At 40.1% G+C, this 57,082-nt stretch overlaps 5 protein-coding genes across 14 annotated transcripts in view; 2 read left to right on the forward strand and 3 right to left on the reverse strand.

The window, feature by feature from the left end:
- veph1 (ventricular zone expressed PH domain-containing 1) overlaps positions 1-6,155 on the reverse strand; it is a 77,318-nt gene extending 71,163 nt beyond the window's left edge. For all 5 annotated transcript variants that reach the window (XM_046074776.1, XM_046074777.1, XM_046074778.1 and 2 more), the window contains exon 1: positions 6,062-6,155. The gene's annotated coding sequence lies outside the window, so the exon portion shown is untranslated. The remainder of the gene's footprint in view (positions 1-6,061) is intronic.
- A 2,108-nt stretch (positions 6,156-8,263) lies between these two features.
- On the forward strand, positions 8,264-17,184 carry LOC123986508 (lysosomal amino acid transporter 1 homolog). Of its 3 annotated transcripts, XM_046074805.1 has the most exons (10): positions 8,264-8,402; positions 8,725-8,769; positions 8,853-9,106; positions 9,282-9,411; positions 10,539-10,626; positions 11,914-12,023; positions 12,256-12,357; positions 13,815-14,000; positions 14,689-14,844; positions 14,919-17,184. In XM_046074805.1, the coding sequence occupies exons 2-9, from the start codon at positions 8,734-8,736 to the stop codon at positions 14,803-14,805; spliced, it is 1,023 nt and encodes a 340-aa protein (XP_045930761.1). In that variant the 5' UTR covers positions 8,264-8,402; positions 8,725-8,733; the 3' UTR covers positions 14,806-14,844; positions 14,919-17,184. The 3 variants fall into 3 exon arrangements, with proteins under 3 accessions (XP_045930761.1, XP_045930760.1, XP_045930762.1); XM_046074804.1 differs by having other exon boundaries at positions 14,689-17,184; XM_046074806.1 differs by having other exon boundaries at positions 8,857-9,106; positions 14,689-17,184.
- A 722-nt stretch (positions 17,185-17,906) lies between these two features.
- golim4a (golgi integral membrane protein 4a) lies at positions 17,907-40,963 on the forward strand. The gene is made up of 16 exons (XM_046074785.1): positions 17,907-18,586; positions 31,236-31,310; positions 31,838-31,887; positions 32,096-32,149; positions 32,351-32,501; positions 32,789-32,871; positions 33,128-33,211; positions 34,786-35,007; positions 35,380-35,637; positions 36,062-36,336; positions 37,304-37,380; positions 37,511-37,584; positions 37,998-38,204; positions 38,355-38,423; positions 38,736-38,825; positions 39,766-40,963. Exons 1-16 carry the CDS (start codon positions 18,400-18,402, stop codon positions 39,910-39,912), a joined length of 2,103 nt encoding a protein of 700 aa, XP_045930741.1. The 5' UTR covers positions 17,907-18,399; the 3' UTR covers positions 39,913-40,963.
- A 4,187-nt stretch (positions 40,964-45,150) lies between these two features.
- LOC123986074 lies at positions 45,151-48,538 on the reverse strand. Its single transcript, XM_046074151.1, has 6 exons — positions 48,518-48,538; positions 47,558-47,651; positions 46,927-47,054; positions 46,607-46,749; positions 45,715-45,912; positions 45,151-45,606 (listed from the first exon to the last, which is right to left on the reverse strand). Exons 1-6 carry the CDS (start codon positions 48,536-48,538, stop codon positions 45,489-45,491), a joined length of 702 nt encoding a protein of 233 aa, XP_045930107.1. The 3' UTR covers positions 45,151-45,488.
- A 5,273-nt stretch (positions 48,539-53,811) lies between these two features.
- The window catches only part of serpini1 (serpin peptidase inhibitor, clade I (neuroserpin), member 1), a 20,685-nt gene continuing 17,414 nt past the window's right edge, over positions 53,812-57,082 (reverse strand). For all 4 annotated transcript variants that reach the window (XM_046074793.1, XM_046074795.1, XM_046074794.1 and 1 more), the window contains 5 exons: positions 56,414-56,618; positions 55,789-55,886; positions 54,747-54,833; positions 54,514-54,603; positions 53,812-54,421 (listed from right to left, as the gene is read on the reverse strand). In XM_046074793.1, coding sequence (XP_045930749.1) covers positions 54,345-54,421; positions 54,514-54,603; positions 54,747-54,833; positions 55,789-55,886; positions 56,414-56,618 — 557 coding nt within the window. In that variant the 3' untranslated portion in view covers positions 53,812-54,344. The remainder of the gene's footprint in view (positions 54,422-54,513; positions 54,604-54,746; positions 54,834-55,788; positions 55,887-56,413; positions 56,619-57,082) is intronic.

The raw sequence follows: 57,082 nt of genomic DNA on the forward strand, positions 1-57,082 counted from the left end.
TCCAAAAATGACAGTCACAAGTATAAAATAATTAAGGATTTTAAACAAGTCACTTAACTACACTAAAGACTCACAAACAGAGGAAAAGAGAGGCTGCACGTCCAGCCGATGAAACCAACTAGAGAGAGAGATGGAGAGGATCTGTGAGAGATAACAGAGAAAAAAAAACAACAAGAAAAGAAACCCCAAGAGAAGAGGAGGAATGAGAGTTAGACACACACACACACACACTCAGAGTGAAAGATAAGGAAGAGAGTAACAGAGGAGCAGACAGAGGACCGGAGAGAGAAAGCCAGAGGTGGATAATGTTTCAGTGTCCTGAATTCCCTGTGTAACCTGCAGACAATTCACATACTGAGTGTCCATTATTCAACCTGAATGCCTCACCAAAAACTCTCATACGTACACACAAACACTTGCTCATACAGTGTAATAATATATACACATGCCATCCTCTCTCTCCTCACAAGTGAACTGCTATGTTTATTTACTGTATCCCTTCCTGCTTTCGCTATGTGACAGCCCGCCTGAGTGACTGAGCGCCAGTGTGCGCGTATGTGTGTGTAAGAGCAGAGGAAAAAATGGGCCTGAGGAATTTCACTTCTTAAACAATCAGCTAGTTACTATTAATCGCCCAGCTACGGCTCAGCAAGCGCAGGAATGCAGCCTTTAAACACACACAGAGTAAAGGACAGCAGCAGTAGCTTGTCTTCACCTGTGTTTTATGATTTATACTTTAATCTAAAATGCTCTGTTCTTGTTGTTGGTTTCTTGTCTTTTATGTTTTTGCAAATCCTTTGACAACATAATTTGTTCCAATGAAATTCACTTGAATGTAAGAGCTGTGAGGGGGTGAATGGGTGTGGGGTGACGGGTGAGAGGGTTAGGGGCTATGTAAGGACAATATGACCGAAAGGGCCTCTCTCTCTTTCTTTCCTCCACCACTGCCACTACTGTCTTCACTCGGCTCTCTGAGAGAGGGAGAGAGAGAAAGAGAGAGAGAGAAAACACTGGCTCTTTTGTATGACCAATAAGACAGACCTCCCTGGTCTCTCCCTCTCTCTCTGCTTAGTCGGCCCTATCCTTCTGTGTAATGTGCACCTGCTCGGCCTGCAAGACATCACACACACACATACATACACACGCACACACACACACACACACTCGCTCATACAAATACTTTAGAAAGGAGCTGTGTGAAAGGGGGAGACAGAAGAGAAGAAAAAAGCCCTGCATTCCGCTGTTTTCTCTACTTTAATGCTTCATATCTGAGTATGAATTAAAAAGCAGAATGTGGAAGAAGTGCCTTATATCTTTTCCTTTTGTCTTTCTTTCTTTCAGTCTTTATTTATGCACATAATTATTATGTGTATTTTTAGAGTGGGGAGGGAAGAAGGAGGGACTTAGGAGTAGAGGCAGCCTGAACCCAGTTGGAAAGCTGCTTTTCAAAAAAGCTGTTTGAAGTCCCTCATATCACACCATTAAGACAAAGATAAATATTCCCAACTGGCCGTCGTTTAGCAGTCAGGAACTCTTTGAAAATACATCCTCTGGAGTACTTTCACTGATTAGATTTGCTCTTATTGGGGCTACAGGTTCCTGTGTGTGTTTTGCTCTCTTGTCAGTGTAGCTCTTCTAAAGATGGCATGCTAAATTTGATATACAAAATCAATGTTTGCTTTGTTCATTTCTGATAATATGCAGACAAGAAGCATGTGTTTTAAAATGGTACAACAAATAAGCTTTCTTCATAAGAATTGGTGGACACAGAACTACATACTGGAGTGTATTGGCTCAACTGGTATGACTTTGGGAAAGTTGGGAGGAACTCCTGAGAAATGAGATCTGAATGTAATGTTTTCAAATGTCTTGTTTTGTTCAACCTAAAAATCCAAACCCCAAAGATATTCAGTTCAGAGAAAACCAGCAAATCTTCACATTGAAGCTTCAACCAGAGAATATTTGTTTTTGCTTAAAAAAGGAGTTTAACGATTACTTGATTATAGGACTGCAAATAACGGCTATGTTCATTGTTGATTAATCTGTTAATTATTTTCTCAATTAGTTGTTTGGTCTATAAAATTTCAGCAAATGACGTCACAGCCCAAGATGACTTTCTCAAATGGCTTGGTTTGAAAGGATAAACCAAAGGAAGTTTATATCTCTTTACTGCTCGGAACGTATCTGCTCTGAGTGGCATATTTATATGTCTTATTAGGTGTTCCTATGGTCTCTTATCAGGTCCACAGTGACCACTCTCAAGAGGGATAGTGAGATATTGGGTCTGGTGCCTTCCCTTCATGCTCACTCTCTGTTTTTTCTCTCTGTGTCTCTCCATATTGCTCATTCTGTCTTTCTTTATCTCTCAGTGGCTTCGGTGTGTTTTTTTCTCCAGCTCCTGGAACACAGTAATTCCCAAAGAAATTCAGTTTACTGTTGCAGAGGAGTAAATAAACCAACAAATATTCATATTTAAGATGTTGGAGTCAGATAATTTTGACTTTTCTTCTTAAAGAATTACTCAAATCAATTAAACGATGATAAAATTAGTTGGTGATTCATTTATTAGTGGACAACTAATACATTAAACATTACAGCTCTACTTGATTATCAAAATAGCTGCCGAAAAACTTTCTGTCAGTCAAACTAATTGTTTCCGCTCTAATCTGATCAACTATCTGGTGGTTTAACTGGACCTTCCTGCATCTGAACCGTACCTGGACTCGTTGAAAAACCTGTTAAGCATCCCAGTGCACTATTGTGCTCCAAAATTAGTATTTGTGTTCTGGCAACAACTTCATTTAACAACCTCCATACATCGATCAGTGAAAAATATACTGTAACACCTCATGTTTTGGTCCTGAAATATCTTCCTGTGATATCCTGAGCAGAAAGCCATTGTCCATATTAATGGTATGATTAAAGGAAGGCTGGTTACGTGGGTTATTATTATTCTAATAGGTTATGTAACTGATGCCATGAATTTCATGAATAAGTAAGACACAAGTCACAAGGAAGAGGCACCCTGAAGACTTCTTTGGAAATCGGTCCACACTGGCGCAGAGAACTCAGTTAAGACTTCTTGAAAGATGGACCCCCGAGGTTTAGCTTAGGAACATACTGTATGTGTGTGTGTGTGTGTGTGTGTGTGTGTGAGAGAGAGAGAGAGAGAGAGAGAGAGAGAGAGAGCGAGAGAAAAGGAGAGTCCTCTATCATTTATGCCCTGCAGTTATACAGCTGGAGCTGGAGTAACGATTGGGAATTACTGTGTTCCAGGAGCTGGAGAAAAAGTAAAACACACCGAAGCCACTGAGAGATAAAGAAAGACAGAATGAGCAATATGGAGAGACACAGAGAGAAAAAACAGAGAGTGAGCATGAAGGGAAGGCACCAGACATAATATCTCACTATCCCTCTTGAGAGTGGTCACTGTGGACCTGATAAGAGACCACAGGAACACCTAATAAGACATATAAATATGCCACTCAGAGCAGATACGTTCCGAGCAGTAAAGAGATACGTCAAAAACAGTTCAGACACACGCAGACTGATATCTGCAGTGCACATGTGGCCTTTATCATGGTGATGGACTAATCGATCACTTCAGCTCCATTATTAAGCATAAATTATAGTGGATAAAAATGACCTGCCTTGCTCGGTAATGCTTCCACTTCCTTTGGTTTATCCTTAAGAACACAAGGTTTTTCTTCTATCCTACACTATCCAGACTCTCAGCTTTAACCCAAATTGGTCACACAAAAATATCTTTTGGGACCCACTGTGCTGGATTCCAAGGTGAAACAAATTTGAGTCTCAGACAGGAATAAATTTTTTTTTTTAAATGAAGCCAGAAGAAGAAGATTCCACTCATTCCGTTTTCCATTTTGTGTGTTTGTGTCCATACATGTGGATGTGTCTGAGTCTCTACAGGCAGGACTGTGTCAAATGGCAGCGAATCCAACCTAAAGTGTGGAAGGGGGGGTTCCTTTTTGCTCTCAAGTTTTGGCTCTGCTGTGCTGTGAGACTCACAACTGCTGAGAGGATTTCCACAGCAGAGAGGAGAAGCGCTGGTTGGAATAGTGCATTACCGCCACACTCAGCCAACTAACATTCATACACATTTCTCTAAACCATCCATTATTCATTACTCCCCGCTGCCTTCCAAGGCCCAAACTCAGGAGTCTCGCCCTGAGAGCTGAATGGAAGCATGTTCTGTTTTCAGCGTGCAGGCCTGACTCAGGAGTGCAGGCTTAAAGGAATGAATTCAGCACATAAAATGTTAGGGCCTTGTTCTTAATAGTGAGCTGCTTTCAAATATCCTCAATACATGTTTAATTTGTTTCTAAGTTTAGAAATGTTATTATTATTCAGATTTCCTGCTTCCAGAGTGAGTATGCGGGTTGAATAGGAGATTCAATCTAATTAATTACAGCTTTCACAGGTGTATATAATAGAGATATATTGCCCTAATACATTTAACTTAAACTTATTTTTCTTGGTAGCTGAAAATCACCTAAATGTCATCAGCACAAGTAAATGCAAAGATACTGAAAGATAACACCCCATGATAAGACACGTATGTCAACATAGCTATGCAACAAGTACCATGATACATCCAATAAATACTTGCAATATAGTGTTAAGCACATCAATGTCTGCTCCAATTGACCCAGTACAATGCAATAAGATATAGATTTAGGTCTTGTGGAGATGTGCTAGAGTGTGTTTTCATTTATCTGTCCTGCCCTGAAAAACTGGCAGCTTCTACCTAGAACATGAGGAATGGACAAACAACAAATTTACATTTATTCATTTAGCTGATGCTTTTATCCAAAGCAACTTACAATTGCTATACATCTCAGAGGTCGCACGCCTCAACAATATAAACTATGCACAAAAAGTGAGAAAAATTGTGTTTGGTAGATTATTCCTACCAAATAATTTTGGTAGAATTATTATAATAATTATTTCTTATTTCTATACTTGCGACAAATGCCAGTTGAAGAATGGGATGCCATCCCACAGCAGTGTGTGACCAGGCTGTTGTGGCTGTGTATGGTTCTGCCACATGCTCTCCTGTTTGTTATTGCCAATATATGTAGTTTCTTCATACTTCAATCGTTAAATCCACCATACAGGAGTCAAAACCAAAGAAAAGCTGTTTGGCATTGGCAGAGAATATTTTTTAGGCAGACATAAGCAGGCTTTCAGTGGTATAACATTTATTTGCAAGAAGCATTATTACAACAAATAAATAATCTACCAAACAAAGTTTAGTGATTAGATTATTAGTTAGTTCAAGTTCGGGACAATCCCGATAATTTCATCAACATCTGTCTATCTCATAAGTCAGTGACCTTGAGGAGTGCCCCACCCCCCACCCCCTCACCCCATCCCACACACACACACACACACACACAGGGGCGGAGCAACAGTAGATTTCATTAAGAAAAGAAATGAACACTAAATGTGAGTAATGCGACTGAACTTGCCTTTCAAGGTCTCAAAACACATTCCTCTGTTCCTCTGTACTGTGGGAAGGGGTGTGGGGGATGTGTAAAATACATACCCTATGATTCAAAGACGTTTTCACCAAAACCTAAAATATTCCATATAATGTGACATGTGTGATTGTACCGCACCTCTACTGTTGAACTATTTCTATAAGGGCAGTAGTGCACCCTGCAATTACACTGTCAGCAAATGCAATAACTAACAAGTAGCCTAGCCTATTTAGTCCTATAGCCTATTACATTCAGTGCTTATGGCAACAGCCCACGTTAACACCAATCCACCTGCGCGAGCTCTCCTGTGGATTTCTATTTACATTTTCAGAGTAAAAGGTATTTAATGCACGATCAGGCTGTAGATTTCAAGACTGAGGCACGTCGGTGCTTTGACCGCCGATTTCACCTCATCCAGTCAACTTTCCCGACATCAAGGAATGTGGGTGGCATTCATGCATTTAGCCCGGCAACGCGTTTCTGCCTCTATAAAGACAGAATGCCGTGCAGCAAGAAAAAAAAGCGATTCCTAAAACCTACAGCATCGGACAGCTTACCTGCTCCGTGCAGGACGAAGACGCACGGACACTGGATGTGGAGCTTCGTGCTGTGCCTCCAACCCTCGGTCCAAAGCGGCACATAGCAACGAATAGGCTATTACTGCACAGCTTCAAGTCCCCCGACAGAGCAAGCCTTATATTCATCCTCCATCCGGCCAACATTGGAAAGCACGCCATCGTGTGGCCGACGAAAGCAGCGGCGCAACAGGTGGATGGAGGGAGAGACAGGTTGGCGTGGTGCCTTCAAGTACAATCGGGAAATAGGCACCTGCAAGAATCATGAGATTTGTGACCAAACGAAGAAGCTCAAACTGGCCTTTTCTCTGTTGGTTACGAGTAGCACCCATTCATCATTCATTTATTCATCAGGTGTCACTGCAAATTAAATCACGTAGACTAGGGACTTCTTTCAGTCGTAAGGCCTTTATTTATATGATGATATAGGATAGGCCTAGACTAAATAGCCTAAACCTTAGGAAAATTCTCTCTCCACTGAGCTGTTTTTGATGGTTTAGGCTGCATAGAAGCCCTAAAAGTCATCATATAGGCATCTCCCACATTTTATATATTTTCATCTGGCATTCGGTTAGTAGGCTTATTGTTATTATTGTTCTTTGTGAAACATTTAGCATAACTTTCACAAAATTGTATCTTTGACAAGCATCATTCCCATGTTTTCAGCTTCTGTAACTCTCCCGTTGCAGCAATCTATGTTAACTGACTTGTAACTGTTGTAGGCCTACATGTTTTTGCCAACTCATAGGCTACTTGAAATTATGATGTAATCATTTTGGGCGTTTAAAATGAGCTCTTAAAGGGAGCATGGTACCACAGAGGGGATTTAGAGAGAGAGAGAGAGTGCGAAAGAGAGAAAGAGAGAAAGAGAGAGAGAGCGAGAGAGCGAGAGAGCGAGAGAGAGAGGTAAATGAGGCCTAATGGCTTTATGGCTGCATTCCAAACCAAAGCTATCCCTAATCCCTTCCCGCAGCTCAGACATAGGCCTAACTGTTTAATGTTTGCTGTGCCATAATGAGGCTACCCGCAAGCAACTAGCTATTTATATATAAGATAGGCCCTATTACATTTATCAGCTATTGACTCAGCAACCCCCCCCCCCCAAAAAAAAAAACAAATCCGAGGAAGGTTAAAATCAAGGGCAACTGGACTTGGTTGAAGACAATTGAAGAAGAGTATTCAGCCAAGTCCAGTTACCTTGAGTTTAAACTTCCTTGGATAACTATAACCTGGATGACTGATAACCTTGTGTAAACATGTGTCTTAAATATAGAAAAAATATTGTCAATATTATTGTTACTATTGTACTATCAGTTGTAGTAGTGATTATTCAAAGAAAGCAGACGGATGAATAACACCTGGTCTGCAATGGACTGGATGTTTATGTCTGAAAGAAAAATCCAATGATAGTCAGTAGTAGTCTTGTTTAAATAATAGGTCTACAATAATATGATAAAATAATGAAGGGAAAAGTCTGAGGGCTCTAAGAGATGTATGTTTCCACCATAATTTGTGGTGTAGCCCACTTAAAGTGTTTACTGGCATGACTTAATTTTATTTATTTATTTTGCTAATTTCCCCAGGCATCATCCGTCGGGAGTGAAGCTGGAAAATTAGAGTCCAGTTTCCGGCGCGTCCACTTCTGCCTTCAAAATAAAAGAGCAGGCTTTGACAGCTTTAAGCATTCAGTATAAAAAGGAGGCGGGGTGGGGGCTACTGGCGTGAGGCTGTCACAGGCAAACATTAGCAAATAAAAACCTATACTGAATGTGCGAATGAGGGAATTATTAGACTAAACTAAGTTAAATATGTAAAACAGTTGCCATAAAGCATATTCTAAAATGGCTCCACGCAATTTTAATGGTACAAGCCATTGCAAAACCATACAGACAACTTTAAAGGATATCTACCTTGTAAATCTCTATTTTTCACTATATATGTGGCAAAACTGCTTGTGGTGAGCTACTCCATGGAATATCATACAAATCAGTCAATGTGGCTACATGTATCTAGGACTGTGTGTAAATTAAACATATTCCAAACGACACATGGGATATGCTCCTTATTATACATTTCGCTAACCAGCATGTTAAACTACAGAAATATTTGTCCTTAAGGATATTATTTTGAAAAGATTCTCACAGGAAGTTGTGATGTGGTCTTGACACTTTGGGGAAATCAGAGATCGACTGTAACAGTAGGAGCTAATCTGTAATGCTCTTTAAAGACTATGCACATCGTTTACAGAGACGTGTGAGGATGTGGGTAAAGTTTAAACAGCCCAACAAACACTCTGCAGTCGGTACCGAATCCATTTTGTCAGGTGAGCGGTTACTGGAAGATAATTTTAGCCATATTTGTTCGTTAGCATCTCATCCTCAAGTCTATGCAAATGTCTGCCGCTAACGTTAATGCATATAAAGCTAAAGTTAGCACGCCGGTATTTATTTTAGAATAAAAAGAGTGTCCTAATTTAGCAAACATCACCAATATGTTAGGATTTCCCGACATTAAGGCGTAATTACTAATTTGGGATTAACTCTAAAGCAGCAGTAACGCTTCTCACTTGTTCACTATAGTTAACTTACGTGTTTAGATATTTACTTGACAACACTGTCCATGTTTGACTGATGTTCCTCTTGCAGACTCGTCAAATGACAGAACAAGACTTCACACATGTGTTTTATGAGGTAGGTAGTCTTGGTAGACCTGCTTACACCAGGGTTGGGTTGTGTTTCCCCGGAACAAACACACGTCTATTTACACTTTGGAGGCAGCGGTAGCAGCAGACCCTGCAGGCGGCGGACAGAGACAGCGTCGCGCCATGGCCACTGCGCGCTTCCCCGGGAAGAGTGTGGACGTGGCAGCCGCCAACTGGACAGCTCCAGCGCCGGGCCGGCCGGTGTGCGTCAACGGGACGCCGTGGATCCTGTACCTGCTGGAGGAGTGTGTGGATAACGTGTGGGAGTACTGCAGCGTGGTGATAGGACTCGTATCAATGTTCTGTTTCCTGCTCTCCACTTTGCCGTAAGTCATATAGCCATTGAGATGAGTACCAGTCTTAGAATAGTCATGTATTGCCTTGTGAGGTGGCAATCAGTTCTCAGTCATAAAACTGTGCTTTGTGGTGATGAAATTCATGTTATCTTATCCTAGTTTTATCTATCTATCTACATATCTGTCTATCTATCTGTCTATCTAGGCAGGTCTATGTGGCCTATCGGAACGGTAAAGTGGAGGAGGCCATGTCGTTTGGCTTTCTTTTCTTCCTCTTCAGTGGAGACCTGACCAACTTTGCAGGCTGCTATCTCACCGGCCAACTGCCCATTCAGGTGAACACACAGCCCTATCTTTCAAGTGTCATTGCTTGTTTCTAACCAACGCAATTGTCATTTTCACACCAAGCGCACACGTTCTTTAAAATAGCAAATGCGCTTGTTAGTCTTAAAATGAGGTGTGGTCAGGCAAATTGTTAGGGTTTAGGATTTCTATCTTTAGGCAACAAAAAGCGATTGCGCAACTGACCAAAAAGCAGGTCTTAAGTCAACAGTGCAGCATTTCACTGTTTTTTATTATTTTATGGTTGCATTACTCCTGTGGTAAGAGAGATGCTGTGTGCATTTATGCGCACAGGATCAGCATCAGATTGATCAGAATCTAATGTTAATTCACACCCTCCCTTCTTCTACACATCCAAACAGTCTCACAAGCAGTCCAGGTTCATACAATGAAACTGTTTGGAGTAAACCAGCTGTCTTCCTGATCAATCATGGGCTCCATCAGAGCGTCTCAATTATTTCAGAAGCTAAAAGTTGAAATCGATTCCCTCTGGAGAGTTTCCTCTGTCCTGTCATGACAATACACTTACTGCGCCCACGGAAATGTTTAAAATGATGGACAGTAGCCTCTCTAATCATGAAAGTAAACCATTAAAGAAAACACTCATATGGGAATAAAACACGAAATAAAGTATCCACTGTAGGGGAGAGATGTGACCCATGACCACGTTACAATAGGACCTGTAGTCACTCAGACATGTAACTGCCTAGCCTCACTCATTTTGCGCTGATGAGACCTTGGAGTTTATAAATCTGTACTATGAACTCCATCCTTGTGTTGTTAGTCCCTCTCAGATCTAAGTTGTGGTCATGTATATTTAGTTTGACCAACGGTGATTTGCTTTCTTGTCCCTGTAATTGGTGAGTTATTACATTTCAGACGAGCTGTGCTCAGACTTTGTTGAATTGAAGATGAACCCATCTCAACAGTATTACCAATCACAATCGTTTAAAGGGTGTTCTCATTGTACCCTCCTATTTCCTAGCGCTGTCTGTATGGAGTGAGCCACTAAACACTATGAACTCATCAACTCATAACAACAAATTGTTGTGAGTTAAGTTGCATAATCAAATGTTATTGCTACATTGTAAAATTTCTTCTTCCCATGTCCCTCTCTCAGGTAGTCACAGTGGTGTTCTACATCTTCACAGACCTGATCCTCATCTCCCAGTTTCTCTACTATAAAATCAAAAACAGCTCCAGCAGAAGTAAGCCCTGACATTATCTCTGCTACTAGGATAAAATGGAGCTGGGGAGTGATGGCCGTGCTGTGTGACTCACCCATATCATGACCCTGCAGATTAATGAAAAGCTTAACTAGGAGGAATGCCATATTTCCTGCTGTTGACTCTGTTTAATTTTAACTGCATGACATCATATAGTGAAAGTTATACCTTGTCAGCTATTAGATTTACAAGTTTATTAGTGATGAACTTTAATTAAATTGCAATCTGCATGTCTAAATACAGCTATATAGACTACACACAACATATCTATAAATGCAAACCTGCTAATATCACTAATACTCAAGAGGACATACATACTTGATTATGAGTCTATAGTATTGTTGTTGTGATGGCAGGAATGAGCTCTCTTTTGTTAGTAGGATAATCATCTTAAGTTATTAAACACCAGCGGTCAACCAAAAAATACATCCGGTTATGATGTAGATTTCAAGACATGTCTGGTGTTTAAGGGAGAGTGGGGTACAGTTTGTCAGACGTGACATCATTTAACTGCATTATTCTCTGCAGTACAACAATATTAACTTTTAGCTAGTAATGGTTTTAGATTAGATTAGCTGTCATTAAGGATGGGAGAAACGCGTTAACATTTAGAAAAGACGATGGTGACTGAGGACATTTAGGGCTCCAAACTCCCAAAACTTGCACATGGGAGTGCTAACGTCGTTCCACAGCAGCTACACTGACAATGCAGCCTGCAGACATTATAAACTGGACGATTAATCAGTCGATCACTATTAAACACAGTTACTAAACATCATGTGTAAGCATTCCCACTGGACAGAGCTATCTCCCAGAGATACTGAGATTAAGTTTATTTACTTATATTCCAAGACTCGTATTAATGGGTAACGGCTTACTAATAGACTTCCAAAAAGCTGGTGTAGATGTTTTACTTTATGATTGGAAAAACCTGTGTTGTTATGAGGTCCAGCCACCTGCTGACTTCATTGACGATAGAGGCAAGTCCAGTTGTTTTGTACTTAAGAGTGGTGACCACCAAAGCCAAAAGTGCATAACTGCCTAATGACACATAATCATACTGACACTTGTTACTGGCTACTTGTAATGTCACTGATATGAAAAAAACAGAATAAGTGTCTTTTGCTCCTCTCGTGTAAAACAGTATACACTATGACACTATGTATAGGAGCGTCAGCTAATGCAAAAATGCGTGATTTGGGGGGATTGTTTGTTTGTTTGTGTCTTCACTCTCATTTCTTTTCTTGTTTTTTTGCGTGAGTGCTCTAGAAAGCCCTGTGTTGAAGTGGCTGTGCTTCATGTGGTGTGGCGCTGCTACATTAGTTCTCCTGGCTTTACCCAAACTCATCATAGACAATAGTACAACTTTAGACACCCAGGTATGTAGATTGTGTCCAGTGCACTGTATATATTTGCATCCATGTGATTATGTGTGCAGGCTTTAGATTTAAGGGTTCTTAAAGCAACTTTGTGTTGTTTATTGCCCTGATATTTTCAGGTTTGTTGGATACACGTTAATTCACTTTGGACTGGAGATTGTTTGTACTGTTTCTTTTGTAGTTGCCGCTGTATTGACCATTTCTCCCCTCTTTGTGTCCTCATCTTTACCAGAGTCCAGCTACCTCAAAATCAGAGGAAATCACTGGCTATGTATGTGGTTACATGGCATCTATCTTCTACCTCTCCTCCCGTTTCCCCCAGCTCTATAAAAATGTAAGTGACCGTTTGTTGGTGTGATTAAGTTGAGATGTGGACTTTCCTTTTTTCACAGTAACGTGGTTTGCATGTGAGCAGTGCCATCCTGGAGGTAGACCTTGGCGTTCTCAGGGTCTGATGGAAAACTGTACTTATCATATGTCCGTTAGTCATAAACAGGGGGACTGTGTGTGTTTGAAGACGGGGGGTGGGATTTGTGTGTTTGTGTATACAGTTATGTGTGTCAAAATGAGAACCAGACGTTGAAGACAATGATGCTGTTGTGCTTGGGAAACATCCTGGCTCGACTGCAGCTATTAATCACCAGAGGGGATCGTCTCAGTTCACTGCCACTGCCAGAAAAACGTCTGGGCACACAAACACATACTCCCTTACTATTGGAAATTGTAAAAAGTCAGATTTGCCCCGTGGAAGTTCCGTTCGTGTTCCAACGTGCTTGGTTTTTCTGCAGAAATCCCAGAAAATTTTCACATATCACAAATCACATATCACTTTTAGTGGCAAAGTGGCTGATCCAGTTTGGTGAAACCAAAAATAACAAAAGAAATTGTGTCTGTTATTTATGATTAATCTCAGTATTGCTATGGCAAACACTCGCTGGTTGCCTGGTGTTGTTTGGGTCCAGCACATGTTGTAATCTACAGGGCATTAACATCTTGTTGCCATGCGAGTTGCCACAACAGGGTATACAACGCCATTAGTCAGTCAAGGTGAAAATGTTTCTTTCGTTTAACAATGTTAGGTGGACGCTGGTCACTTATAATGGAAACTTGAATCTGCTTTGAGGTGATTTACTGTGTAATCTGCCACGACACAGACAATACAGTGCTTGTTAGTAAGAATGAATTGTCTTGTCATTGTCTGTTATCATCCCTTCAAGGGATTTGTTTATAGTAATAAAAAAGATAAAATAACACCAGTTTTATCCTTGTTGTCTGTATGTTTGGAGCAGAAGTACAAAGAAAGCAAATTTAACAGGATGTAAAGCTCCAGTAAAACATATCTATATATATAAAATATATATAATATATATATAATATATATATATATAAACAGTACTACTAATAATAATTATACTAATAATAATAATAAAAAGATTATATGTAGGGAGAAACGATTTTCTGCCATTACAAATATTACCTTCATGTCCATATGGGCGGCGTGGTGGTGCAGTGGTTAGCACTGTCGCCTCACAGCAAGAAGGTTGTGGGTTGGGGCCTTTCTTTGTGGACTTTGCATGCGGACTAGGTTGATTGGTGACCCTAAATTGTCCTTGGAGTGTCACAGGGCCACACATAGACAATGTGTGCGACCGCCTTTCGCTTTTCCCGATGTCAGCTGAGATTGGCTCCAGCCCCCCGCGAACCTGTACGCAGGATAAGCAGTTGACGATGGATGGATGGATGGACCTTCATGTATCCTATTAATGAAATGTTGTAAACTATCCATTCTAGTTCCGGCGGCAGTCTACGGAGGGCACCTCCTACATGCTGTTTGCCCTGGCCATGATGGGCAATGGCACGTATGGGTTGAGCGTCATGGTGATCCTGCCTGCACTGAGGGGCTCCAAACAGACCTTCATCATCAAACATCTGGCCTGGCTCATTGGCAGCCTGGGAGTCCTCATACTTGACTTCTTTGTATCCTTTAAAACAAAAGTTAATTCACAAGTTGACTGCACAAAGGCTGTCATATCATATCTGTTTAAGACTTCTTCACATCTATCACTTGGAACCATATCCAGGCATACAGTAAATATCTCGACCATATCCTAGCACATACAGTATTATAATGTAAACTTATTGATGTTAACTTATTGAACATGTCACACACACACATATATATAGGAATAATCACTCTGTATGTATTTATAAATACATACAGAGTGATTCAGGAGTTGCCTGATGAGAGTGTACTATTGGTGAGCTGTATCAGAATCAGCTTTATTGCCAGGTGTGTGTACACATACGAGGAATTTGACTCTGAATTGTACAATGCTCACGATGTGCTTGCTTATACAATAATACAATAACACAATAATATAGTAATAAAATCAAACAAGGGCTACAGTATAGAGAACACGTATATACACACTATAAACAAAAACAAAATAGACAGATTGAGACAATAGTGCAATGAGCAGAGTGCAAAGGATGCAGGAGTAAATTATTAAAAAAATATTATTACCATTATTGTTGTTATTATGTACATGTCAGAGGTGGGTGTGATATACAGGTGCACATACACATACAAGCATTCATGTACACATGTACACAGTGTGATGGAGTACAGTGCAAAGGATGCTGGTATGAGCCTTAACCTAGTCAGGTGACTGCCCAGTTTATCATGTACAGGAAAAACAAGTCTCCTAAAAGCAGCTCACTACTCAGTGCCCCAGAAGTGGAGCCCCTGCTGTGTGAGGAAGTGGAACTGTCAGGCTTGTAGGACACAGAGTGGACACAACATGGAGTCAAGAACGCCCTGGTCAGTCTACGGTTTGTTTTTGATCATCCTGTGTGTTCCCAGCGTTCACTGATTTACTCATAACAACTTTACAGAACGGAGATATTGCAGAAGCATTGGAGAAGGTTCCTGTGCGCCTTTAGAGTCTCATTCTTCTGCTGTTAAGAGGACAAAAACCATGATCAACTCTAATGTTGTTTACCATTGAAATAAAGGAAGAGCCACAGAAAACATCTGGTTAATCCATTTTCAACACTGGAGAAAGTTAAATTAAGTACCACTTTAAAAAACATGTCTGTCTATATCTCTCTAGGCAGCCAAGTTGGCATCACTGAAGTCTTTATCTGGTTATGAGTACTGTCGTTTTCGATAAATGTTTCTACTGGGATTGCTTGATTTAGTTTTAGACGGAGTAAATGTAGTTTTATTTGCCATTGGAGACCGTACACACCCAGAGGAGGAAGCTTAATGCCAGATGTCTTTTCACAAATGCAAGCGTTAAGAAAGAATGAAGTGCCTGTTATATTAACACATTTTTGACAGGGTAGATACTTTGGATTGCAGTAGTAAACCAGGATGCATGGTATGGGCTTGTTTTTTTTATTTTTCCTGCCTGATTTGATGTGTGAGTGCCATAATATACGGAGTCTGTGTGAGCACTGTAATAGAGGAACCACCACAGATGTTTCCATGTGAAGTTGGCTTATAGGAAATTGTCATGAGCAAAATACTAGACTCTTATTTCACAGGATGTGAACGTCTGCAGGTGCCATCCTTCCACCTGAAAGATATTAATTTGACTACAGGCGTGTGACAGCCTCATTTCCATTTCAAAGAGATGTTGCTTTTTTCTGCTGTCTTGGTCCAAATTCTCAGCTCTCCTGGAGGAACACATTGTTTGTGCCTTTTTTAAACTAAACACGGTCTTAATATAAATGTGCTATATATATTGATTTCATAACTAAATTATTTTTAAAATTAAACAAAGTTACATTTTTAAACTATTGACTGGTTTACGTAAGGCGCTGTTTTCTTAGAAACTGTAGTGGGACCTTTTCTCTATGCTACCCCCTCTTCTTAAAATATGATCTGCCTCTGATAAGTGTTGTGAGTAGTAATGTAATGGCGTCCTCTTTTGTAATGTCTTCATGGCATTCAAAGACATATGTTAAAGAAGACATGACCATTCGATAGTGTATTTTAAGATAGATCTGAGAATAGAAACATTGATGGGGTAATGAGGTTCAGGTTTAGAACAAAGATGCTCTTGTCAAGTCAAATTTATTTTTAAAGCATTTTTCCCTTCATAGCTTCATTCCAGTCACTCACAGAGTAACACAAAACAAATACAACATAACTAAGGAGAGGAAAAACAACAGAACAAGCAGTCTTATTGATGAGCTAGATCAGCAGTTTGAGTTAGCGGATATTAATTTAGATCATTAGCAAAACTAACAGCTCTATGTTGTGCTAAATGTTGTTACACAGTATGTATGTGCTGCTGTCAGTGTTTAACCCGGTCATCTGCATAATAACTATTATGATTATAAGTACTGTAGTTGCAGAGATCTGCAGATTTCTCTACCTCGTTATAGTGTGGATATGATTCATTTCTCCCAGTGTGCCTGAGGAATTTGGAGCGCAACGCTTCATGTGTGGAAACATGTCTATCTCTACATTGAGTAAAAATTAATCAAGCATATTTTGTAGCATCTCAACATCTATGTTTCGGAAAATAAATGTGAACGAGTATGTGTTGGTCATTCCTTGTCTATGAACAACGTGACTATTCTTAGCCAGTCAGGGGATGCAATAATGTGGTATATGTAGATACGGGATTTGTTCTGACGTTAGTTACTGCAAAGGGAATTAATTTGCAAATATATGCACTTAGAGTACATTTTAAAACTTTTTTAAGTTTTTGCAAATTATTTTTGTATTGCACAATTCATACTTTGATCACTTCTCAGTTATTTCTAAATGAGTCTGATATACTTTTTCAATCTAGCACAAAAAGTATATATTTATTGTATATATAGTATTTCTACTGTATGTAGAAAATTTAGTATTTATAAGACTGTAGTTTTTATCTTAATGGTGATGCTGTATTGCTAAGATGTATTTATATGTAAGTACAACGGGTTTTTTTCCCCATATGCATTTAACTGTTCATGGCCAATTCTATTGTGTATGTAAAACCACTCTGTGTATGATACTTACTGTATACTGTACAAAACTTGAATAAACTGCAATACACAGTGAATCCTCCGATATTTGTCTATGTTGTTTTGAAGAAACAGACATGTCTTGAGAGTGAATGTCTTTAAAGAGCAAAATAAATGATTTTGTATGGATATTAAATCAAGTGTCATGTTATGAATGTAGGCTCTGTTCTATCGTGGCATGAGATGCAACTTTCACGCAGCTAAAATTAATAAATTACCCCTCAAATGTGCATACTGCAAGTGTCCTCTGCACAGTTTGACAACAATAATACTACTGTTTTTACACTTTCCCCCCTGAAAATGAAAATGCACTAAACATGTTAGTAGGTTTCTTTATCTTATAGATATTATAGATGATTGTTTTGCAAATGTTTTAAAGCTTTTGTTTTGGGAATTGTTACTTGTAAACTACATAAATGCCTTGTGCCGGATTGTATAGTTACTTTACTTTCTTCATAATACCATGTGCATTACATTTCACTTCAATTTACACAGCAATAATTATCACAATAAATTAGTTTATTTTTAGATTTGTTGGTGGGTTTGAAATCACTGTAGTATAGACTCAAAGCTACTGCAGGGTGACATGCTATATTTAACAAAACCTTTTCATGTCTGTAATAATAGTAGCTTAGCCTTTGATTGTAAACCACATGCACAGTGTCCTTAGATGTTATCATAGGATTACAAGAAGTCTTTGTAATGGGGGAACTACAAGTCTCCGAACTATCCCACCCTCACATGCCTGGCCACTTTTTGATCGAGCTCTCTGGCACCCAATTGATGAAATGCACTCCTCTGGGGGGCGGGGATAGGGAAATTTGTGATCTTTCGGAGGAGGGACTTCCTTCGGAGTAGCAGTTGGATGGCAGGCAGCTGCTGGGGCTGACACGTTACTAAAGTTAAAGGTGCTACGGAGGCCTCGTCGGGCACTTGAGGTTTTACTTTACACATGAGCGTCTGTAAACTGCGTCGGGAAAGTCTGCACGGGGATAACGGAGACGCAAGCGGGAGTCGTCAGCCTCGGTTAGTCTTGCATTTCAGCAGCTCAAAGCAGGAGTTGGACGTGAAGTCAAGAGAAAAATCTGAGCGGCCACTTTGAAGTCAGAGGAGGAGGAGGAGGAGGAGGAGGAGGGGGTCTTGAGTGGATGTGGCTATGCTAAAATAATGTATCCGTCGGGACATATTCACACTTAACTCGTCTTTTCTGCTTGGAAATGTGCGGGGACTAAGGGGAGGGGTGGGGGTGTTTCTTCAGTCTTCACCAGGAGGTAAAAAGTTGAGTCGGAAGTTTCCAGCAGCAGAGACGGGGCGTTTTCGCGTAGACAGCGGGGAGGGGTGCGGGTCCAACATGGGAAGCGGGGTGTGCTCCCGGAGGCAGCGGAGGATCTTCCAGTGTCTCCTGCTGGTCACCGTGGTCTGCGGGATGATGTACGCGGGGATGATATCGTACGAGATGCACAAGCAGCTCAAGAGGACGGAGGCAATGGCACTCAAGTATCAGCAACATCAAGAGTCGCTCTCGGCACAGCTCCAAGGTAAACACGGTGACGGGGGACGATGCGTGTGTGACAGATGTGAGCGTGAGAGCTCACTCTCTTCTGAATGTCACGCAACACTCCACTAACAAAACTGCAGTTTTATGGTTGTCCTGCTTGCTGTCAGACACTCACGCCTCTGAGGACTTTAAACGATTCATTGCTAACCATAGTTCAGTTCAGCATTCCAGTTAGCGCCTTAAATTTATTTTAACCAAAATACACATTGGCTGGTGGTAGTTAAAACTGCATCTAACGTTAAATGTGTAGAAAATAAGACTCCACTGAAACTGTCTGCCATTTGACCTAACTGGGCTGTAACTACACTGTATAGCCAAGAAGTGATTTACCAGCAGCTTTTGTAGTCTTTGACCTTTGACCTTGAGTAGCCTTCTAATCTTGTGATTAACCAGGTTATGGTCTGAACAGACTGTGTTGTGAAGTTCAACAGAGACGGACAGGTACCTTTTGCATGCCTACTGTAAGACTGCAATTAGACCCCACGCTACTCAGAAGTGAGGTTTGCTGCTGACCGGAGGCTATGTCACACACACGCACACACACTCAAACAAGCACACACCTGGTTATAGTCATTGTGTCCCCAGGCTCATCTCAACAGTATACAGATTATTATACCTTAACCTTTTCAAGCACAGTGTTACCCACAGTAGTAACTTGTTTTTAAAACCATTTTATGGGTTAGCCAGATGAGTGCTGCACCACCCTGATATTATGTACAGTCCCAAATAAATGCCAAGGTCCTACTGAAGACAATATTGTTTATTGTTATTGTACACTTTTTTACTTTTTGGATTGGATTTTGACATGTTCATATTGTAGTCTTTTCTATTCTCCCTAATGCTTTAGTCCCATGATTACAAAATAACGTGTAAAATGGTGCCTGCTACGATTTCCAAAAACCCAAGCTGATGTCTTCAAGTAGCTTGTTTTGTCTGATCAGCAGTCTAAAAGCCCAACGTGATCTATTTAGTTTAACGTAAGCAAATCCTCACAGCTTAGAAGCTGCAATGTGTCGAATATTTAGTATTTCTGCTTGAAAAAATTACTGATTTTAAATGATTAATTGATAATGACACTAGTTGAGGGTCAATTTTCTGTGTATCTGCTTATCAATTCATTGAGTAATCACAGTGTTCCCCACAGGATTATTACAGACTATTATGTTGTATGTGGAAATAAAAATATTTTCGGGTCATTTTGAAACTATGGCAGAACAAATTAGACTAGCGGGCCGCCATGGTCTCATTCATTAATGGGAAACACTGAATCATTTAATTCCTAGTTCCAGTCCTGTGTTTTAAATTTTTATGGAGGGGCAACCAATTAGTTTACATCTGGATCAGAATTTATCTTTGACAGTATCCCTGGCTGCACCAGAAAACGTGATGATATTCGTGTAACGTAAAGATCTGTTAGCATTGAGTCACTAGTTATTCGTCAGTCATAAAACATTATCACTTCCAGTAAAAGGAACCATCCACATTCAAATCAGTAGATATGGACTAATCTATTTGCTTTATTGCTATATATGGAAAATAGTGACACTTGCTCACATTAGTAGACCTATAGCCCAGTATGTCTCACAACATTTCGAGGAAATGTTTCAATTAAAAACCTTACCTTAACCCCCACATTCACAAAAGATTAAACAGCCTTGTCCTACAGTAACCTCACTGATTTCCTTCCTCCATATAAATACTCTGCTGTGCTGACAGGATGTGAGGTTTTGTGTTATGCCGTGAGTTTAAGATGAACAGCTGGGCGGAGAGCCCGCTCCTACGCCTTCATCTATTCAGTTTTTGCCCACATCAGGGAGTCAAATAATGTGTCAGGGTTTTAGCCCAGACTCTGGACCTGTTAATTTAATGCAGCCTTTGATCCGCCTAACCAGCGGTCATCTCTCCCTATCATCCACAGCTCGTTCCAGTAGGCCTACCATGCAGTTGCCCTACCTATCTTGTTTGTTAAAAGTGTCAAACACATGCACGTAGGCCTGTGTTTGTTTTGTTACCATGTAAAGAACTTTGTGACAAATTACACTGTTAAACAGTAAATCTGATATGAAAGCTTTTGGTGGTAGTGGTTAGGGCTTCCAATTGGGCAGCCTTACGTGAGAACTGTGTCATTTATTTCAGAAGATGTTTTTGTTAAATTCGTTGTCATTCTCCTTACATCCCGACAGCAATCAATAAATCAAATGCTCTGGCACAAAAATGAGAAAAATCTGGAGTCTGTGGCAGGCCTGTAATAAGCAGGCCAGTCATTTGTTTTGGACAGAATGAAAGGAATGCAGGTAGACTGGCTCTGTACTCTGGCTGTGCACTCACTGCGCATGAAAATGTCTTCTGGGGGACTGGCTTGTGAGGGAGGTCTGATGGGAGGGGGTAAAATTTTTTAGGTTGGATGCTTTCAAATTCTAGCGGTCACTTGCTAGATTCTCCACTGTTACCTACCCACCTTTAAGTGCCTTGAATACTTTTTACTGTGTCCATTTCTTAGAGTCAATGACATGATGCATATTTTTGTGTCCGAGTGAATTCTTTTCTGTTAAAGTAATTTTAATCAATTCACGACATATATTACTTTATTCTACAAAACCCATTTTGTGTGAATACATTTTCACAACATTATAATGTTAATATTTTATGTTTTGGCATCTAAAACTCCGTGCAAATAAACAGGTTAAGAAAAGATTTTAAAATAAAAAATAAAATACTGTGGCATGATGTTATGCTTAAACCTTTCAAATAAACTAATAGTTTTAAAGTTGCTGAGATAATAGAAAAACTTCTGTCCAGCAATTTTAATGTTTTCAATTGTCAGGGTGGCACAACCATAAGCATGGGACATTTATTCCAGAGTGAAAATTTATTAACAGTAACAGGTTATTTCATCATCCAGAGGACCCCAAGTAACCTTTATGTCTGAGTGAAAAGGTTTGTAAATCCCAAAATACCGATGTTTAACTTATAGTCAGACTGGTTCACTTTCCATGTCAGGTGGTACAACCAATGTAATACTTGAAAATTATTAATTTATCATAATACCCTTTATTTAATCAAAACAATATATGTATGAACTTGCTAGCAAAGGCGAAAGTTAGTACAAGTTTCATGTTATAAGCCTGTTTCATTTGAAATAAGTTGTAAAGTCAGGTGGTGCAACCAGTATGTCAGGTGGCCCTGACTGCAAGGAAAGTTATTCTAATGTTTGGATTGAAAATTTAAAAATGTGTTTTAAATTAAGAATGTTTTACACTCTCTAAGCTTCTTTCATGAGAATAGGTTGTGTTTACTAGCGTCAGAAGAGCTGCGTTCAATACTACCAATTTAATAAGGCACCTAATAAAATGAACACTAAACAGAATACAGTGAGTTCACTCGGGTAACTCAATCCAAAGCTGCCCCGAAGCAACACACGAGGATACTTTTAAGGATAGAGAAATGTAATTAAACATAGCCATCCTGAAGTGTATACTGTGCAACTGTATTATCTAGTAAAATACAAGTATCGGATCAAGACTCGGAATTAGCAGATTCTAAATATTAAATGACTCTGATCGGGGGCAATGATGAGGAAGATAGAGGGAAAACTGTGAACAGAAAAAGGTGAGGCAACAATGGATGCAAAGCCAGTGAAAGCACAGGGAGAGGAACATTAAAAACATTGTTGTTTAGTTACAATCTAATACAGTGTATCCACTGCACTGCAGCCTATTCCAGTTGTTTTACTGAATGTGACATCATGTATCCTGTTTTTAATCATTAGTTCATTACTTCAATAGATACTGTTGACTAAAACACCTTTTTTGTATTTGAAAGAAAATTGCAATTTTTCAAGTATATTCGCTGTCATTACTAATATGTTGTCAGGTGGCGCAACTGAATTGTCAGGTGGTGCGACCAGCTAAAATATTGATTTAAACTGATAAATAATAGGTTAAAGCGAACATATGGTTTAAAACGATGATCATGGATACTGTATTGAAAATGTTAATTTATATTTTTGTATACTTATTTTTCCATCAATAAATGTAAAATTGGATGCTAAAGATAATAAATAACTGGCCTCTAGGATTCAATAATCTTAGATAAAAACCACAAGCACAAAATAATAATTTGTTAAGCCTATAGACACTCTAGGGAATACTTGCCAAAGCTATAACTTAAATAAATAGTAGGAAATTATATATATTGTTACAAATATTTGGTTGCGCCACCTGACATTTTTTGGGCTGTGAAGTTAAAAAAACGTAAAAAGAAATTGTATTTAAACACTTTGAAATAAAAATAATTTCAAATATACGAATTATATCCATTTTGAAAAGAAAAATTCATTTTTAGAAGCTTTATATGTCATTGACCCAATGGTAGTTGTATGAGGGTGTACAGCCCACATTTAAAAATTTAAAAGAACTACTTCTGATATTTTTTCCTAGAATGGTGAAGGCATGACCTGTCCTACCCAGAACTGCACTTTTACTGGTCACCGGGACATAAAAACTACTTGAAAAGAATCAGCAATAAAATCTGATTAAAAATCGCTGAAAAGGTTTAACGACTTTGCGTCAAAATAAGGTTTAAAAGTCATTTTTCCCGACCGGTTATACTTCCAGTATGTCATGACCAGGCTCAAAGGCCATGCCAAAAAGTGGGAAAAGACACAGCGATTCAATTAACAAGGTTTATTGTAACATAATATAATCAAAATAACGCTTAAATTATGTTATGGGTTAGTCAGCAACATCAGTAGTGTAAGTGCGGATGGGTGAGCATGGTGTAGAGTGTTGTGGTATCCATATAAAATAAACCAAAAGATTTAGCCGCTGGCAGGGAGTATGAGAGAGAGACATGATCTTGGAGGTGGAGCTTTTATCTCCTGTGTAGCACTGGGACCAGGTGTCAAGCCACACAGGGGCGTCACAAGTAGTAGTGACGCATGTGCAGTAGACTCCTTACGTCAATGGAACCACACAATTGGCTGAAATATGTTTCCCACCTTGGCTGTTAAAAGAAGACGATTGGCTTTCTAGCGGGAGGGGCAGGACAACCGCCATTTTTGGCGTTACGGGCATTCCCCATAGAGTTGTATTGAGGATTCTTAAAGTGGCATGTCTCCTTTTTATATAACGTCTCTGTATCAACCCAACCAACGAAGGCAACGAGTTCTCACCAATCAGAGGCAGACTAAGGCGGTTGATGCCATCACCATCCTAGGGGGAAAACATTGGCAAGCCTAACCCACTTCCACTAAATATCTGTTTTCCTTGAGCTAAATGGCTTCAATTAATCAGTTTCAGGTCATTGTCATACAAATGGCTGCTATTTAATTTTTTGCAAAAGTGGTAAACCGAGAAACCGAGAACATTACAGTATAATGTGACACTCTGAATGATAGTGGGTATTTCTTAACTCTATTGTGCACCACACCCTTACTCTCATTGTGAAGCAATGGATTATTCAGCCAAGCACATGGCCCGGGCCTCTTGATATCCATCATTGACTTCTGTTTTCAGTTTTTTGTGTCCTAAATTTAGAGACGGGCCATAGCTTGGGGGCTGTGAGCCTGATGCATTGATTCACTGTTGCCCACTATAACCACAGGCTGGAGTTGTTGTCATTTAAAAGGATCAACTGGCACTTTGTGGTCATGCATGCACTCTGACAAATGTGTCCCTGTGATTTAACACCCATTCACTCCCTCACGCACATCATTGTTTATATGTATTTTGCAAAACATTAATCAAATGAAATAATTGCAGCTCTCTCTGAATGAGTGTTGTAATATTTTTTGCATCACCAACACTGTTGTTGCCTGCTGTTTATCGTAATGCACGCTCTTATCTCAACAGATGGAATGGTTTAGTAGTACGTAAGTAACTAAAGTTTGTATAGCACCTTTCACAGATAAAAATCACAAAGTGCTTCACAATAAAATGTTTGTTTTTATCCTTGACTAAAGGAAATAAATACTTTGTTCTTTGAGTTTGAGATGTGCTTGTACCTGGATTTAACAAACCCGATTTGGGTTATATTATTATTATTAGTAGTATTTCTCTACAATAATGAAAAGTTCAGATTTTGTGAGCCAAGTACCTTCCAAACACTGACTTGAGATGGGACTTAAAACAAAACAAATCAAAGCACACAACAGAACACTGCTGTCTGCATTTGAAATATAAACCAGCAGCTCATGTGAATATTGGCACTACTAAAAGCTAAATCACGCCTTGATTTTAGAATTTGCTAAGATTTTTCAGGGCTAGCAAATGTCCATATGTCTCTGCCCTTTAACCTTCATCTTGAAGTTCATTATTCGGTCGAGGAGGAAGCGAGTTCCTTGCCAGGTTCCCACATATCTGAGGTCTTTCAGGTTAACGGTTAGAGTATAACAGTAAAAAAACAGATGAGCTGTGGAAACTCACACCACCAGCTTGCTCTTCTGAGTAGCCTTTAATGTAACAAAACAAACCCACCAATTTCAGGCAAGTCTTGTGTAAAGTATGACTTTTCTGGGTATAAAGGTACATGTGTGGGTTATGTTTACCCATAAGAGGTAGAAAGACAGCCGCAGGAATTACCACGAGAGGAGGAAGTTTGAAAGCCACAATATGTTGTGGTGGCGGGGGGGGCGTACAACGGTGGGAGTCTGAAAACACAAAAAACACTCTTCAAACTAAATATTGGAGCCAGTTTCCCTGTGTGACTGATAGTATTCACCGTCCACACCATTGGCCAACTCTGACCAGTAAAGGTCACCACGATAGAGAGCTCCCTTGTTCTTGCTTAGCCGATGCACTTTTACCACACACTGATGGAAATGTTTTGTTGTTCTAAGCCTTCAGGCAATAAATGTTCATTGCCATGCACGTTGAGGTTTGACCGAGGTAAGAGTTGGTGTAAAGTGAATCGTTGTGTAGTTGTGTGTTGAGACGCTTTAGAGAATGCATTTGCTTGTTTTTATGAATAAAAGTCTGTACTACATTACTGATTTTACAGTGGGAACATTCATTAATGACTGGTGCATGTGGTGGTAAAACCTTTGCAGATGAATATCTGTAGAAATATTTTCAGTATATTGAATTAAGCTGTGGTGAAGAGTTTGATTCAGCTCCAAGGTAAATTTTTGAGGTTGTAGTTTGTGATGTTGTCGTATTGGAATGCTTAGAAATTAAAAGTTCTTTTAGACCAACCTGTTATATATTCTCCTCTCTTTAACATGTCTTGTCATGTTTTATAAATAGTTTTTTTATGTGAAGCACATTGTGTTTCTCTATAACATGTACTATGTAACTAATAATGTTTCCTTGTGTCACTAATGTGGGTTTTAATAATTCAATTGAAACCCTTTTCTGAACTGTAGCTGTTGCCCTCTAGTCCATGTTGTACCCTAGAGAGAGGGTGTGTGTGTGGCGTGGCCGGAGCTGAGATGAGAGCAACATGGCCTCATCTTTGGCACCACTCACTGCTGAGAGGGTATAGAGTCTCCAACAGGCACAATAAAACCTCCCTAATCTCATGTAGCGGCAGGCCCATTTGTTCAAGCTCAGAGATGTTTGAAGAAATTCGTGCTGTCAGTTTAGTTATTAAAAGAGAGAACTGGGAGAGAAACTTGAGAGATTTCATCTATTTTTACAGGTATAACCCTCAAGGTCACATGTTAATTCTGAAACAGTCTTGTGATGTGAAGTGATGGCTCACTGATTACAGTGTCTAATAGGTCAGAAATTTCAAGTAAAACTTATTTTTCCCCAAACATTTTTAATAATAATTATTATAATACATTTGTATCACTTTTCAAAACCAGTGTAGCAAAGTTCATTACACACAACAAATACGCCTACATTTTTTGTTGCTGTTTGTTTTTACCACAGACTTGATGTTGTTGGCAATGTCAGGCAATAAATTCCCTGATCTGTGCCTGCAGGATCTCTTGGCCAAAGACAAGAATCTCAGTTTTTCTGAATTTAATTATTTGCGGACATCCAGGCTTTCACATCAACAACAAGAAATTTAACCCGAATCACAAGGGTTATAGGAATTAATGGGGAGATATAGCTGGGTATTATCTGCATAACAAAGAAATGCAATACCATGTCTGCATAGGATGAGACTAAGTGGAAGCATATACAAGGAAAAATAAGATTGGTACCTACTTTATTTTTGGACAAACTGTAACCTACACAGTAACTTTATTGCTAAACTTCACTGCTCACCTTTTCACCTGCCACTCCCTCACTTCAACTCAACCAAATCTTACTACGTGCACAAAAAGGAGTGACTTGATGGTGACAGCAAGTGGTGGGGATAACACTACAGGACTACCAAACAAGAGCAATGCTATCTATTAATTACTCTATGGGCCATAAGTATTTAAAACCAGCAAGATTTGTCTAAGTAAGCTATAGAGCCCGCCCTACATGGGATTTTTGAATCCGATACTGATTTCTATATTTGAGAATTTTGATATCCGATATGCCGATATATTGGCCGATATTCCTTTTTCCCTTTATTTTAAGAAACCGATAACATAAACAAAGATAATCCCTAACATTTGTTATGTTGAGACTAGGGCTGAACGATTAATCGTTTTCAAATCGATAGTTTTGTCCAGCGTCATCTGATTAACTATAGAACTATAGAGTACCACTACTAACGAACATTAAAGTAAATAGTGAATGAATTGTGCGGCCCAGTGAAACAGAAACTCTAAAATATACCAATATAGTACTATTACTAAAAATATTAATACCATATATCATCTCTCACGTCATTTTATATATATATATAATTTTGTCATGCAGTACTTATTACCTTACATATAATCTGCCACAATGACTACTTTCTACATCTAGTTTATCACCAGCACTCTGTTAATTCTATCCAAAGCTACGAGAAACCATTTCCTAACCACCATCTGGCTCCAAAAAGAGGTTAGCCAAAAAAAAGGGTTATCTAAAAAGGGTTAGCAAGTCTGGTGTCCGAAGAGGAAAATTGATGAGGACTATTTGTATTATTATTGAAGTCATGTAATTGACGTGACAAAAGACCAACTCCCGGTGAACACTGACTGTGAGAGCTACTAGGAGCTCCTCACCTTAGCTCTGGTAGACTCCTCAGCTGATGTTTTGTTCTGTGGTGCTGCAGTGTTTTGAACAGAGGAGCTGCAGCGCTCCCCCTGGTGGGCAAACTATGCAACACTCATGGCATGAGGGAAGAATCCGACTGTCTTGTTTCTTTTTAATAGTCATATATCGGCTGTTATAAACGGCAATGCAGATATATCTGCAAGTAGCTTATATCAGCCGATAATATCTGCAAAATGATAAATCGGTCGGGCTCTAGTCTAACTGCATATTAGACACACCGCATTGTGGGCTAGACAATGTCATACATGCTACAATGACTGATTTCACCAGCAGCTCAGATTTTACTTTTTATTTTATACAAATACCGTATACCACGATGAAATGTCAGAAAGGTACAAAAAAAAAAAGATTTACCACCCATGCGTACTGTATCACATATACCAACCCTCTGATGAAGTCTGTTTATCAAGATGCCATGATCTGTTGTATTAAGTCTCAAGGCTGCAGTTAAGTCTAGTAAAATGAGAATGGAACAGTCTGCAGCTTTGGCATTCATTGAAATGTCATTTGTAACTAAGAGAAGTTTAATCTGCTTTGATTTTTTTTTTGAAAACCTTATTGTCTACCTTGGCTTCCAGAATCTATAAAAAAAACTGTCTCTTCTAAGATTTGGCAGTAAACGGATGTTTGGAAACCAGCCTCTAACTATTGCAGAAAGCATATCAAATTAGGGACAAGGTTTACTAGGTGGTTATCCCAACAAATTGGGGTAAAATAGCTGAAAATGGGACTTTTTGGGCAGGATTTGGGCCAAGGTAAAAGACCATTTATTATTCAAAATCTGGATTGTACAGGGGCAGCAGCATTGTGAGTGGAGGTACAGAGAAAATTGTAATTATTTATTAGTGTATCATAATCAGCCGAATTGGTTTCAGTGACAGTGGCAGAGAAAAGAGGAGAAATAAATTGCAGTTTCAGCCTGGTGTATGGTGTCAAAAATGATATGAGATTGATCTGAAACACAAAGATCAGTTAAGTTGACACGTGTAAACACAAGAGTGTGGCCACAGTTATGAGTGGGGCACAGAATATGTTTTAAGCATCACAAATGAGAGAAAGTCAGACAAAGCAAGCACTAGTCTGCCATTTTTTATAGTGTGGCACTTTTATTAAAAACCACAGCTTAGCCTCCCACATCTTGCCCACTAAGTCTGGACTGACTAATAAAATCATGCATAGGAGGGCAAAGCTCTGACAGAACGACAATCACCAGGCCGCAACCATGTCTCTGTTAAGAACATCAAATCAGTCTGCTGAAATAATAAAATCATTCAATGTAAACGTATTATATGAGATAGATCTCACGTTGAAAAGGTCTAACTTGTCAGATTGAGCCGGTGGTGCTGCTGTTTGTTTACAAAACCTTAGATTAAAAGGTCCGACTATTGAACAGAGCTTGTTGAAAGATGAAAATGGGAAGACGTGTTCTACATTACTAGTTCCATTAAATAACCACCAAGGTATTTAGTTAATCAGTGGGAATGTGTGTCCTTTATTACTTTAGGTAGCCATTAGTTATATGTTTCAATGTAGACATCGTCCGATGGAAATTTGGTAGACATCGCCCAACCCTATTGCCCAACCCCCCAACCCAAGGCAGGAGAGTCAGAGCACATTAAGGAACTTGCGGAAGTGTTCACAGTCCAGGTTATTGGACCTATATTATTATGCGCTGAGGTTATGGGCACAGAGTATTTATTACCGACGTGTTGATGGGAGTTACTATTCTCGTCACTTATCAAAACAAAGTTATGAAATGCTACACATAATACAACTATTACAATCACTTATACACCACGTGGCAATGCAATGATATTCTCTCAACTTAGTGAATGACTTGGAAATAGGACTGTGTGAGGATAGTGCTCATAATGGTAAATGGACCGTACAGCACCTTTCTAGTCTTTCAACCACTCAAAGCGCATCGCACTACATGTCACATTCACACAGTGATAGAAAAGTCTGTGCCACATGCTAACTGCTCATCAGAGAGAGAAACTAATCATTCACACTCGCACATCAATGGCACAGCGATCAGGCACAATCTGGGATTCAGTATTTTTCCCAAGGACACTTAGACATGCGGGGTGGGGGGAGCTAGGGATCAAACCGATGTTCTGATTAGTCGGTGACCCGCTCTTCCGCCAAACACATTTTTGTTTTGAATGTATAAAGTATAACTAGCTTCTGTACATTTCTAAAATGTGTGATCATTGTAGATTTAGTCCTTTTGATATTCTGTAATCACTAGAAAGTATTTGCAGATCCATAACAATAATACTACTACACTAGTAAAACTGAAATTCAAGTGAAGAAAGCAAGTTAGAAAGATGCTATTGAGGTGAGGGACTACTATCTACCAAATACATGTGTTCTTAAGTGCTCTGGTCAAAGTGTAGATATATCAACCACTGAAAGTCTTGTATTCTCCAACAAATTTTACAGTCCATACATATGTACAACAAAACAGAGTTGGTCTGTGACGAATGCCTTTGTACAACGTGTGGACTACAGTGTTGAATGAAATGAGAGTGGATTTGTGCTAAAATGCAGCTTGTGGAGAGACACCGGTCTCCAGTTAAAATCTGAGAAATATGAATAATTGAATCTGATTAGCGAGAAATGCATTTGAATGAAAGTTCATGTTCATGCATTCACAAGACTTTGCATATAATTTTAAACAGTGCTCAGTTTTTATAAATCATTTCATCCAGGTCATTTTGTGAATGTGTTCCTGAAGTATGAGCAGGACACTTTTAGATGTTTGAGAAGTTTCTCTTCAGTATCTGTCTCCATTCACTTCCCCCCCCCAATCTTCCTTCCTCTTTGGTTTCATTTCATGGTTGTTACTTGTTCTGAACTCCCTTCTGCCACAATATGTACAAACATGCACACTGAGCTAAGCCTAAACTGTTATAGATTGCTCAGGCTCACAGGAGTTTTCTTTAAACTTCACTCAGTAGATTATAATTGTGTTCAAATTTACCGTACAGTCACCTTGACAAACAGTTGTAAATAAAGGCAAAGAATACTCGGTCTGCTTTCAGAAACTCCTGTAATCACCTCCATTTCTTCCTAATTTTACTAATGTGCAAACACCATACACGGAAGCAGCCTGAACCAAGCTAGTAGTATTTGTAAACACCGTTGGACCACCGGTCTGGTGAGGAATATCACATCTTTCTGCTGATGGTGGAGCGGTCATGTAACGAGATCACAGCCTGGTTGAACAAATATTACACCTGGCTCTCATGTCAACTGCGAAATACACATCCTATTTTCTGTCTGCCTTTCTGGAATAAGCGTTTGTGGGTGCCTATGTTTTGTGCAGTGTACATATTTGAATTACAGCTCTTTTTTTATTTTGTTTACCTTCTACCTGGGCCAAACCACTCAACTAAACCTCTGTTTTCTCTCTCTCTATCCCCCTCCCTTCATTTGTCTCTTCACTGTCCCTCCATCTCTGTTTTACATGGTCAGTGGTGTATGAGCATCGCTCCAGGTTAGAGAAGTCTCTTCAGAAGGAGAGATTAGAGCACAAAAAGGCCAAAGAAGGTGAGAAAAATAACATGTAAGCTCAATTCCAACTCTTGAGGGTATATCATTCAAAGGAGCTGTGGGAACTTCCTATCTCATTCTCAGACTGCGTGTCATGTGGTAGAACAAATATTGGACTGCAGTAAAGTATACTATAATGCTTATAATCTTTAACACATTATTATTGTAAGTCACTTTAGACAAATGCATGTGCTATATACATATACATGTTATAAGTTTTTACCCCCTTAAACATTTCACAATGTCATCTACAGCATCAGATATGTATAGAATATCACATTATTACACACAGTATTACAGTATGGGTGATTTTATTTGACCACAACATAGTGATGTATAAGAAGACTTCTGATTCAGGGGCCGTGTGCCATTTTTTGTGAATGGACTGAGGTGTTTATTAAAAAGTTTTTGTGCAGTTTACAAGAATGAACCCCCTTGCTTATGTAGGTCAGTATCTGTGTGTTGCATTTCTCCCCCACGAAGTTAATGCACACTCATCACATGCATGAACTTCTGTTTTCTAGATTATCTGGTTTATAAACTGGAAGCACAACAGTCACTCAACAAGGAGAAGGTATGTTTCCACATCCTCTGCCTCTGGCACACACAATGACTAAGTATCATCACTTTTAACAGTCTAGAGAATATATTTTATGTTTCTAATCACCTGACCATCAGCTATAATGATTTCATCTCTTTGCCATTAACAGTACCATTAAACCGAGTTTAGTTGTTTTTTTGCTGAATGAAAGTTTAAAAAAAAAATGTTTTTGCTCAAACAGCAAGACTCCAGCAGCAGATTCAATTCCCTCCAAGTGCAGCATCAGATGCTAAAGGTATAGATTATTATAATCAACTCATACACAAACAAACATTTCCATGTGTTTCTTTATTCTTGCCATTAACACAGACATCCTCATATTCAACCTTCTGTCTTTCTGTGGTCGATTTCAACACACTCTCTCTGACCTTACCACACTACATCCCTCTTTTTGGTGTGATGAAAGGGTTTCAGCTTTGATAAATATGTCTTTCAGAACCAGCACGAGGACCTTAAGAAGCAGTATTATGAGCTGCAGGACCAGCACCAAGTCCAGGGCGAGGACCACAGCCGGCTGCTGGACGAACACAGAATGCGCTATGACAAACTACAGCAAGCCAAAGAGGTGGAAATCTCCCAACTCAAAGGTACTGCTGGTGTTTTTGTTGTTGTAGTTTTATGTACTGTATTTTAACAACACACAGCTTATGTGCAACCTGTGTACATTAAGACACACACAGGACCAATTCAGTCATTAAACATTCTTACTTTGTCTCCATCTTCTGACATTTCTGAAGCCAAGTGCTTTATGTGTGACTTTTAGAAAACTGTTGTTTTTCGTTTGTTCTTTGCAGTAGAATATTGTTCTTGTGTCACGTGTTTCCCGTTTCGATGCATGCTTTCTGTAAATGCATTTGCCTGTTTGTGATGGCAGATAGTGTACATAACCTGAGAGAGGAGAATAAACAGCTGAGGAAAGCCCACCATGACATTCACACACAGCTACAGGATGCACAGGTGAAAATAAATCTGTTTTTATTCTAATTTTGTCATATACATCTGAAAACTTTTAATATGAAGGACTTTATAAAATGTGTGCTATATCCCTCATTGACATTGAAGAGATAAAGTTGTCAGTCCCCTAAGAAAAAACACGTTTTTTCTTATCTTAAATTTTACTCTAGATCTTTAACATTTTTTGAGCAGTAAGATTTAAGCCCTACATAAAAATAAATGTTTTATTCATGCTGTTTGATTGTACTTGTGTGTTCAGGTTCAGCATCAGGAACTGAAGGCGTCCCATAGTCAGCTCGCACTGACACTGGAAGACCACAAGAGTGCGCTGGCTGCAGCACAGGTAGGACAGCAGCATGTAGAGATGCAATCTCATTGTTTACTTCAGTCACTGAATACAACAGTTGAACGCGAAGTGCCTGCAACACAAGTATTTTGGTCACATATTTCTTTCCCAATCAAAGAACAGTGCTAATGGAGTAAAACAGCCAGGTGATGGGGAGGTTCTGTTACCAGTGTACAGTTTGTCAGTATGGGGGGAACAAATGGACTGATAAAACATGAGGTCTGCTTGAAAAGCCGAGTGAGTCCTGTAAGAGTATATCCAAGACATGAGGTAAAAGTTGACTCCTGATGCCTCATTTACTGTGCATATACAGCTGTCAGGCTTAAGTGCAACTAAAGCATCTCTCCTTTGCTCTGCATTCCTCTCAGTCTTACTTTAACCTTTACATTAACCTTCTTAATAAAGCAGAAAAAAACATTTATTGCAGTGGTCTGTATAATCCGCAGTAGAGAAGGAAAAAAGATATGGCCGAGGTGTTGCTTGGTTTTGGGGTAATTAGATCAGATGTTGCTGTTTCTCCTAGAGACTGACCTTTGAAATGCCTGAATGGTTTATTGAACGTACAGTACTCTGCTGATTTGTTTGAAATGCTATCCATCTGCATTGATGGATACTCACTCTCCTCTCTCTCTGTCGCTCTGTCTCGCTCGCTCTCTCTGCATTTGCTAATTTATTTTAAAGCCTGTCCTGCTTTCCATCAGTGCTTCTGGTTGGATGGGTGCACACTCTCTCTCTCTCTCTCACACACACACACACAGTCTTTCCTTCACTCCAGGGGGTTTGGTTTAGACAGGGCTGTCAGAGCAGTGCATCTAAAGCACGTTCCAGCCAATTGGCCAGCAAGATGTAAAAGAGGGAATGGAGCAAGACAAAGAGTGAGGAGAGGAATTATTTTGAATTTAACCCCCTGGCCTGAATAGAAAGTATGTTTAAAGGATGGTGTCATCTAATGGTCTAAACTGGATGGTCAATTTGAGAGAACTATGTCAAGATTTTAGTTATATGTAATCTTTTCCAGATGTAGGTGAAGCGTAGTTTTTCAGCCACATTTAGCAGCATGGCTGTAGGGATTGTGCCACTTTGGTCCAGACTGAAAAATCAATATAACTTGATGGTATAGATATCCATGGTGCCCAGATTCAGTCATCAAAGCCTGTATGACCTTTGACGCATACCTTTCTCCCTAAACTGATGGAAAGCTGACATCGAATGATTGCTCAGATTCATGGATTTGCTTGCTTCTCGTTTAGTCTTAATTCGATATTTACAGAATGAAATCATAATTTTTCTCATTTCAGACTGTATTTAATTTAGGCTAGGTCTTGTAGGAAAGCTTTGACAATGTAGGCTTCTTTTTAAAATGGGAAACAAGCACTTTGTAGAAAAGCATATTAAAATATTTCAAAGTAGAATACTGGAACTGATGTATCATATCCACCCTAGTTTTGAAAAATGTCGAGTCCTAAAGGTTCATACATTAGACGAGTTTCTGAATGCTAAAAATCACGCAGCATCACATGATTCCCCCAGGATTTTAGCCCTCCTGAGATTGTGTATCTGATTCCCTTTAGATGCAGGTGGATGAATACAAGCAGCTGAAGGAATCCCTGAACAGGGAGCCCAGTCTGAGACTGCCTGAACAAAACCCTGTCCCCCAGCAGTTGCAAGCAGTTGCCGCAGCACCCGAATCCCATATTCACGAAACCCAGCAGGCCACAATACTGAAACAGCCACAAAAAGAGGAGCCCACCCATGAGGAAGATCACCAGGGTCACCGGGACGCTGAGTCCAGGGTAATGTGGGATTCTTTAGGATCACTTAATGGGGCAGCTGTGGCTCAGGAGGTAGAGCGGGTTGGCCGTTAATCGGAAGGTCGGCGGTTCAATCCCTGGCTCCCCCTGGTTGCGTGTTGAAGTGTCCTTGGGCAAGATACTGAACCCTGATTTCAGTATATGAATGTGTGTGAATGTTAGTTTCCGTTTGAGCACTTAGGCTCAGTGTATGAATGTGTATGACTGGTGAATGCAGATGTACTGTAAAAGCGCTTTGAGTGGTCGAAAAGACTAGAAAGGCGCTATACAAGTACGGAGCATTTAATTATCAAGACAAAAGGCAAAGTGTAAATATAAAAAGGCTGATGATATTTTTTGTTACTTTGTCCTCAGTTGGACCATCAAAAGGAGGTGCATGCTCTGTCTGAGACTTACAAGCAATCCTTGTCAGACCATGAGGAGGATAGAGAGGGAGAGGCAGAGAGGAAGAGGGAGCTGGCGGAGGAGGAGATGGCTCAAGCAGGACAGCCTCAGAAGCTGGAGGAGGACCCGGACCAACAGCAGGATGAGCAGCAAGAGGAAGACGAAGAGCTGGAACAGAAACAGCCGGACGAGAATGCCCTGGACCGACAGAGACGCCAGCCACAACTGGTCAGAACTGGTCTAGACAACTCAGTCTTATCTGAACAGGGTTAAAACGGGCCTATGCTGTCGTTCAAATTGTTTCGGATTAGCTTCATTGAGCAACATAAGAAACCTTCGAATCATAAATTAGTCACGTGTGTCCTTGTCAGATTGGGGACACAGCTGCTGCTCATATTGAAGTGGTAATCACTTATATTAAATCCTAGAGGAACCAGAAGAAATCACAACCTTTCCTCAGTGTTTGCTTCTTATGATTAATGGCAGCTTGCTCATTCTGTGTTGTGCTCATCATTGTCATTTTCATCTGTTGAACTTTCCCAAAGGATCACTTAAAGCTTACCTCTATGTTTATGTCTCAAACTAGCAGCGACTCATTTTCTTGCCCCGCTCCACATGTTGCTCCTTGTGGATCTGTTTATCTTGTCAAAAGGGTCCCCATCAGGAGGCCCAGCTGCAGCACAAGGCGCACGCCGAGGTGGAACACGTGAAGTCGCCCTACGAGCAGCAGCAGGAGCAGCAGCGCCTGGAGACTCAAAGGGCTGAGGAGCGCAGGCGGGTTCAGGAGCGTCAGGAGGCCCTGCAGGTCCAGAGAGACCGGGTGCTGAAGGAGAGGGAGCAGAGGCTGAAGGAGGAACAGGAGAGAGAGCAGCAGCAGCAAAGGGAGGCCGACGGACAGGAGCAGCAGCTGAGACAGGAGCCCCAAAGGTCAGATTTCAAATCAATTTTAAAATCAGGTGCCCAAAATTCAAAAAAATATACTTTCTTACTTAAACTGAGCGGTTTCGAGCTATGCAGATAGCATCAGTTTTATGTGTCCAGGGATTACGATATCCACCTCTGAGATTTCTGTTGCTATGCCAATACAAAGGAGGTAATAAATCCAATTTCATTTGTCCTGTTCGAATCATTGATACTCAAAGGCCACATGGAGATGGTGGCTGCCTGAAACAAGCATTACAACATATAGTAACATAAATAATAAACGGTAAGAAACATACATATACAGGAAGAAAGTAACATAAAAAAACAACAAAAAAGCAACGTGAAATCCATCCAGACATGAACAAAAACCCTGTTTCACCTTTTGACCTAGCCTTAGTCAATGTAGAGACCCTTTGACAATACATTTACACACTCTACTGAGAGATTCTGTGAGTGGCCACCAAATGTTAAGAAATTAACAATAATTCCCTCTTTAGTACAGAGCTGATCCTCTCATATGGAAATACATTAAATAGCTCTTTGTGTCAGCCATCATGATCTTTTGCTGAAGAAGTGTCAAATAATAAGACAAGCATTGCATTGATTAACCTGAGCAATAGTAAAAATCTTCTTCCTGCAAACTAACATATATCCATAATCCAGGAGGAAACATTTGATGCTTTGATAATTATTAAATTTAATAATGTATGTAATATAAGGGAAAATTATATAGGCCTTTTATATGTTGTTCTACCACACAAATGACATACATTATTTTATGTAAATAGAGCTAGGTATGTTTCAAGAGCTCAAAAAAAGTATTGAAGAAAAACTGCTCTGTGGCTAATAGTACATTTTTAAACACACTATAGTACACATGCATATTTCTCAACATTTATAGCCCTGTTTTGGTGTGGCACATAGAGCCTGTGCTGTTCTGACTGCCCTGTACTATCTCTGCTGTAAGTAGGAAGAGGGCAGAGTACGAGAACATGGACAACGATATCGTTCAGGGAGAAGAGGACCGTCACACTGACCAAGAAGAAGGTGAGACAGAAAGAATACCAGTAAAAAATAAATAAAAAGCATCCTGGGATCCAGATAAGATACTTCAGAATGTGTATCATTACATCCTATTAGCAATATAGCATGACATATGTTTTGTGTGTGTTAACAGACAGAGATATTCACATGTTACATGAGGAGGAGGAGAAACAAGAAGTGGATCACAGAGTGCCGCCACATCAGCAGGTAACTGCCTGACCATCCATCCTGCTCACTGCATCTGTTAACACATGCATCCTTTATCATCTGTCTGTCCCTTCAGCTCATCCAGTCACTTAACATTCACACCAGTGTACCATGTGTCATACGTCCCTTGAGCAATCCATCCAGAAATCAAGTCTTTCATCCTCCCCACCCACTGTCCTTTGCTGGCATATTTATCTTCCACTTGTCAGTCAACCCAGTGATCTGATAAGTTGTCTGAATACCAACAAGGCAATTAATACAACATTAGAGTACACTGACTGCCACAATCAGTTTTTTTTTTTTCAAAAATATTCAGTTATCAGTCTTTTGCACTTATTCTCTGTCTCATGCCAATGTTGTATCTCTTCTTTAGTCTCCTCAGTGTTATTTTACTATTATTTCCTTTTCTCTAGGGTGCTGATGGTGAGCTGGACCCCGAGGACGACCCCAACAACCAGGGAGAGGATGAGTTTGAGGAGGCTGAGGACGAGCGACCGCAGCACAGGGTCGCAGAAGAGGAAGACGAGGGGGTAGAGGAGGAAGAGGAGCCGGCAGCACCAGCCCAGCACATAGACAAACACCAGGGCCCCGAACAACCTGCTGTGGAGGAGGAACTGGTGGTGAGTAAAGGGGTCAGAGAACGGCGACGGTCAAATAAACAGGAACTATATTTAGCATCGACAGTAGCAGCTGCAGTGCTGACAGAGACTTGTGTTTTAACTGTGTTAGCAGTGTTTTAACTTGTGTGCGCGTGATTTGTGTGTGTTCAGATAGCTGGAAACCCAGATCAACAGGAAGACACGCTGGATGACCAGTACCAAGAGGAAGTAGAGGACGAGGTGTGTAACACTCATGCTCTGACACATGCTTTACATGTTGAGTAACACAAAATATATGAAGGAGTTAAAAAAGGAATACATGGAAGTTTGAGGCAGATTCACTCTCAAAACTAAACAGACATGTATAGTGTGTCTCACACTGACCCAAACGCGCAGGAGAACATAACCATGTAATACAGATAAGTTTACTACAATGTAAGTTTAATATAAGTTTAACTGTATCTTTGGTTTTACCTTGCTGTGTTTTTTGTTTTTTTTTACTCCTGAAATAGTTTTTGTGTGATTCTTTGTCTCATTGTTGATGTTCTGAAGGCTCAGGAGGACATAGCTGGTGGGCAGAAGAGAGAGGGGGAGGAGGAGGAGGAAGGCGAGGATACATATAATGAGGAGAACATAGAACAGGTGGGTGTTTCTGCAGGGAACCAGAGTCACAGGATTTCTAGCCTTTTCCTCAAGGCATCTGAAATTCTTCATTACAGCATTTTATTTCCACAACCCAAACTGCTAATGTATTTTTATATAATAGTAAAAACCCATTTACTTAATATATTCAAAGGAGTCTCAGTCACTTCACAATAGTCTGTTTTCTTGGGTCAAGCATCCAGTGGCCATTTGGAGGCTGCATTTTAAAACAGTTTCTAAATTCAGCCACAGTGACTGCCACACCTGAGACACCTGTAAACAGGTAAAATGTTTTGATATCACATCCGGAAAGCAATATTTACGACACTGACGTATTGGCTACACAGGGAGGAAACTGTGTCAGCATGAGTGCGTGTGAGCGCATGCCTGTGTTTTGTCCATGTAACTTGAACCTTGCCCCGTGTGTGTCCTGGTAAATGAGATCAGGTGTTGAGTTTGTTGGGGTGTCAGGTTACAGCCTGGGCTTAGTTTATTTCATTTGCCCTAAGAGGAAATCAGTTTGAATTGAGAAGCTTGCACATTTTATAACTTCTATCAAAATGACTATAGTATATCAAGCAAGACATTTGACTCCCTTCTTCTTTCTGTTGTGTAACTGACCCTGACTCCTGACCTGCTTAGAGAGAGACATTCATTTATTTATAATCCCTAGGTGATTGCCAGGAACGCTGCACAGTCAGTTTTGTGCGTGTAAAAATGATTATGCCTACATACTTTGTTGTCTCTACTCCTAATTTGTAAAATGTAAACAGTCTATGAGCCTAAGAGGTAAACACAGAGACGGATAATATCGTTTACACCTAAGTTAAACTGTGTCATGAATAAATGCATGAAATGATCATCTTCAGTGGGAAAATATCCAACATTTGCATATAGTGGCCATTAAATAGTCTCGTTGTGTGCTTGTGATTTGCTCCAGGATGAAGTGAAAAACCAGGATGGACCAAGAAAGGAAGGGGATCACAGGAAAGAGGCAGAGAATAATGAAGAAGAGAATTACGAAGAGGATTTAGAGGAGGATATGGCTGGTCGAGACAAGGGAACCAATCGGAGGGCAGAAATGTGAGACAGACGCAGACTTTGACCAGTTGCAGTGCCTTTTCAGCTGCCCATGGAGCATATCAGGTCTTATCTTCCCTTGTTTCCCAGTGGAATAAAAATAGCCATCCATTCAGAATCCCACTTAGGAATATTGGGATACTATGGAAGATGGGATGCAGTAGAGAGCAGTTCACTCTGTGGAAATGGACAGAATTTGTGAGGGAAATGGGACATATACTGTATATGTTTTTTTTATTCATTTGCTTTCCTGTCTACTAGCATGTCTGCCTGATTGCTTGTCTGGTTATATTTTTATCAGCAGACAGGCAGAGAATATATTTTTATCATGTGCTGCCTTTGAGTAATGTGCAAAAAAAAAAAACCCACAAAGATAAATTATGTTATTCTGGTGTCCTCATGTTCAGGCCTTTATATGTATGATTTATGCAAACCGCTGTATTCTTTTGTAGAGCTCAAAGTTAAATGTACATCTTGTCATTCCAATCGATCGAGTTGTTTTCTGTTATTTATTGTTGATTGTAACAACTTTGACAATCATAAAAAAAAAAAGGAAAAAAAGGTGCAACACTTCTTTTGATGTCCCCTTACTCAACTAGTTTGTGTCATAATGGCGTTTACCAACTTCTTGAAGCTGATGCACAGGAGTATTTCCACTGGATAGTTCTGCAAATTCAAGTCAGAGAGACATTTCTGTGCTGAAGGTGTCACACTGTGACATGTGCCTTTCCATTCTTGGAAACCTCTTCTAGGTATGAGTCATTTTACATTTAGAAGCGTATTTCAATAGGACAGGAGAGATACGAGCATGCCAGTCAGTGCGGAACCTCTTGCAGATTGCTTCAGCATAGCCTTAAATGGATAGCTGTTTCATGTCAACTGCTGGTGTGAATTTAAATTCACAACCTGAATGCAATTTACTGCAAAATCTCAAAGTCTACTGTACAGTGTATAGTTAAATAAATGCATTTTTCCACCTGTTATATTTGATACAAAAAAAGTGGGATTCCACCTGAAGTGTGTTTGTGTGTGTGGAATAAAGAGATCAAAGGATTTCAGATAATTGTGATTGTGTTATCTGATTCTGTACTTTGAAGGTAATCAATCTGTAGGAGTGTGTGTGTGTGTGTGTGTGTGTGTGTGTGTGTGCGTGCGTGCGTGCGTGCAACAACGCCTCTGGAGGCAGTATGAATAAGGCAAAAGATCTTGTGTTCAGCAGGATTCTTAAATGAAAAGCACTTTGGTCCAATGATGTTTGTGACTTTGCTTTTATAATTATGCTATGCTGTTATCATTTCTGTTGAAGACAATATAACGTTGCAATGATAAAAAGCAATCCAAATTCTCTACAGGCTATGGAGGGCTGCGTCTTTACTTCCTTTTGCCGTTTAGTAAAGAAGATGAGATGCAACAGTCCTAGCAATCCTTGCCCCAGCAACATTAAAACATAGAAATAAGGAGTTTCCTTCAAGTGTTGAAACTTTTATGAAGCAAAATCAAGGAAAAGTAGAAAGAAGAGGACCTAATATTTTGACTATTAAGATCCATCCCAGTGAAAATAATTACTAAATAATCCTGCTGCTCCATGTAAAGAGTATACCCTGGGTATCAGATCTGAAATTATTAAATCAATGAACGGATTTGTGGACCAAGAGGAAATTATTTGGCAACTATTTTGATAATTGATAAATTGTTTGTGTCCTTTTTCAAGCAAAAATGTCAAAAGTGTTCTGGTTCCAGCTTTCAGATATTAGCATACACTGTTTTGTTTTGGTGTGATAGTAAACTTAATATGTTTTGGGGTTTAGAACGCAGGTCCGACAAATCAAGCAACACTTTGTGTTCCCTGGAATTTTGATGGCTGTTTTTAAGTTTAGAAGATGAATTGAATCCATCATTAAAAAATCTGTCTCCATACCCTTGGTATCACGGATGAGACTGTGTCAAACCACTGACACAGACTAAGGCCACAATGCTCCACCAATATCCTTATCGTTAGTGTTACTGTAAATTTGTATTCAAGAATGAGGAGCTCGGCAGGCTGAAGGGACCTCAGAGTTGTGTTGCTGCTGAACTGAAGAACACTGAATCTGCTGCTTTGCAGAGAGCACCAGGAGATCCCCGCAAAGCATCCAGTGGAAGTTGTTAGGATGCTCCACTGTTGTTGTCCTGTTCCCTGACATGACTAATAAAACGGATAAATGAAAGTATTCTTGACTTGCCTCATGCTCATAAAAGACAGTCAAGACAGTCATAAATATGTATCCAGCAGAAGGGGGTGGGGGATCATAAATATTCATTGTAGAGTTTCACGAATCACGGGCGCTCGCTCAGTTGCATTTTGCATGGGTTGCACGAATGTTCCTCAGCACAAATCCTGCCAACTCTGTTCCTTCCTCTTTCTAGTTGAGAACGGAGAAGTGAGGAGATTGTGTGTGAACCCTCTCACATGGGAAATGAACCGACAAATCAGGATGAAATGAAAATCAAACGAGAGGAGGTTGACTGAGAAAGGCAATTACCTCTAATGAACAACATTTGTCCCCAGCACACAGTCCCAATCAAATCATCCCTCCTCCTCTCAGTCTCTGTTTCTGCTGTACCTCTCAGTTCCTGTCATCATCGTTGTGCTTTCTGTCTCCATTTCCACCCTCTCTGCCCCCCTCTTTTTCCCTGTCATCATCCCTCTGCTGTTGTGAGATTGTTGATCTCCCCAGAGGGACTGTGGGATGCTGGAGGAGTACGCGAGTAACAGGTGTCTCATTACTGTGCTAATGGTAGGCCACAGGGAGAGACACACACACACACGTTTTTACAGTGACAAGCAATGGCAGAGATGATAACTCCTCCACATGCCTCACATTCTTGCGCACTCTCTCTCTCAGTCATCATTTCATGGGTGAATTACCAGGCATGAATAATTTTAACTTGTCGATGCCTAGAGCCGGAGTCTATCTTGAGATGCATGCCCACACGACTGCCAGCAATTCTCAAATCTTCCATTTAACACCAGTGCAAGATTTACTTGAAAGCTGAAGCTCCAAGCTATGAAAAGATTTTTTCCCACCCACGATTTTTGGAAAATCAACTTAAAACTCCTTTCCTATTTTACTGCCACGTTGGAAGCGTCAAAATGGGCTGCAGAAATAACTGATATCATTTTGAGACCATCACTTGGTGACACCAGCTTCTCTTTTTGACCTGGATCCTTGTTTGCAGTGCGTTGAGGATCCAGCGAGCTCATTATACTGAGCAGACACGTGCAGAAGGGGGTGCACTGGGTGCTTGAGCACCTGCCCCTTTGCCCTTTGACGAGCAAAGTGCCCTTTTTCAATGCAAAATTTTATTTTTTAATTTGTAAAGCTCCTTTTGTGAAAGCCTGCCCATTCAAACTATTAGTAAAATGAATGCATAATAACTTAGCAGTAAATAAAATGACCCACATGATGAACTTACATCTGATGACCTCATTCGTGACGAGCCCTCCTGTTCAGACACCGTTAGTGATTCAGCAGCACTGCCTACAGGACACCTTCGATTCCGCCAGTGAGAGGGGTTTGCCGCGATGTGCTTGTTGTGGGTTGTTGGATGTATTTTACAAGAAAGACGCAAAGAGAGCAAGCACAGTAGTTGTGTATATTGCTGTATTGTCGCCTGTAGAAGTAACGTTAGCTGCCGGCTAACACTGTGCCGACAGCTAACGTTACTTCTACACACAGAGAAACAAAGGTGCTCTGTTCACTTCATTGTTGCTGTTTGAAGGGGAAAAGTTTCATGGGCATCGAGAGGTGTGGTCTTTTTTATGTAATTTGACTAAAAACTTTTCATTTAAACTAGGATTATTACAGTAACTTTATAAAAGCCTTGGGCTTTAAAATAATTATAACAACAGTGGTAAAACAGGCTTATACTGATACTTATTCCTCCGATTTATAGCTTACTTATCAGACCTTTGTGAAATGATAATTTAATTCAGAACAGTATTGGAATAGATTTACATTTTTACAGCAGCTAAACAACTATAAAAACTCAATAACTGGAAAATATGAAAATGTCAATATAAAATAAATAATATTTCTGACACCAAGAGTGAGGAAGAAATGGCCAATACATAACAATGTATTTCTGTATCGATATTTTGAGAACAGCCCCGTTTAAATCCTTGTTCCATGTGCCCCTTTTATACTCTGAGCACGAGCCCTTCCAAAGGTCTCTGCACATTCCTGATACTGTCTCTCTACAGCAGTAATGATCTCTCATTCATCAGCTGCAGACTTAGTTCTATCTCCAAACACACACAGGCATGCGCACGCACACACACACACACACACACACACACACACACAACACACAATTGCAGAAACAATCTTCCACACTTAAACAAATCCCAATGAGGCATGTAACTGGTAGTTTGTGCCTGGCTGTTTGCTTGTTAGAGAGATATCGGTTGCTTAAATTGTGTTTCTCTGCGTCACCGTGAGGGAGGAGAGTGCAAGCACTGTTTTTGTGCCCTTACTTGAGACGAGTGTTATGTGCACGGGTGCACAAGTGTGGCAGTATTCATGCTCATCAGATAACAAAGTGTGTTTATGTCTCAGGTGCAGGCTGAAATTTAAACCACTATTAAAGAATACGCTGCTGCAACATATGAATAAATCAACTCCAGTTGACAGGAACTGGGCAATGTGTGTAACCTCTGCAACGCTACTTTATTTAACAGTATGTATTCTTTCACTCATAGCACTTAACAGTTTAGAGTGCACACACTTTCAGTGGGGATTAATGTGCTTTGCAAGCTACTAAAGATTACTCTTTGTGTGCATGTTTTGTGTGAGTCTGTGTGTGTGTGTGACCTGCTGCATGAGGCTCACGGGTCATTACCCAGTCAGTCAGAGGACACAACAGGCCATTATCCCGGGGAGTCTGGACACTAAATTTTTGATAAGCCTCGAAAGCGGATGTCCTGTTTCTCTTCTCACATATTACAGATGTACACTAAAGACCCAGCTACCCATTAAAAACTCAGGAATACATAAACCATGACTGTGACTATGTTTCTGCTCAGCAAGACAGCAGGGGAGTGCAAGTGTGTTGGCCTTAGCCGAGATGTTGAGTCATGTACCAATCTGATTAGCTTTCTTCCTCTTCCCCTCCATCATAACCATTCAATATACATATATATATATATCTGTACTGCACCACAGCCAGTTAAAAACCGAATACAAAAAAAAAACAGCTAAAAGACTTTATGGTAGTTTCTATTTATTATCAAAATATGTGTATATGATATATAAAAATGTGACTTACAAACATATCAATAATAATAATAGATATATAATTGGTACTACATATAAAAAACATTTAGCATGGCCTTGGAGCACATTACCGTTACATTTCCTGTGACTGTGTGGTCTAAAAATTGTTTTTCGGCAACAGTTGTGACACAATGTGTGTAAATGACTCTGAACAGCCCTATGAAACCTTCAGTGCAACAAAGCATGTAGCCACCTTAGCCATGTCATCGCTTTGTTGTAGGACTGGGAGAACTGATAACGTAGCTACACATCCATCCATGGAGGAATGTCATAAAATGTTGCACATCCTGGTGGTTTCTGGGAAGTGTAGTCTGTTGGGCAGAGAGTCTTCTGGCAGCCTGGGGATTCCATCCAGGACCTCTAGATTTGGCAAACAGAGGAAAACACTGCACAGAGACGAAAACAGAGAGAGAATTTTGGTCAAATCAACCTGATATGATTGCTATTACACCTTTACTGTGTCCTTCCCTTGCTCTGATGCACTCTCTCCTCACCGTGCACGGTAGTCCCGAGTGAAGGTCACTGGGTTGCGGGTCAGGTTGAGGGAGCGGAGTGGGCTGTTCCCCAGAGCTCCCAGTCCCCCCAGAGAGCCGATGGCGTTCTCAGACAGACAAAGATGTTCCACTGCTGGGAGCTTTGGCAACTGACGCAGACACACCAGGTGGTTACGCTGCAGGTTTAGCATTCTGCACCTGCCCAATGGAAGCATAAATAAGGTTTCTCTTTGTGGTTATTGTCACTCAAACTAGCATTATATTGGAGGAAGTAGGCATAAAAGAAAGAAAAAAGTTCCATTGTGGTTGTATATAAAGAGGAAACAAAACTGTGCAATTATGCTTTTGGTACTACTTTCTGAATAGACAGGTGCATACATGCTAACACAAGTTAGCACACAAGTAATTGATCCTAAGCTGGATTTTAGCCATAGGCTAGTGTATCGGCTTTAAGTGTCTGAAAATGTCCACGTTTACGTGAGTCAGTAGAGTTCTAAAAAGATACCTATTATTAGGAAACTGCAAAAAAAAAAAACATATGTTATATATATTATGTCACATGGCAATCAGGATAACAAAAACCAAACACCAGATACAGTAAGCAAAAGAAAAAGCTCTCACACCCAACTACAGCAGTGATAAAGAAGTGTTTGACAAGGAAGTAGATCTTTAATATCATCTTCCAATTGAAGCCTCTAAAGACAGTGTGATGTGACTTTACTTCTTGGAAGGTTTATTACTGTATCAGTCTGAATTAAACGTTTGCTATTCATCTAATGTTGAGCGTCTCCATTTTCTCAAGATTAGAACAGGCGTTACGTTCCAGTGCCGTTAAATTTCCTTCTACAGGATATGGAGTTGTGGTGCATTCTGGGTAGTGTGTGGTTCATACCTTGGCAGACGCACAGAACTCAGGTCTGTGAGGGAGTTTTCAATCAGTTGTAGTTTCTCCACACGGATCAACCGGCAGAGGATCCGGAGGAAATTCTTCTGCTGGAAGGGGTCGCCCAAGTCCTGGTAGGACAGATTTAACTCCTGAGAAGAGACAGGTGGTAGAATCATCATGGTCTTCCTCTTTCTGACTCCCTCTTTCTCTCCATTTACTCCTTCACTTTCTCATTGCCTCTCTAAATCTCTGTCTCTATTCTTCTCCTGTACTGTGTATCTTTCCCATTACACACACATGCACACACACAATGTTTGCTGACTTACCAGACAGTTTTCCCAGTTCTCTTGCAGTCTCTCCTCCCATCTCTGTCCTCTCTCCTCTCCCCTCCTCCTCCCTCTCTCCAAACAGATGTCACCCCCCTCTCTTTGAAACAGCTCCTCTTCTGATGGCCCTTTTTGATGACATTGCCAAAACAGAAAAAAAGTCTATAACAATGCTCCCATTATTATTATCCACTGAGTGAAAAAAAAAATGCTTGCAGCATGGATTTTTCTGTCACAGTATGTATGTCTACTAAATTAGATGAAACTTGCATGAAATAAAAACAACACAAAAATGGAAGCTTGAATCATTCATTTCAAATTCAGCTTCAATAATGCAGCATATTACAAAATCCAACTTCACAGTAACAGGTTGCAAGCTCCCCTGTTTCTTTTTACTCCTACAAAAACTAAATTGAATTTTCTTAAACAAAGAAGCCACAGTGCAGCTTCTCCCTTTTTATTTTTATCACAGAAAGTTCTTATGTCACATTTCCCACCCTTCTATTTCTTCTGTTTCATTAAATCCATAATTACTGCAGCACGCAGAGCACCTCTACTGTGGCTGCATGTATTTTCGATTGTCAAAGTGCAAAGGTCGTAGTGGTGGTTTTGGTCCTATAGTGATCCAGACCTTCTCTGACCCTGGGGCAGGTCAACTGGTCACCTGTGACATCACATTGCTCCAGGCGATGCCATGACACAAACCGGAACCGACTGGATGGAAGCTGACAGAAAAAAGGAGAAGAGAACGATGTGAACGCTCGCTGGGCCAGTCAGTGACAAACATAGCAACCTCTTTTGATCTATACTCGTGGTGCCCTTTCAGAGTAAATCTCTGATTGGGTGAGATGCGTCAGTCTAATCATTAGAGGTTATAATAGAGTGCACAAAACAGCACATACGCAGCCAATATGTACAGAGGCCTTTGGAACATTCAGTATAAGACTGAAGATTCCAGTGATGAGTCATATCCTTCCTCCAAGTTTAATCAAAATTCACTAATTGATAGTCAAATTCATTCACCACAGTCAAATTACATTTCATGCTGGTGGACAAAAAAAGAGGTGTACTTGGGAATGGCTGGGCAGAACAGGAGACGCACTAAAGCTTAATCAACTGTAGCTTCCCATTAGTGCAATATAAACCCTATACCCTCAGCGTGCAGTTAGTATGAGGCCAAAATCGATAGGTCGTTTTGAAGACCATTAACCAATACTGCTACACGTGTTAAGAAGGGGAAAAGTGTTCAGTTGGAACTTAAACTCCTTCAGATTGGCTGACAAAAGCCACAAATGTTTTATCATCAGCCTCCTTCTTTCTCGCCTATATTGCATCCTGTAGCTCTCCTTCCTTTATACTGTATCCGTACATAAATGTTTTTGCCAATACGGATCATTTCGCACTTGTCATGTTAAACATTCAAATATTTTATTGTTCCGTATGTGTTTCTTCTGTTCTTACCTCTAAATGGGGAACATTTTAGACTCTTTGTAGGTTAATTATAAAATTGCTAATGTCATATCTTTTCGCTATGTTTGTTGCTGCACCGGACTAAATTCTTCTCCTTATGTGACCTTTTCAACCTCCTTACCCTCATCTTGTTCACCGTCATGTTGTCTGTGTAACTTTACACTCATCCTCTGTTACTGTAGACATAGGAATGACCACCGGTACAGACTGACTGGTAACTCACAAAACAGCCCCAGGTCACTGGTTCACATCAAATGAAAATCACAGTAGATAAAATACTGTAAACAATAGAACTTGACAGACTGATGCACCTTCTCCAATTCAAATGAAGTGAGAATGCTGCCAGAATACAAAAAGTGGATTATTCAGTCTACTATACTATAGTACTAAATACATTATATTTTATATTGTACAATGTCTAAATAAATGAATGAAAATAATGGATCTAATGTCGATGCCACCTGTAGTTCTGAAACAGAAACACCCATCGTGTACACGAGCAATAAAAATAGACACTTTCTACTTTGCAATATAATTCTTTACAAATTTTGCTTCAGGAATGTAAGCAATGCACCTTGCAGAGCCGTGAGCACGGTGAGTATTTTTAAGTAAGAATCTCTGCATGGAACAGAGGGAGGATTAGGTGAGAAGACATTTTTCATCTTTCTTTATTCAAGTCATGGGGGTGAAAAATCGTTTTGCATAGCAATCTAGGCGAGAGGCCAGTTGCCCGAGGGTAAAACAGAGGGTGCTGAGAACAGACCGAGGATATTAGGTTCAGTTCAGCAAGGGAGGAAGACTGAAATGGGAGGATTGGAAGATGAAAGGATGAGGAGAAAAGGGCAGGACACAGGAGAGGTAAGAAGAGTAAAAGCTACAGATGTGAAGGGAGGGAAAGGAGAACTAATGCCTTGAGGACAGCAGCAATGAACGATTACTGGTTTATGATGTGTGTGTGTGTGTGTGTGTGTGTGTGTGTGTGTGTGTGTGCCACTCACAGGTGTACATACAAGTCCAGAATCAGGACTCTGGTCCACAGAGAGATGTGTGTGTGTAACCCCGAGGTCAGAGTACTGGGACGAGTGGGATTTTGGAAAACTGCCACTGAGAGTGTTCACACCTGAAGAACTGAGAGAAAGAGAGAGAGATAGAAATTCAATCTATTAATATCAGATTTCAAATAACTTGAAGTTAACAAAAAATTAAGAATAATCCTAGGAGAAGGACATTCGGCAAACCTTGCCGCCAAGTATGTGGCCCTGCTCATCCAGTAATGTTACATAATCACATCTTTGGTCCCTGACCCTTAAGGGGACCTGTCCTTGTCGTAATGTAAACCCTGGTGTGTGCTGAAACCCTGACCACCGAGTGGTTAGAGTTACGGTGAACCGGGCCTGACAATGCAGATTAGGACCCGTTGACATGGCAGCAGAGGACACCTGAGCAGGTGCCGTTAGCTCATAATAGCTGTATATTCAGGGGATGGCTGGACATTGGTGTCTCTATAATTGATCCTTCTTGCCTTTAATGATTTGTTATGCCACCATACTAGTTTACTGTATAGGACAATGTTTGAATAAATACATAACATTTTCGAGGGTATAGAGTAGGCCCACTGTCTCTTGTGTCTGATAATGTAATTAAATTGGCAAACAACAAAACATCACTGATCACAATATCACTGTTATCTACTAACCTTTCTGACATGTCCCAATCGTCTTGTGATGAATTATCCTGGCCTTCTTTAACACACTGTGTACGGCTCGGTTTAGCCCTGTCAAGCCGTAGCTGTTACCCATGGAGCCCGGTGGGTTTGTTAGTATCCACAGACAGAAGGATTACCGCTCCTGTTGGCTGGCTCGGGAGACTGACACCGGTGTGGGCCCGCTGCTGCAGGTGAGACTGATCACTAAAAGCTGCTGGATGCCTGGCAACGGCGTTCAGGTATATCACACAGGAGAGGTGGAAACGAAGCACTGCAGCACTGCTGCACAACTCATGCCTCTGCAGACTAAAGGGAAAATGAATATTCATCTTTTAAATGAACTGTGACAGTTCACCTTCAACCAAAGAGACCAGAGACATTTCCCCAAAAAACTCTTCTTGCTTTGTGTTAGGACAAATAGAGGATCAGAATAAAATACAATGTGCCCTTATTGTATCATGGTAGCAGTGTCATTGTCTTTCTTTTATGCTTATCACACAATCTCCCTCTCCAGCCTCTCCTGTTTTTAGTTTTGGCCCTCTTTTTTTCTCATCATAATTTCCTTTGCTCATCTTGGTCCATTATATTTTGTTAAACACCTATCTTGGGTCTGCAATATACTGAAAATAAAGTTATTAATCTCAGTGTTTGCGTAGTAAAGTTTCCTTTTATAGAAAGTGCAATATATTATATATATATTATAATACAATATTGCTTTCAAAAACATTGACTGGAAATGACAATAACAGAACTTCAGCCTCCTGGTGGTCACGGTAAGCTACACTGAAAGGGGATCAGTGGTGGGAAAATACTCAAATCCTTATGCAAATAATATCCCAATGTTAAAACTTTAACTTTAAGTAAAAATAGGCTACAGAGGTGCAACATGAATTACTAAAAGTGAGAAATGGTCCCTTTCAGAGTAAATTATTGATACATTAATGCACCAGCTACATTTAGATGGTTTAACTCAAGGAGTACCTATCACTACTTTAAAAGCTGTATGGTGAGTTAATACAATGCATCATATTTTACATGTTTTGAATTTTTTTTTTTAAACCTTTCTTTATTCAGGGGAGCTTCACTGAGAGGAAGCCTCTCTTTTGCAGGAAGATTTCACATTCACACCTGTAATTTAAATCTTTATTTGTTATTAGTAGATAGATAGATAGATAGATACTTTATTTATCCTGAGGGACATTCAATTATCCAGTAGCATACGAAACATATATACATTAAACATACATTAAGCCCATAATTAAAATAACTTACAACACAGTAGCCACAGTAAAACAATGCAAAACAGTAAACAGTGCAAATAGAGTGCAAATGGAAGTAAAGAGAACAGATTTTGTCTATTGTCCTCCCTGCCATGGCTAGGAGCTGTTGTACAGTCTGATGGCCAGGGGGACAAAAGAGTTTTTAAGTCAGTTCGTGGAGCTGGGCTGGGACAGCAGTGCCGCTGAACACACTCCTCTGCCTGATGAAGGTGTTGTGCAGAGGGTGGTGGGCGTTGTCCAGTATGGACAGCAGTTGGTCCAGGGTCCTTCTTTCTGCCACTGTCACCAGAAAGTCCAAATCTGAACACAACACTGAGCCAGCTCTCCCCACCAGTCTGTCCAGTCGACCAGCGTCTCTCTTCTTGCTGCTTCCTCCCCAGCAAACTACAGCATAAAAGAGGACGCTGGTCACCACAGACTGGTAAAACATCTACAGCAGTTTTTTGCAGATGTTGAAGGACCCCAGCCTTCTCAGGAAGTACGTGTCAGATCAATGAAGCGGAGTACAAATATAAAGTCTCACTAAACTGTTACACTACAACTTGTCACATTTGTGCCTTGACAGTGCTTGAGTAAACGTACTTAGTTATTTTCCACCTCTGGATGGCATGCTGTATGTTCATCCAGCAACTCTCGTAAGGACAGATTGAGAGGCAGCATCTTTGTTGTTGTTTCTTTATTTCTGGATGTTGCCATGGGGAGGAGGAGGGATAAGGATAAGGATGAGGTTGATTTAGATTTTCAGTGGCACACAATGAAGACATAAGGCGCAGCTATGATACCAGCTGGTGAAAGTAATTTAGTTTATAACTTCCTACACCCATGGGCTGTCGTTCCTCAACAATGCAGCTTGTTGTGTTCAAGATATTGCCGCACTGAAACACACTGTGCACACTGACTGAAGAGATGAAAAAGCTATTAGATGTTTCATCGAGGTAAATGAAAACCCCTGGTACTGCAGGGGGCTGTGGAAATGATTCCTTCTCACTTTGTACACAGTACTAACTTATGTTTAGCACATCACTTGTCTTATGGGAAGAATGGGTTATCATTTGCAGTACTGAACTATTGTGTGTATCCACTTTTGCTATTAATCATTTAAATTATTTAACTTGTTTTATTCTTTCATGATCTGTTTCATCTTGGGTGACAATCATGCCAGAAATAATTGGTGTTCCTAAAACACTGACTGAAGATAGAGAAGCAGGTTGTACCTTCACAGCACCTTCTATAAAAATATTTTTATTATCACCAATGTTAAATTTATTTAGTGTGACAATTGTTATTCCTCTTTAATACAGGATTACTACTTACAACTCAGGTTTAAACAAACATTGTACAAATTTACAATGAATAAATCGTATTCCTAAATATACAATTTAAAGCACAAATAAATATTATTCATATTTGGACCCTTTCCCTCAAACAAAGATACATTTTTGATTCTACTATATAGTTCATTGCTTGCTATTGGGCACATTAAACCCGCCATCTGTTCTTCATGTTGCTGTTATTTACCAATGAGATTGTATTTACCTTTAAATGTCTGTACCTGATGAACATAACAACACTTACTTTCTTATATATGGTCTTCCTTATAAAGTGACATTTATCAGAATCAACATGCCGGTCTCATTCGTCCTTGGTCACAGTATATCCTTGCCTTGCCTAGCGATATGATCTGTTTCCTTATGTGTGTGTGTGTGTGTGTGTGTGTGTTGTAGCTAGGTGATGCCACAGGCCTGAAACTACTCCAAAACGCCTTGGCAGGACATTGCCTGCCCTGGGAAGCTGAGTTACGGTTGAACAGCCAACTTCTTCCCTAAGGTTGGCTGGTCAACCGCAATAGCCAACCTTATGTATGTAAAGCGCATTATATGTTCAGGTACCGAATAGGCTATATAATGCACTTTTCACCAGGTTTCATAAACTCCTGAAGCATTGCATGTTTTTCAATTTCACCAAATCCTCAGAACATAAAAGCAGTATTAGTCGTTTGCATTCAGATTAATGACATCCTAAATATGAGCTATACTGTCCTTGAAAATCCAGCTTACATTTAAAAAAAAAAAGCCTTTAAAAACAACCTCCATGCATAGAGAAGGACACTGTTTTTTAATGGGAACACATTCATGTTTTATTGAGTAAAAGACTGAATACAGCTGGTGTTACTGTTTCTCCCTGTATGTACAGCTAAAATGGTGCAGCAGATCTTTTTCAGTGCGCCTGCATGCTCCAGTCCGTCTCTATAGCAACCTGTCTTCGTTACGCAGTTCCCTCTGCTCACCTGTGAGATGCCCAGCTGGGGCTTAATCAAACACTCAGATGTGATAAGGCATTTTAGTTCATCAGCAGATTAGCAATGTGCCTACTGTGTAAAAAATGACTCGAATACTGTCTGGAGCAGATATATTACTAAGATTCATTGTATAAGGACAAAATGTTTGCACATGTTTATTCTGCAATAAATACTGAGCATATACAGTATATGTATATATAGAACACAATGGCAAATGTACAGGGATATAATTAAAGTGTGATACTTATGGTGTGCACATACTGTATCTGGAGTAAGAAAGAGTAAATATTTTTTAAAGAAGAAAACGTTTTTTGTGCATTGTGTGTGCGGGCGCAGGTGAGTGCGAAGCTGCTGAACTTAAAGGGGTTGTGCGTGGATTACATATCATGTGTTCTTCTTGTTCAAATACAAACCACCCTTTACTAGAGAATATTTACAACTTCCTCTTTCAGCACGTCAGTATCCAAGAGTTTAAAGCTTCCAGTATCAAAACACAGTCACATTATATGTCAGTATGTCATATTTCAATATATAATATATCATATAGTAATCAGTTTATATATCTTTTTCAAGAGTATAAAACACAGCTGAAGATGGCGATAGAGGATAGGTAGCTTTTATGATGAGGTCTCATTGGCTGGCACTGAGCGACCTCGCGTCATGGTTACATAGAGTCAAAGTCGTGGTCGTTGGGCTCGATGATTTCAGGGGTCATGACCCTGCCCATGAAGAGGATGGACCCTGGAAGGGACAGGGACAACGTCAGGTCAAAAGACACATATTGTATATGTATAACAGAGGTACACTTACTGTACATGCACATAGACACACACCTGTCCTCCGGTTTCGTATGACAAAGAAAAACGGGTGATCGGCCATGACCTGTGGGTACAGCACCAGAGTCCTGGTCAGGGCGATCATTCCTGAGAGAGAGAGAGAGAGAGGAAGAGAGGGCAGATGCTATAGTTATTTTCTGACAGAGGGGGGCAGTGTTTCAGAGACCCATTCATACAAAGAAAATTTTATGTACGTATGTTGTAATGTTAATGACCAGGAAGAAGCCTACCTGACCCAACGGCTCCCTCTGATCCCTCCTCGGTCACCTCCAGGTAAGCCTTCTGCACTGCCTTCCCGATGTACAGGTCCTTACCGTCTGTAACACACAAACACACACAGATCGTCACCTTGTCTTTAGAGTACTGATGAGTCAGTCGGAGATGTGAAGATAGTGTGACAAATGAGTCTAAATTGAGAATGACTATGTATGTGCATCCACTAACTCTCCAAGCTGTAAATATAAATGTTTGCTGGTATACCCACATATTAGTTAAATCAACATTACAAACCAGAGCATGGGGTCGCATCATGCAGTCCCATGAGACACTCCTGATGATTTGATTAAAATCACCCACTCTTATCTACCTCCCTGCCAGAATAGACCATGTCCTCTGAGTACATGTTGAGCAGATGACGATGTAGCTAGTACAAGCTGTGCTGTACAGCCAGAAGTCCGGTACAGCCTGCAGATTGTGTTTCCCAATATAATACTAGCTCCACCTGATCCGTGAGAACAAGGTGTTTTGGACTGGTTTGTCAATGAGCATGAAGGATCTTTGAGTTTTTTGAGGATCTTTTAACTGTTTTTGTTTAAAATGTATTTTTTAATTAGTTCTCTACAAGGCTAGAGCATTTGAAGCTGCTCATATAGTGGGATCGGATTTTGTTGCTTTAGATTCAAACTATCCCAACATATCTCTCTCTCTCTCTCTCTCTCTCTCTCTCTCTCTCTCTCTCTCTCTCTCTCTCTCTCTCTCTCTCTCTCTCTCTCTCTCTCTCTCTCTTATATATATATCTCTCTCGATCTATTTTTATTAGATGTGACAGCTCTGACCTGCCCACTCTGTGCCAGTTACCTTGGTTACCTTAGAAAGCACCGGAGGCTACTTCGCTACAGTCAAGAAGCAGAAATATTGAATCAACTTCTCAGGAGTTTATTTCTCTTACAATCTGTGTCTAAATCTATGTGTTTTATATCCTAATCTATGGGTATGGGCCACATGTTCCAGTGTTCGGCACTGTGTGTGTGTGTTTTTTTATACAACCGTTACCTGTCATGGCAGAGAGATCAGCATTGTTGGTGAAGATCTTCTTTATTCCTAGCTCCTGCAGAGTGCTCTTAAGGTCGACCTTCTGCTCCACTTTGAACCTGAACAGTGCAGTCAGAATTTAAGAAAGTCACTAGTCACATGTTCCTTCGCATATAGTAGCCAAATGTGGACTACATGATGTCTTCATTATATATTTTTCAGTGCAGGTGCAATTGAGTTTAATGACCTAAAAGCAGTTATTCTAACTTAAATATTTGTGGTACCCTAAGAATGAAAAATCTCTTTTAATGAACCGCCATTTTACATCAACATTAATAACCAAATCATACAGAGGGTTCTAATCATAATGGATGCGTTTTAATTCATTGCTGTTGCCATGGCTATTTCCACATGCTAAATTGAAAACAGCGATCACACCAGGGACATTCTCAACTGGGCTTTGGATTCTGGGAAATGTAAGTATTAACTACGACTCCAAGACGTCTAGGTTAATGAAGGCAATCACTAATTGATGCACAAATCATCATCAGCCCACATCTCTTATAAGCAGGAATTGCTGAGTGTATGTGTTCTTGCATATATGTAGAAGTGTTTGTATATTGTGTTTGCGTGTGTCATCCCTCACCTAGGTAGGTAGACTTCCACCTTCTGCCGTTTGACATTGTTAGCCCACTCCTCCAGCAGCGGTGCTTTGATGATGGGCTCCAGGGAAGCCAATGGTACCTCCTGTCGAGGCAGAACGATCATCATGGACATGTCCTCCCCCTCATAGGGTATCTCCAACACCTGGTACACACCACCAGCTTCCTGTGAGCCATCGCTGAACTCACCTGGATGGGGAGGAAACATACATGGAAATGTAGGCATTGAAAGATATGTACGCCTCCTCCTTCTGCTGCTCTTACAATGGGTTTGTGAACCCTAGCTGAGGAGGAACATACACAGACGTAAGCATGTTAAAGCTCACTGATTGACTATATTGATTACAGCGGGTGTGGATTTTCCCTGACGCACTAATTAAAACCCACTGACACTTCACTTTAAAAGGCTTTGGTTACACTTGGTGTGACAATGCATTACATACACTGTGTATATAGTCCTGCGAGTGCTCTGTCAACCCCAACCAAAATTCAACAAAATTAGGCAGGAAAGGACAGTGTGTTTGTCATTGCACTGCCCTGTTTACACAAGCACTTGCACTTGACTGTCTTCAGGCAGGAAATAAAACCAAGTAAAGCAATCTGGGATCTAGGGAAAACACATCCTTATATATATATATATATATATATATATA

Source organism: Micropterus dolomieu, linkage group LG17 (genome assembly GCF_021292245.1).
Source record: "Micropterus dolomieu isolate WLL.071019.BEF.003 ecotype Adirondacks linkage group LG17, ASM2129224v1, whole genome shotgun sequence".
NCBI lineage: Eukaryota > Metazoa > Chordata > Actinopteri > Centrarchiformes > Centrarchidae > Micropterus > Micropterus dolomieu.

Bases quoted from the DNA above. Each gene is read 5' to 3' on its own strand.
- LOC123986508 (XM_046074804.1), top strand. From the start codon at position 8,734: ATGACAGAACAAGACTTCACACATGTGTTTTATGAG. The intron at 8,770-8,852 runs GTAGGTAGTCTT...TACACTTTGGAG, and splicing joins TCACACATGTGTTTTATGAG to GCAGCGGTAGCAGCAGACCC. The intron at 9,412-10,538 runs GTGAACACACAG...TCCCTCTCTCAG, and splicing joins CCGGCCAACTGCCCATTCAG to GTAGTCACAGTGGTGTTCTA.
- golim4a (XM_046074785.1), top strand. From the start codon at position 18,400: ATGGGAAGCGGGGTGTGCTCCCGGAGGCAGCGGAGGATCTTCCAGTGT. The intron at 37,381-37,510 runs GTGAGACAGAAA...GTGTGTTAACAG, and splicing joins TCACACTGACCAAGAAGAAG to ACAGAGATATTCACATGTTA. The intron at 38,826-39,765 runs GTGGGTGTTTCT...GATTTGCTCCAG, and splicing joins ATGAGGAGAACATAGAACAG to GATGAAGTGAAAAACCAGGA.
- LOC123986074 (XM_046074151.1), bottom strand. From the start codon at position 48,538: ATGACGGTGAACAAGATGAGG. The intron at 47,652-48,517 runs GTAAGGAGGTTG...TTTTTCTGTCAG, and splicing joins TGACGGTGAACAAGATGAGG to CTTCCATCCAGTCGGTTCCG. The intron at 45,913-46,606 runs GTATGAACCACA...TCCATTGGGCAG, and splicing joins AGTTCTGTGCGTCTGCCAAG to GTGCAGAATGCTAAACCTGC.